Here is a 72,089-nt window from a genome sequence, read left to right as displayed (position 1 = left end):
GATATTTTCCAAGTGGACAAAAGGGTGAAATAGAATACAAATATGACATTTCAGGAAAAAATATTACTACAAAGACTTGGAAATTTCAAATGTATCTTGCAGGTAATAAAAATCAATTTAAGGGTTTTATGCAGAGAAGTAATGTCACATTTATGATTTATAAGGATAACCCTGGCAGTTACATGGAGGGCAAATTAGAGAGAGCAAGACTCTTCCTGAGGGCAAGAAAGCCAATTAAAATATTCTGGAAGAGTTCAAACAGAAGATAATGCAGCAGTATCCATGGGGATGAAGAGAAGATACATCAAAGACATGTCAAAAAGGTAGAGTCAAAAAAGCTATTGACTTTCTATATGTGCAATAGACACTAAGAATAGAGTCTAAAGATAATACTCTAAGTTTTTTCTACACAAACTTAATGGTACAATTTTACTTATTTTAGCAACAAACATTTAAATTGAAAAGAAAACTTAGTAACATTGTGATACAGTTCTGTGTCCACTTAGCTAAACTATAGTCTCCAATCATTCAAACACTAATCTAGATGTTGCTGTGAATGTACTTTGTAGATATGATAATGTATAATCAGTTGACTTAAAGTAAAGAAGAGTATCCTAAATACGAGTAGGCATGACTGATTCCACTGAAAGGCCATAAGAGCAGAACTGAGATTTCTCTGAAGAAGATATTCTGTCTCTAGTCTGAAACTTCAGCTGGTACTGAAAGGTTACAGTCTTCCTGTCAGTCTGCTGTATAGATTACAGACCTGCCTAGCCCCCACATTCATATACTTGTGGTTCCATTTCTCTAGTGGAATGCTGACTGATACAGATATTTCTAGAAATACATCTGATGCCAGATACAAAAGATCTTTATACTGAAATTTAAAATCACATTTTGAGAAAAATTCTAAAGACATAAATAAATGGAGAGATAGAATGCATTGTGGATCAGAAGACTAAATATTGTTAGGATGTAAAATCTCCCTAACTAATATACAGATTCAACATAATCTTAATGAAAATCCGGTATGTTTTTAGAAAATTTACTAGGTGATCCTGAAATTCATAAGGAAAAACAAAGGGCAGGAATAATGGGGATTTTGTAGAAGAGGAGAAAAGAAGATAAATTTACTACTAGGGAATAATACAAAGACATAGTAATTAAGAAGGTGTAATATTGGCAAAAGGATAAGCAAATTAATTAATGCAACAAAATCTACAGTCCAGAATCAGACCCAGACATATATGATTATGTGATTTATGAAAAGAAGACATTGCAGTACTTTGGAGAAAGAATTGTATGTTTAATAAATACTTCTAGGTCAAGAGAATATCCAAATGAAAAAAAAACTTTGGATAGATTTCTAAAATGATAATTTGAGAAGCACAGAGGCCATCACTACCCCCAGCAAAGCATTACTGGAAATTAATTTTTTAAATGTCTATTTTTATTTATTTATTTATTTATTTATTTATTTATTTATTTAGAGTGTGTGCACAAGTAAGAGAGAGGCAGAGAAAGAGAGGGGAGGAGAGGTAGAGAATTCCAAGCAGGTTCCACACTGTCAGCATGGTTCATGAGATCAAGTCCCACGTTGGGCTCTGTGCTGATAGTGTAGACCCTGCTTGGGAATCTCTCTCCTCCTCTTTCTCTTTCTGCCCCTCCCCTGCTCATGCACACTCTCTTTCTCAAAATAAATACACATTTAAAATTTTTTTAAAAAAGAAAATTATCTAAATCTCAATAACAACAATGAAAGTTTGTGGCATTTGAGCCTTCACATATTTATATCCCCTCCAGCCCAGTGAGATAGAAACTCTTCTCCAGGCATCTGTAGTCAAGAAGATGGGCTCCCTTTCAACCTAGCTCCCAGTATAGGACCACAGTTCTATCCTGAGAGGGGCTGACAGACAGCATCACTTATCACCCCAAGTTCCATATTTCAGAAATTCTATTCTAGGCAGTTACAGTGAATTAGCCTTCCTTCCCTCCACCAGTCTCTACTCATAGAATGGAAGCTCTATTCCAAGCATGGCAGGAAGAGTATATTTGACCCTGAACAAACCTGACCCAACTCCCTAGAAGGGTAGAGGTTACACACTAATAGGGTCAAGCAGAGAGGATCAGGAACCTCTCTGCTTCATGCCCAGAGCTCTGCTCCTCAAGCTGGGGCAAAATTCTAGGAGAAACATGCACCTGTCCCTACTCCTTGCATCCTTGCATTGACACATAAGTTCTTCCAGGGGAAAAGACAGACACAAGAACAAAAACGCCACAGATCATATTAAGGGGACTGACTTTATTTTAAAGAGTGTGGAGAAGTTCAAGCACAAGGGCATTGTTGAAAAAAGTTCAAATTTTACTGGTGACCAATTAAGAGAAAACTGGTAGCTCTGATACTTACAACAACAAGCTAAAAGGTGGACCAACTAGAAGTTTATCAAAGAGAACCAGGAAAAGATACAAGAAGAATCCCCTTTAGATCCTATAGCATGAGATTAGCTGTGGATTTTAATAGATGCCCTTTATCAGATCTAAAGACTTTCCTTCTATTCACTGCTTGTCAAGTGTTTTCCTTATGAATAGGTGTTGAATTTTGTCAAATGTTTTTTCAGCAACTATGGACATGGTTATGTGGTTTTATCCTTTATTCAATTAATATACTGTATTATACTGATGGATTTTTGTATGTTACACAAAGCTAGAATTCCTGGAACAAATTCCACCTGATAATAATGTATAATCCTGTTTATATTACTATATTCACTTTGCTAGTATTTTGTTGAGGATTGTTGGTCTATATTCATAAGGAATATTGATCTATAGTTTTATTTTCTTATATTGTCTTTCTCTGATTTTGGTATCAAGGTAATACTGGCTTCTGGCTTCAAATAATTAGTTGGGAGTGTCTTTCTATTTTATTTTTTGAAAGAGTTTATAAACTGTATTATTTAAAATTTCCAGGTTTCAACAAAAAATTACAAGGCATACAAAGAAACAAGAAATTATGGCTTACAAAAAAAATTAAGAGAAGCTGTCCTTGAGGAAGCACAGACATGAAACTTCCTAGACAAACATTTTAAATCAAATGTCTTAAATATGCCACTTTTAACAATGAATAAACATCTAGAAAGATCAATGAGGAAATAGAGGATTTAAACAACATTATAAACTAACTATATATCTATAGAACACTGCAGCCATCAAAAAACAGAATACACATCCTTTTAATGTGACAGGGAACATTTTATATGATAAAACATATGCTAGGTCATAAAACTAGGCTCAAAAATTTTTTAAGTTTGAAATGTTACAAAGGTTCTTCTCTGGAAACAATGGAATCAAACTAGAAATCAGTAACAGAAGGAAAACTAGAAAATTTAAATATGTGTGGAAATGAAATAACCCACTCTTAGCCAATTGGTCAAAGAAGAAATCAAAACAGAAATTAGAAAGTACTTTTAGATAAATGAATATAAAGACACAACATACCAAAATTTATGATAAGCAGTCTCAGAAGAAACTGTTTAACTGCAAATCCCTACATTTAAAATGAAGGAATTCAAATACCTTTTCACTTTAAGGAACTAGAAACATAAGTGAAAATTAAACAAAAGTTGGAAGAAGGAAATAATAAATACTAAAGCAGAGATAAACTAGAGAATATAAAAAACAATAGGTAACAAAACCAACAGCTGGTATTTTGAAAAGATCAACAAAATTGACAAAACTTTAGCTAGCCTGAGAAAAAGGAAGACACAAATGACTATAATCAGTAATGAAAGTGGACATCACTAATCATATTACAGAAATAAAAGACTTTAAGAGTATAAATTAACAACTATAAAATAACAAATTAAATAACTTAGATAAAACGGAAAAATTTCCTAGAAACACACAAACTACCAAAACTGACTCAAGAAGAAAAATAGAAAATCTGAACGGACCTACAAGTAAAGAGATTGAGTCAATAATCAAATGTTTCCCTAAAAAAAGAAAACCCATGACCAGATGACTTTACGTTTGAACAGTATGGAGGTTCTGCAAAAAATAAAAATAAAAATATCATATGATCCAGTAATTCCACTACTGGGCATTTACCCAAAGGAAACAAAAACACTGATTCAAAAAGACATCAAACCCCATAAGTGTATTGCAGCATTATTTGTAATAGCCAAGATATGGAGGCAACATAAGTGTCCACTGATAGATTAATGGGTAAAGAAAATGTGATATATACCTACAAAGGAATATTACTCAGTTATTTAAAAAATGAAATCTTACCATTTGCAACAATATAGATGGATCTGGAGGGGATTATTCTAAGAAAAATAAGACAAAGACAAAGACGGTACAATTTCACTTACGTGTGGAATCTAAAAAACAAAACAAATGAACAAACAAATAAACTGAGACAGAATCATAAATAGACAACAAACTGGTGTCTGCCAGAGGGGAAGGGGCTTGGTGATGATCAAAATAAGTAAAGAGGATTAAGAGGTATAAACTTCCAGTTATAAAATAAATAAGCCACAGGAATGAAAACTACAGCATAGAGAATATGGTCAATAATAACATAATAATGTTGTATGGTGACAGATGGTACACTTATGGTGGTGAGCATAGCATAATGTATAAAATTGTCGAATCACTATGTTGCACACCTTAAACTAATATACCATTGCATATCAAGTATAGGTCAATAAAAATAATTTATTTAAAAAAATAAAGAAGAATCAATACCACTATTTCTCAAACTATTCCAAAACATAAAATAGTAGAGCACACTTCCTAACTTATTTTATAAAACCAGCATTAGCCTGATTCCTAATCCAGACAAAGACATTACAAGATAATAAAACTACATACCAACATTCCTGATGAATATAGATGCAAAACTCCTCAACAAAATACAGGTAAAATGAATTGGCCACATTTTAAACAGAGTATACACGATGATAAAGTGGGATTTATCAGTAATGCAAGGGTGGTTCAACACATGAAAAACAGCCAATGTAATACACCACATTAATAGATTAAAAGAAGAAAAACACATTATTTCAATTGATGCAGAAAAACATCTGACAAAATCCAGCATAAAAGCTACTACACTTTAGATTATAATGTAAAAATTCACAAAAGACCATTGCTCCTACCCTATGAACGAGACCAAGCTGTAAACCTTACAAAAGGATGGTGTTTTTCCAATACCATCAAAAAGTTGAGGCTGCAAAGTAACAAAAATGAACTATTTTCCAGAAAATGATAAGCCATTCCTGAGAGACCCATGACCATTTCATCCCTAGAAAAATGTTGTGGATAGGGGTAAAAAGAAATCTGCTAAACTTCCTAAAGAAACGTTAAATATCCCATATTGATCAGTGTGACATTTTAGATTCCCAAGGAGTCTCGTTCAATCAGTTAATTTGTACCTACTCACCAACTACTTCCTAGAGTCTTCCTAAATGCATGGAGGTAATACAGTAAAATCTGGTAACAGGGTTGAAGCTGACAGAGATATCTCACCCCAAGTTGTGTTGTACAGAAGAGCTGAGAGAAACTGTTAATGAATCACTGCAGGTCTTCTATGAGTACAAGTCAGAGGCTGATGAAAGCTAATAATAATTGAAAGATATGTCTCCACAACACTCCAAATCTTGAACTCCTACAAGATAGCAGCTAAAATTGTCATATGAAGACTGGGGGCAGGGCATCAATGTGATGTAATATTTCCTGAAGCACAAAAAAACAGAGGTAGCACTGGAGAGCTAAGAAAACTTATCAGAGAACTAAAGAGTTGTCCAAGTTCTGAAACAGACAAATCTTCTGTAGGTCTTGAAGTGGGCAGCAAGTTGTAGAGCACAAAAAAATGTTTGCAGTCCCATCTGTGCTCAGATCCTAAGCTCTGGTATAGGTGAAACCTGCACACAAATTTTTATAACAGCTTTGTTCATAATTGTCAAAATGTGGAAGCAACCAAAATGCCCTTCAGGAAGCAAAGAGATAAACAAATTGTATTACATCTATACTATGGAATGTTAAACAGTGTTAAAAAGAAATGGGCTATCCAGCCACAAAAAGACATAGAAGAAACTTAAATGTGCATAACTAACTTAATGAAGCTAATCTGAAAAAGCTATATACCATATGATTCCAAATATGTGACATTCTGAAAGCAAATATATGGAGACAGTAAAAAGATCAGCAGTCGACAGGAGTTCTGTAGGAGGGAGGAAGGGATGAATAAGTGAGGCATTACAACAGGGGATTTTTAGGGCAATAAAACTATTATTCTGCATGGTACTATAATGATGAATATTTGTCATTATGTATTTGCAAAAATGCATATAATTTACAACACAAAGAGTGAAACTTCATGTAAACTATGGACTTTATTTAATAATAACGCATCAGTATTGGATCATCAATTGTAACAAATGTACCACAGTAATGCAAGATATTAATTATAAGGGAAATGGGGAATGGCATGAGGGATAAGTGGAATCTCTGTACTTTTCACTCAAGTTTTCTTATAAACTTCAAATTATAAAAAGAAAACATAAAGACTATCAATTAAAAACATTTAAAATGCAGTGAAAGTAGTTCTTAGAAGGAAATTGAGAGCTGTAAAATGCAGAATGAAAAAGAAGAAAAATCTCAAATGAACAACCTAATCTTCCACCTTCAGACACTAGGATTAGAGCAGAAATTAGTTATTAATATAAAACAAAACCAAAATTTCATTCTTTGTAAAGATCAACAAAATTGACAAACATTTAGCCAGAATGACCAAGAAAAAAAGGGAGAAGACTCAAATTACTAAAGAACAAATGAGGGGATATTACTACCAACCTTACATAAACAAAAGGGATTATAAGAGAATACTATGAACAGTTGTATGCCAACAAAATAGATAAATAAGATAAAATAGACAAATAGCTAGAAAAGCAAACTATTGAAAATAACAATAAGAAATAGAAAATATGTTTATATAAATAATAGGTAAAGAGATTGAATTAGTGACAAATAACTTCTTATAAATAAAAACCCAAGACTAAATGGTTTCACTGGTGAATGCCATCAAACTTCTTTAAAGTTAAAAAAATCTTTTTTTAAAGAATCAACACCAATCCTTTTCAAACTCTTCCAAAAACTGGAAGAGAATCACTTCTTTCCAACTAATACTGAGACCAGTATTACTCTCATGCCAAAACCATAAAAACACAACATGAGAAAAGAAACTACAGACCAATATCCTTTATGAATGTGGGCAAAAATTCCTCAACAAAATGCTAGCAAACTGAACCCAGAAACATATAAAAAAGAATATGCAACATTGGATATAAGTTGGATTTATCCTAAGAATGCAAGCTTATTTCAGATTCCAAAATAGAATCAATGAAATATACCATATTTACAGAATAAAAGACAAAAACCACACAGTCATCTCAATATATAAACAAAAAGCATTTGACAAAATCCCACACTCCTTCATGGTAACAGCATTCAAAAAACTAGGGACAGAAAGGAACTTCCTCATCCTGATAAAGGGCTTCTATAAAAAATCCCCACTAATACCTTACTTAATGGTGAAAGACTGTAAGTATCATCCTAACATCAGGAGCAAGACAGGATGTCCATTCTTACCACATCTACACAACATTGTACTGAGGTACAATCTAGGATACTTAGACAAGAAAATGAAATCAAATTCATCCAGATTGAAAGTGAGAAGTAAAGCTATCTACACTTGTAGATGACGTAATATCATATATAGAAAGTCCTACAAAATATACCAAAAACTATTGAAACCAATAAATTAGTTCAGTCAGTTCACAAGAAAAAGATGATGATACAAATTTTATTTATTTATTTATTTATTTATTTATTATTTTTAATATGAAATTTATTGTGAAATTGGTTTCCATAAAACACCCAGTGCTCATCCCAACAAGTGCCTTCCTCCATACTGATAGATGGATATAGGAATAAGTTTTAACAAAATAAGTGCAAGACATACACATTGTAAACTAGAAAACACCGCTGAAAAAAAATTGAAGGAGATCTAAATCAACGGAAAGATGTTCCACATTAATGTATAGGAATATATAACATAGTTATCAGTATACAAATTCAACACAATCCCCATCAAAATTTCAACTGACTGCTCTTTAGAATTTTGCAATCTCATCATAAAGTTTAAATGGATATTCAAAGAATCCAATGCAGCCAAAACAATTTTGACAAAGTATAAGTTGGACAACTCACAATTCCCATTTTCAAAACATACTACAAATTTACACTAATCAAAAGAGTACGGTTCTTATATAAAGATAGACATAGATCAATGGGAAGAAATCAGAAGTTCAGAAATAAATTGATTATGATGAGGATTCCAAGATAGAGTAATGGGCCTAAAATAGTATCATCAACAAATGCTACTGGAACAACTGAATATCTATGGACAAAACAATGAAATTAGACCACTATCTCACACCGCACACACAAATTAACTCAAATAGATCACATACATAAACATAAGTTGAAACTATGAAACTACTAGAAGAAAATTTAGGAGTACATTTTTGTGATTTTGGTGTTAATAGGTGGTTTCTTTTCTTTCTGCTGCTTTTTTTAATTAAGTTTTTTAAATTTCAATTACAATATAGTTAACAAACAGTATTATATTAGCTTCAGGTGTACAATACAGTGATTCAACAATACTATACATTACTCAGTGCTCTTTTTTCCACATTAACTAGTAGTAGTTTCTTTAATATGAAAATAAAGTGCAAGTGACAAAGGATAAAACAGATAAAATGAACTTAATCAAAATTAAAAAGTTTTGTAGTATAAAGTATATTATCATAGAAGTGAAAAAATAACCCACAGGTTGTAAAAAACCACTTCAAAATTATACTTTTGATAAGATACTTACATCTAGTATTGATAAAGAATACATATATCTCAATAATAAAAATAAAATAAATATAAATAAAATAAAATAATATAAAATAAATAAATATAAATAAATATTATAATAATATAATATATAATATATATAATTATTATAAATATTATATAATATACAATGTAATGTAATATATTATAAATATAATATAATATATTATATTATATTATTATAAATATTATATAATATATATAATATAATAATTTTATTATAATAAAATAATATAATATATTATATATAATATATAATTATATATTATATAATATGTATATAATATATAATATATAATTATATTATATTATAATATAATAAAATATAAAATAATATAAAAATACTCCATTGTGTATATACGCCACATCTTCTTTATCCATTCACCAGTCGATAGACATTTGGGCTCTTTCCATAATTTGGCTATTGTTGATAATGCTGCTATAAACATCAGGGAGCATGTGCCCCTTCGAATCAGTACTTTTGTATCCTTTGGGTAAATACCAAGCAGTGCAACTGCTGAGTCATAAGGTAGTTCTACTTTAACTCTTTGAGAAACCTTCATACTGTTCTCCAGAGTGGCTGCACCAGTTTGCATTCCCACCAACAATGCAAGAGGATTCCCCTTTCTCCACATCCTCTCCAGCATCTATAGTCTCCTGATTTGCTCATTTTAGCCATTCTGACAGGTGTGAAGTGATATCTCATTGTAGTTTTGATTTGTATTTCCCTGATGATCAGTGATGTTGAGCATCTTCTCATGTGCTGTTAGCCATCTGTATGTGTTCTTGGGGAAAATGCCTATTCATGTCTTCTGCCCATTTCTTAACTGGATTATATGGTTTTTGGGAGGTGTTGAGTTTGATAAGTTCTTTATAGATTTTGAATACTAACCCTTTATCAGATATCTCATTTGCAAATATCTTTTCCCATTTGGGAGGTTACCTTTTAGTTTTGTTGATTATTTCCTTCTCTGTGCAGCTTTTTGTCTTGATGAAGTCCCAATAGCTCATTTTTGTTTTTGTTTCCCTTGCTTCTGGAGATGTGCCTAGCAAGAAGTTGCTATGGCTGAAGTCAAAGAGGTTGTTGCTTGTGTTCTCTAAGATTTTTATGGTTTCTTGTCTCACAATTAGGTCTTTCATCTGTTTTGACTTTTTTTGTGTGTATGGTGTAAGCAAGTGGTCCAGTTTCATTCTTCTGCATGTTTTCTCAGCACCATTTGAATGAAATCTTGCCATTTGCAATGACGTGGATGGAGCTAGAGTGCACTGTGCTAAGCGAAATAAGTCAGAGAAAGACAAATACTATATAATTTCATTCATATGTGGAATTTAAGAAACAAAAGAGATGAACATAAGGGAAAGGAGAAAAGAGAGGCAAATCATAAAATAGGCTCTTAGCTATAGAAAACAAACTGAGGGTTTCTGGAGGGAAGGTGGGGGGGATGGACTAAATGAGTGATGGCACTTGCGATGAACACTGGGTGTTGTATGTAAGTGAGGAATCACTGAATTCTACTCCTGAAACTAATATTGCACTGCATTTGACTAGCTAGAATTTAAATAAAAACTTGAAACAAAGATATCATGAGCTCGTGATTTGTGAGATTGAGCCCCGCATCAGGCTCTGAGCTGACAGCAAAGAACCTGCTTGGGATTCTCTCTCTTCCTCTCCCCAGCTCATGCATTCTCTCTCTCTGTCTCTCTCTCTCTCTCTCAAAATAAATAAATAAACTTAAAAAAAAAACAGGTAGACTTTAAATAGACCATTTCTTTAAAGAATATACATAAAGGGCAAATAAAAATATGAAAAGATGCTCAGTATCATGATTTATAAGGAAATGTAAGTCAAAAGCACAATGAAATGTCATTTCATATCTTCCTGGGTGGTTGTAATTACAAAAGACAAAAAGTAATAACATTTGGCAAAGACATGAAGAAATTGAAACCCTTATACATCACTGATGGTATGAAAAAATGATGCAGCTACTTTGGAAACCAGTGTGATATTTCATCAAATATTAAACACAGAGTTTCTATTTGACCCCCAAATTCCTCTCCCATGTGTCTACCCTAGAGAAATAAAAACATATGTCCACACAAAAATCTGAACTAAAATGTCCATTGTAGCATTATTCATAGCAGTCAAAAGTGGAAACAACCCAAATGCCTATAAGCTAATGAAGGGATAAATAAAGTGTGGTATGTCCGTGCTATAGAATATTTATTGTCAATAAAAAATGAATCTAGTATTTATGTATAATCCAACATGGGTCGACCTTGAAAACATTATGTGATGTAAAAGAATGCAATCACAAAGGGACACATATCGTGAAGCTCCCTTTATAGAAAATGTTTGCAACAGGTAGATTTATAGAGACCAAACTTAGGTTAGTAATTGCTTAAGACTGAGGGGTAAAGATGGATGGCGAGTGACAGCAAATGTGTATAAGTTTTCTTCTGGTGGGGAGGTAAATATTCTAAATGTGAAATGCTTACAAATAAGTCTGACAGAAAGACAAGACTATGAAAACTAAAAATATATATATGATACATATATAATATAAAATGCATATAATCTATAATATATACACAATATATAATACATATATAATATATAGTACATATATAATATCTATAATACATATTATATTATATATAAAAGACGGAAATAGAAATCTATTAAAAAAGCAAATTCTGCCATTTACAACAACACAGATGTAACTTGAGGGCATTATGTGAAATAAGTCAGAAGTCAGACAGAGAAAGACAAATACTGTATGATCTCACTTATATGTAGAATCTAAAAACATCAAACTCATAGAAACAAAGAGTAGAACTGTGGTTGCCAGGGCTGAGAGGTGGGAAATAAGGAGTTATTGGTCAAAGGGTACAAACTGTCAATTATAAAATGAGTAAGTTCCAGGGATGTAATGTATAGCATGATGACTACAGTTTATAATACTGTATTGTATACTTAAACGCTACTATGAGAGTAGTGCTTTAAAGTTCTCATCACCCCCCACCACCAGGTGTTTGAGGTAAAGTATATGTTAACTAATTTTTTTCAGTAAACACTTTGCATACTATATATATATATATATATATATATATATATAAAATTATCACATTGTATACCTTAAATCTACATAATATTATATCTTTAATAAAGATGGGGAAAAATTAGCACCTTCGTTCCTAAATTTAAAGATTTATTATAAATCTACAGCAATCAAGAGAGAAGGTACTGACATGAAAGTAAACAAATAGAGCCATCAGAGAAAAATGCAGAAATATACACAAAATGAATGATCAATCGATTTTTGACCAAGTTGTAAAGACAATTAAATGGAGAAATTATAGTCTTTTCAATAAAGTGGATATTGTGGAAGAAAAAAATTGAAGTTTAATCCATACCTCACACTATATACAAAATCAACTCAAATAAATTGTAGGCAGAAAAAGAAAAACTAAAAATATAATTTTTATATTTGTATTACATTGATTCACATTACTAGACTTCAGAGAAATGTAAATCAAAACCACAATGAGAAACAATTCACACCACTAGGAGGGCCATAATCAAAAAGACATAATAAAAATGGCTGGCAAGGACATAAAGAAATTGAAAATCTCACGCATCACTGGTAGGAATGTAAAATGGTGCACTCACTTAAAAGAAATGTTTGACAGTTTCTCAAAAATGTTAAAAATAGAATTGCCATATGACCCAAAAATTCCGTTCATAGATATATACCTAAGAGAAATGAAAACATATCTTCACACAAAAACTTGAACATAAATTTCATAGCAGCATTATTTATGATAAGAAAAAGGGGAAACAATCCATTTCACCTTCAACTGATGACTAGATAAATAAGATTATAAAACTTCTTGGAATAAACATAACAGAAAACAGTAAAATGAAGTGAGAGGGGGACCTAGTGTGCAAAATTGAAGGATCTCCTCACTCTCGGGGACTTGCACAACTTTGCAAGTGAGATCCTCCTTAAATTTTGAACCCTAGGCTCTTCATCTCCTCGCTGCAGTGTAGACTTTGTGAGAAATGCTTAGTGATTTGGGAATAGGCAAAAATTTTTACCAATGACACCAAAAGTAAGATCCTAAAATGTTTTAACATGATAATCTGAACTTTCTTAAAATCAAAAGCTTCTGCTCTTGAAAAGATTCTGTTAAGAGAATGAAAGACAAATCACAGACTGGAAAAAAAAGTCCAGAATGTATAAAGAACTTTCAACTCTCAATCAAAAATATCAGTTAAAAGTAGGCAGAATATTTGGACAGATACGTGACCAAAGGATGGGGGAGGAGGTGTATGAAAAATGCTCAACATCATTGTTTAGTAGGTACGTGCAAAGTAAATATGGTACATCCATATGATAAAATATTATTTGGTATTGAAAAGGAATTAAGTACTGATGCATGCTCTTATATGGATGAAGCTTGAAAATGATATGCTACATGAAAGAAGCCAATCACAACATATCACATATTGTATGATTCCATTTACATGAAATACCCAGAACAGAGAAGTCTGCAGAGATAGAAAGTAGTTTAGTGGTTGCCTAGGCTTGGGCAAGGGGGAGATAGAGATTGATTGTTAATTGGTATGTGGTTACTTTTTGGAGTAGTGAAAATAGGATTCAATTAGATTATGGCAACGGTTGCACAACTCTGAATATACTAAAAATATTGAATTATACACTTTAAATTATAGGTTGTATGATATGGAAATTATATCTAAATAAGTTTTTTTTTAATATATCCAGTAGACTAATGCTCAGGACGAGATCATATGGACCTTTTTCCCCCAGGCTCCTCCCTACTAAATACAACTTACTATAAAGCCTGGAAATACCTACTATAAAGCCCGGAAATAACTTCAGAGCAAACCAAAAGAGAATTCTGAAAGATGACAGAGGAAGGTGTACTGGTTTGGGATCCCAGGACTGGAGAAACAGCACAGTATGAGGACATCTTATGACCTCTCATCCAACAGAAAAAGGTGACCCCGGCCTGCCATTTCCTGAACACCAGCTTCGTTTTAGCAATAGAACGTGGGCCAGGAAGGCTCATCCTTCCTCTAGATCAAATGGAAGTCCCATCTACATCAGGTGAGCCAAGCAGTACTATGAATCAATAGCAGAAAGATAACAGAAAACTTTCAAAACACTTGGAAATGAAACTAACCATCTAAATAATCTGTGGGTCAATGAGAAAGTCTCAAGGGAAAATAAAAAAAAATGCTAAACAGAGTGAAAATACAACATATCAAACTTGTGGTACACCGCAAAGTACTGAAAGCTTACACCAGAAAAGAGAAAATCAATAATCTAAGTTCCTACCTAAAGAAACTAGAAAAGAGGAAAGTAAACCAGTATAAAGCAGAAGAGAGGATGTATTTGAGATGAGTTCAAGTGAATAGGGCTGCTATTTGAGGGGAATGATGTAGAAATGGAATATGAATGAGTGGAGATTTAGAGAAGAAGACAACCTGGGGCACGTGAAGCATTACTGACTGGCCTGAGGGACCAGCTGAGCCTGGAAATTCTAACCCTTAGAAGCACCAATATGTGGAGTGCTACTCCTGTCTCTCACAGTGGTTATTGTGAGACTGGAGAGATCAGATGTTCAGAGGACCTCAAACCTAAGACTAACTAGTGCAGGTGTGGTATTTGGAGGGCAAAGGGTTGAAGAGGTGGTCAGTTCTAAATCGTTATCCCCTGACATCTGGCTGGATGAGGGAAGAAGTAAAGAAGAAAGGAAAGGCTTGAGGCACTAGGCACCTCAATGCAGCCAAATAGCAGATGCGTGGGACCCAGCCACTGTTAGGAGATTCAAGACACAATGGGATATTGAACTTGACCCCTCAGAAATCCAGTCATATCCAGTGATGCCAAGTGATTGGTTGAAGCACTAAGAAGGTAAAGGACGGGGTGGTGAGGGTGAGACCAGGCTGTGCAGGATGGGTCTTCTGTGTGGATATTGTCAAGGCCACCTGGGATGAGACCAGGACTTGGAGTGTCAAGGAAGTCTCTTGAGATCTCCCTTAGAGTATGGGGAAGAGTGGGGATAATGCCCACATCCATTTGTCACTCTCAGTTCAAACCCTCTGGTTAGCAGTCAGCACTGGGGAGGAATGCAAGGAAACAATAGGATCAGGGAAAAAACCTGGTTTCAGGGAAGGCCTGGAAGTAAAAGGAATGTTTTGAAACAATCAGCTTTCCTGCTTATTATCTGGTTTATTGGTTGGTTTTTAAGCTGAGTGGGGAAAGTACAGGCAAACTCTTCTGGGGACACATTTTACTATTTTAGCCCTGTAAAGTTCTGGAATGGCAGTCAGAAGGTTTGTCTGAATATTAATCCAGATCTCTAACCTCAAGTCAGCTGTTTGCCAATATAAACCTTTTGTGTGACCATTTATATAAGAACAGAGTTGGAATAAATGAGCTTTACATTTCCCACTGGCTTTAATACATATGGGCCCTAGATGCATACACCAGGGTCCGCATGAGCTAGCACAGTTGTCTAGTAGCGTGTTCTATCTAGAGAGAAAGGACCTATGAGGAAGGAGGGTGAACCTTGCTTGTTAAAAGTGCAAATCCCATTCAAATAACTCCCCCAAGACATCACAAAGTATCTTCTTGTCAGAGGAAGAATTCTAAAATGGATGGCCCAGGGTAATCTAGTGGTGAAACACCCGAGCTTTGGAGACTGGCTGTTTTCCACTAACCAGGTGTTTAATTTGGGGAGATTATTTGACCTCTCTGTTTCTCACTGTTTTCCAGGAAACAACGAGGATTACAGTAGCATGTACTTCATAGAGTTGTGAATATTAAATAAAATGATGCATGTAAAGCTTCAAACCCAGTGTCAGACACTTTGGAATAACTCAATATATGTCAATGATTATTATAATAATTATGATAATTATTATGGGAGGGACCCAATGTTATTACATTTCTGCTCTCTGTAAAACTCTATGTGAGGAAATATCCTAAAGCAAAGTGTACAAAAATAAATAATACACAACGTTTCACTCTCCCGGGGCCCTGTGCCTGACACGGGAAATTTCCAAGCATGTCATGAAGTCTTAAGTTTTCGAGAAAGGTTGGAGGTCCTGTCAATCAAACAGCAACACGTTCTTCTCTTGCCCTGAAAATCATGTATTTCCAGATGTTTTCAGGTTTTCATTTTTCACCAATCCAAAGGGGATTTCTCAGTTGAGAACATCTAGTGATTTCTCCCTTTATCCCCCTCCTTTTCCCTTTAGAGGCCCTCCTCTTAAGCTTCATTCTTTCCAGTTTCTCTTTCATCCCTTCTCAACCATTTATCCGACTTTAACCCTTTCTTCTCTTTATTCAACTAGAGCACTTCCCCTTTCTTCCATTTTACTCCACACCCTCCTCCCCTTTATCCCATGTCCCCTTCCCCTTTATTCCATGTCGCCCACCCTTCCCCTTTATGCTCCATCACTTCCGCCTCTTTATTCTCCATCACCTCTGCTTTTTATTCCCCATCACCCCCATTTTGTCCCCATTACCTCCATCCCTTTATCTCACATCACCCCCCCTTATCCCACATCACCCTTCCCCTTCATACCCCATCATCTCCTCCTTATTCCCCATAACCCCTCCCCTTTTGTCTTTCTGACCTCCAACACTTTATTACCAATCATCTCTCTTCTTTATTCCCTACCCCCTCTCCTTTATTCTGTGTCACCTCTCTCCTTTATTCCCCATCACCCCTCCCCTTTATTCTACACACCCCTGCTTTAGTCCATTCCCCCACATCCCATTATTCCATGTCACCCCCTCTCCTTTATCCCTCTTCCCTATTTCTCTTTCCCCTTCAGCTCTAGTCAGAGCTTCCCAGCTCACCAATCCAATTTTCAAATTAAACGCATACACACACACACAGTAAGCCATGAATATGCTGCTGTCACAACACAGATGTTTATTAATGATTAAATGCCAGAGAAGTTTTAACAATCACAAATCTTCGAGCTCTGCGGTTGTTACCCATTGTGTGATCAATTTCTATCCCTCAATACAATACATTCTTCATTCTGTGGACCTTAGCAGTTGTTACCCCTCAATATCAGCTATAATTTTGGATGTCATACATAACCCATATCTGCGTGTTACCAGAGCATGTCCCGCAAATTTGTACCGTCCTGCAGAGAGGAGCTACAGAGACGATAGGTAAGAGCGTTTGGAATCAGGTGACTTGAACTACTTGGAACTATGTGTCTCTACCTAACTAGCTGTTTTGCTGACAGCAGGGTGTGAACTCCAGCTGTCTGTAAAACAGATCTAGGTAATAAAATCAAATTTTTCCTCTAAGTTTTGACCCCAGAAGGCTAGTTAGGCTTACATTTGAGGTTTCCCTGTTAGCGTGACCTGAGCAAAACTGCACAGAATTTTGGGGGTGGCTATTTGATGAGCCATTGGTCTAAATAATTTGGGGCGGGCAAAAAATCCTGAGGTGGTGGAGTTGCTGTGGGGACACGGCTATGAGTTGGTGTGACATGGTTTAGCGTTAATTGTTTGTCAGCTGTCAGTCCTGAAATGACGTCCTAGCATGCCTCTTGAGGGCCTTTGCAATTGAGCTCTTGGGAGGAGGGAAGGAAAGTCAGGAAAAACATGCAATTCCCTTTTTTGGGGGGAGGGAAAGCACCTCGAGATTTGTGAGCTTCTCTGGGACAAGGTGTTTACCACAAATGTCACATCAATTAAAGGACAGGCTGTAGTGTGGGAAAGCCAGGATCAGGGGTAAAAGAGAAAGGCAAGGTAGCACCAGGGAGCCTGGGCATGACACAGAAACATCTCTGCTTTTACTAGCTGAAGAGACCAAACTTCCCCGGTGAAGGGGCTGGCAGTGTGTTTGGAATTCTCAGCCTGACCCGAGCATCAGGTGGAAATCCTTCTTACCCTCAGATCTTTACCCTCAACGTTTCTTCAATGTTTCCTGTGACATCCCAGGTCTACCCCCACCCTTTTCCCCTGTCCGGCACCTTATAGAAGGAAAAACATCTAAGGAAAGAAGTAGCCGATGCCAGTTTTGGCCTCCTTCTCCCGGGGCACACGGAGCAATGGGCGGTCTTGCTCCGGAATGGGGGGGTTACCCGCTCCTTCCTCATCGTCATGGGAACGGGCAGTGCCGGGAGGCACAGCTGGCTCCTCAGAGGAACCTGGAAAATAGTAACAGTGTTAACTCCTTAATGTTTCCAGACTTCATACTTTGCACAGCACGCAAGGGACTAAGACCTAATTTTGCACTTCAAATACAATACGAAGCAAGAAGTTAGAGTAGGAAAGATCATCCCTATTTGACATGTTAAGAAAACTGCAGCCTAACAGTGGAACACATATCTCTAAATCTAGGCCCCCTGTAGAAGGTGGTGGGGGTAGGGCTGGGTTAGAGAACAGGAAGAGTGAGACAGATACCCCGTGCTTACAGCAAATGGACAATACCACCGGGCAGGTGGGGAAGAGGGCGGCCCCCTAACAACCACCACCACCCTACAACCAGCCTGACTAATTTTACTAAGCAAATGAGTAACAAAGCTGGAGCCGGAAGCTTACAGCACTTCGTGAAAGGGAGAAAGCAGGTGTCAGTCATCAATGACTCTGGGGAGGATTTGTGGTCCATGACTTGGCCAGGCTGAGACTTGTTTTTAAGGAGGGTGGTATCTACAAGAAATGTAACATCTGCATCTTCTTTGTGGGACTTTATTGCCTTTGGACTCCAAACTTCTCTAGAGTCAAGATCATTAGGCATTGGGACAGCCTCCACATTCATGATTTCATCAAGACTGACGGTAAGGTCTGGCTGAGGGTCTGGAATTGTGTTGAGAATGGAGACATCTTCAGGCTCTGGAACCAAATTGGTAACTTCATCCTCTTCAAAAGTGTTGGCTCGGTCTTTCTGAGAACTGGGAATTTCATTGTGAATTTCAGCATCCCCAGGCTCTGGAACCACATTAAATACTGAGCCTTTTTCAAGACGGGGGTTTTCTTTAGAGTCTCGGATTCCACTGACATCAGAGGATTCTTTGTGTCTTGGGATTTCTTCAGTAACTGAAGATTCTTCCTGGTCTTGAATGTCATCAAAATCAGAGACATCTTCAGGGCTGGTTACCACATGGAGAGCTGGGACCTCTTCAGGGTTGGAGCCTTCCTCGGAGCCTGCAATTCCATTGAATTCTGGAGGTTCTTCCTGATCTGGATTTTCTTCAGTATCTGAGGTTTCTTCATCATTTGGGACTCCATCAAGAGCTGGTACCTCTTCAAGATTGGGGTCTTCTTCAGGGTCTGAGAGTCCATTAACCTCTGGGGATTCTTCATGATTTAGGATTTCATGACCCCCAGGGGCTTCCTCAGGGCTTGGCAACATATGAAGAGCTGGGACTTCTTCAAAATCAAGGTCTTCATCAGAACTTGAAATCCCATTGACCTCTGGGGCTTCTTCGTGGCCTGGAATTGCTTCAGCATTTGAGGATACATCATTTGGGATTTCATCAAGAGCCGGAACCTCTTCAAGATTGGGATCTTCTTCAGAATCTGGGTTTTCATCATGTTCTGAAGCATCTGCATGGTCTGAGATTTCATCGGTATCTGAGGCTTCTTCATTGTTCAGGATTACATCGAGATAGGGAATTCCTGCAAGGTCAAGATTTTGGTTGTCTTCAAAATCTGGCCCTTCTTCAAGGTCGTGGTTTGGGTTTTCTCCAGGATTTGGGATTTCTTGCACATCTGGGGCTCCTTCAGGGTCTGGGACCATATCAAAATATGGTATTTCTTCAAAGTCTGGGATTTCAATGAGTTCTGGAATTTCATCATCAGGTTCTAGGATATCTTCAAGGGGAGGAAGATCATCAAAATTCAGGGTATCATCATCGTCATCATCATCGTTGTCGTCGTCGTCATCATCTTCTTCTTCATCAAGCTCTGGTATGCCTTCAAGATGTGGGCCTTGAATCTCAAGATCATTTGGGATCTCAAGACCTTGAATTTCCCCAAAGACTACTCCTTGATGGAGATACTCAAATACTAGCTCTTCATGGCCTGACACATCTTCCTCAGAGGACTCATCTTCCTCAAGGGGCTCATCTTCACCTAGGACCTGGCCTTCAGGAAGGGCCTGACTTTCACCAAGGGACTGACCTTCAGCAAGGGCCTGACCTCCAGCAGGGAACTGACCTTCATCAAAGGGCTTGCTCTGAGCAAGGACAGCAGCCCGGGCTTCAGCAGAAGTTTCCACTGGATCAGAAAGTAAAGCATCCTCTTCCATCTTTATTTGTGCACTCCTGGGTGGAAATGAATTTGAAAAAGCAAGTCAGTTTTCATACTTGGTTTGCCTAACATGACGGTGGTCTTGGATTGAAAGCCCCCATAGGAGATTCTGCTTCAGGCTAAGCTTAAACAAACCAAGAAAACACTCACTGTATCTTCCTCAAATTCCTGCGTCTGATAAAATCCAGGGCTTCAGGACTGGATTTCCACACACGCTTAGCAACCTGCTTCTGAATATGGGGAGGCACCTGAGGGTAAAATGAGCAACGTTAGCCTTTATTACACAACATTTTAAAATTTATACTCCTCTCTATCAGGTACCCAGGACTGAAGATACCATGACCACTGAATGCAGGAGGAATTTCTGGAAGATTTAGTGGCTGCCTGCTTTGGCTACTGTCAGGGATGCATGTATGACCCTCACTTGCCTTGTGAATAGGAGAAAGCTATGAAGGAAGTTTGTCCAAAAGCTCCCTTTACCTGGAAGAGGATATCCCAGTTATCAATCATGGCACGGACCACATTGACAGAAGCAACATAGTGGTCAATCCCCAGTCTTGTTTTCCTGGACTCCCTCTTGGCAAATCTCCCCTTCTTCAGGAGAGCAGATCCAAACACCAGAGCCAAGTTGGTGGAAGTCATACGGTTGCCTGAAACCTACAAAAAGGAAAGCAGAAAGTGATCGACTCTGAGGCAGTAATGGAAATGACACAAATATGAATGTCTCCTTTTGTTCTTGTTGCCTTCTCCTACCGTCTGTCTCTGTGTCTCTCTCATACACTCCCACACATGTCCCCTACTACAGCTCTCATTACCATTCTCCACAGGTTTTTACCAACTGTCCGTCAATGCCAATGGAGTCCTCGCAGTTCTCAGTGATCTTATGCAGGGCCTTCAGCAGACGCTCCAAGGTATCACTGTGGCAGGGTGGCATCAGATAAACCAGCAACTGCAGGGCAGAAAGCTGATCCTGTGGCTTTAGAGCTAGAAGAAGGAAAGCAGTGGATGGCTCAGGGGGCTAGCCTTGACAGCAGCCTGATACCAAAAGACATGTGATTATGCTTGAAAACTGAGGAAGAGCTATGGAGGAAGTACCCAAGCATCTTGTCTTTGCTCATTCCCGAAGCATTTGAGCTCAGGAGCCCTGAAAGCAAGAAGTGCTCCCATCAAAAGCAGATCCCTTCTACAGAACCTAGGTTCCTCTTTGCCCTGGGAGGACACACACAGCTTCAAGAAGCTCTAGAGAAATCTCCCAACAATAGACTTACAATGGACTATTAAGAGATCTAGGGAAAGCAATCTGGATAGGTGTTTTCATCTTCTGATGTTTACTCTGTTTTAGTTCCCTGGGGTCCTGCAGCCAGACCTCTGTCCCTACCGCTCCCCCCCCATACTATTTCCCCTCCTTGCCTGACAAGGGACAGCACAAGACTCACTTGCTGTCAGGAGGAAGGACATGTACAGATCGTCTGGCAGCAGAGAGTCCTTCATGTCCTGGAAAAACTCCTTGAGGAGTGCAGCCACATCATGCACATTCTGATTGTCATCCAGCACTACATCCAGACCTTGATCAAATTCTTCACGGAGCTAGAAAAAAGGGAGAGAAGACATGGACCCTCTACCCTGCCCATCACATGCTCCCTCCTGGCATTTCCTTCCATAAGTCTCAAGCTTCAGTGGAGGTGGCTGGCAATATGGCATGACTGAGGGGCTAGAAAGAAGACGTTGATCCCCCCCACCAGGCATGAAACTCCACTCAGATCTATGGGGAAGACACCCCCACCTGTTTTTCCTCACTCAAGGAACATAGGTGTAAACAGAGCCAGTTTACCTGACGCACTCTCTCTGCCGAGTATTCCAGGGTGAAAATTCCCACTGTGCTTAAGCCTGAAAGAAAAGACCAGGAGATGCTAAGTATCTCTGGTCCCCTTCCCCATGGCATTTCCCCTCTCCCCAACTGAATCCCAGCCCCAGCTGGTGGCAGGGGAATGTTCCCACCCTTCACCCTATGTCCTCTTTTCTCTACCCATTTCTAGAACACCATTCTTGCCCTTTAATTGCCTCCTACCTTGATTAAACCATCATTCTCAGCCCCCTTACCATGTTTCTCAATGAAGCTGCAGCAAGCCTCAACAACCTGGGGGATTTGTTTAGCAATCGGATTGAGGCTCATTTTCCTTTTGGATCCCAGAAGTCGCTGGCCAATCGGAAAGGAAATCTTGGAAAGTTGCAGGGTCTGCAGCAGCAGGGCCCCATCCTCCAGTTCAGCCAGGCTGTCCACGGACACTGCACCCTGTGGAGAAACCCAAACTATCTTAAAGGGGGGGGGAGCAGGAGGGTCACTTTGGACCTTCCTGGGGATTGTGTCACATTCATAACAGGAGACCTTCTCTCCGTGGGAAGCCAATTACACCCCCCCCCCCCCACACACACACACACATGTTCTCTTCAGCTCTCCCTCCCTCTGAGGTCGCAGGCCTTGACCCTCCCGCCCTGCATCGATGGACACCTCAGGGACGGCCACTGCTTGGAGGGTTCAACTCACTCGACGCCCACGGCGAGTAAACTCCCGGGGCAAGGTGGGCTCATCCCGTCTGCGACTGAAAAAGCGCCTGATGCGGCCAAACATCCTTTGCACCACGTTTCCCCGACGACGTCCCGAGGCCTGACCAGTGGATTCTTCAATCTGCATCGCGGCTGTTAGTTCAAGATGCTTGCGGCGGGTAAGCTCATTCACCAGGACCTCTTCCAGGCGAATGCCAAACGTCTTGAGTGATACGACTGGGGAGCCAGGGAGAGAAAGAATGAGACACGTCAACGCTCCGCAGCGCTTAAATCAGGAGGAAGTGCAGGGGCTGTAGCGCTCCTCTAAGCAACCGCCTGCAGCCAACCCCACCCCTCCAGACCCACAGCGCCCCTCCCTGGGGAGGGAGCCAAAAAGACCCTGCAGTGGTTTGACAGAAGCACTCAGTTCCACTACCCCGACGGAGCTCGGGATCCCTGCCTTAGGTCCTGCCAGGGGGGTGACAGCCTTGAAGCAATGAGGGCAGTTTCTTCTGGGCGACTGTCTGGGGTGGATCCACGGGGAAGGCTTAGGGAAATCTGCTGGGACCGCCCCGCGTCTGCAGCGAGTGCGCCATTTCCTGAAACATCCCCTATGGGGTTGGGGGGGGGGTTGAGTACCCCCAGAAACAATGGGCACCGCCGAGTCTCCAGTAGCCAGGGACACAATGGCGGGGGGGGGGGGGTAAAGCCCCATTTATTTCCTAAGTACGAGAGCCCCTCACCCCTCTGCTGTCCTCTCAGAATCAGAAACCACTTCTCCAAGGTGTTTGGACGGTCAATAGGTAGAGCTATGGGAAGAGAAAAAGAAAAGACACGCACACTCACACAAATAGGATTTGATAAATGATGAAAACATCGCAATGTATTGATCTGCGGGGGAGGGGGCGGAGCAAACAGCTCCGACCTGCCCGCTGGAAGTGTTTTGCTTTCTCTCAGCCTCAGTTTCCCCGTTTGACAACGGGACCAAGCCCATCTACCACCCCTGAGACTCCAAGAATTTAACCGAATCAGACGATCGGAGGCGCCTCGTGCGCAGCGCGCTCCGTGTCACGCACCAGCAGCAGCTCCGCACAGGGCTTCAGACACACATTGCGGACTCTGGGGCGCCGCGGCCGTGCAACAGGCTAGGGTAGGGGCTCCGCCTGCGTCCCGGCGGCAAGTAGGGGTCGCCAAGTTCCTGTGGGCGCGCTCGCGCCCGGGCTGCCGTCGGCTCCCCGCACCGCAGCCCTGGCAGCGGCGACACGCGCCGTCCCGGCTCTCAGACCCCCGCAGCGGGGTCTACTCGTCCCTCGCGTGGCGTCCCCAGGTTACGGCCGCCGCGCGCGCCCGGCGCGCCCCCCGCCCCTCGCACTTTTCTCTGCCACGGGGGCGCCCCTCGGCCCGTGCGCCCCTTCCCGCCTCCCCGGGGCCGCCCAGCCCCCTGCACGCTCGGGCCCCATCCAGGGCTTCGTCCCGCTCGCTCACCCGCAGCCGGCTGAGTGGGGGGGAAGGAGGGGCAGCGATCGCAGCGCACCTCCCGCCGACGCTCCCGCGCCCGCACCGCCCTCCCGCTCTGTGCCCGGATTGGCGCGTGTCTCTCTCGCTGTCTCGCTATCTCCCCGGACTCGCCGTCTCTCGAGCACGCCGTCTCTGTGCGTCCTGGTCCCTTCTCAAAGGGTCCCTCTGCACCTCCTCCTCGCTCTGACTCCTCGCACCGCACCTGGTGCGTCAGTCTTTTCACCTGCCCTCTGTCCACCTGTCTGTCCCTGCCTTCCGCCTGTCTGACCGCCCCCTCAAGCCCCCAGGCTTCGACCCAACTCAACTAATCTTGACCTCTTCCACAATTCAACCAAAACCCTTCAACTCCTGCTTCCTCGGTGGTCCAGGCTCCAGGGGAACCGAGCGGGGCCGACACCAGGCGGGAGCCCCTCCCACCCTCCGGGACCCCAGACTCGGCCCGTCCTGCCCGGGGGTCCGCTCGCTCGAAGGCGGGGACACCACGCTCCGGGGCCGGCTCACCTCGGTCAGGTTTGAATTCAGAGAGGAAATGTCTGGCCACGAGTTCGTGGTAAGCAGTCTCTTGCAGCTTCAGACGCTCCAGCTCCGACAGACTGTGTATTGATATCATTTTCGTCCTGCGGTCCGGATTGTTTCCTGGGGCTCCTCCCAGGACGTTCACTAAAAAAAGGAAGGCGGACAACAACAGCAAAGGGGGCATGATTCTGGGGCACAGTGTCCTTGCTGCCTTCAGAAAAGGAATGCAGCCACCCATTCTGGAATCGGATGATATCAAGGCTGCATCATCCAATTGTCACTGGACCTGGTGGAAGGAGCTATGGGGGGGAGGGTGGTAAAGGGGGAGGGAAAACTGGGAGGTGGCTTCACCCTCAAGCATAGCTGCCTCTGGTTGCTTATTTGAAGAAAAAAAAACCAACTTAAAAAAAAAATCATCCCTGAACCGATAGTCCAGAAAAGAGAAAACCTAATTAGGCAGAAGAAGAAGAAAAAGGAGGAGGAGGAGGAGAAGAAGAAGAAGAAGAAGAAGAAGAAGAAGAAGAAGAAAAGAAAGAAAGAAAAAGAAAGTAAAGAAAAAAGAAAGAAGAAGGAAAAAAGAGATTAAAAAGAAAACCAACCAACCTTATTCACAATTGTAAAATGTACATTGAGACAAGTATAAGGTAATATTTTCCCTCAATTAATTAGAAAATTGATAGAGTTCATTTAATGGTGATACTCTGTGCTGTCCAGGCTGGATGAAATGGGCACATTCATTTAGGTTAGGAGCACTGAAAATGTGTACAACTCTTCCAGAAGGCAAACGGGGCACATAAGTATGGAGCCAAAAATCATCCCCAGGCCCTTTGACCTAGTAATTCCCCTTCTAGGAATCTGTCCCAATGAAATCTACCTTCGGACAGGCAAAAACATATGTACATGAGCCATAACAGGAAAAAATTTAGGGGAAAAAAGCTAGCCCAGTAATGAGACTAGTTATACAAATTATGGAAGGACCACAGTCTGGAAAATTATGAAATCATTAAAGTGATATTTACAAAGAGCTTTTAAACAGCAAATACAAAATATAGGATTGTGTTAATTATGATTACAACCATGTGAAGGAAAATCTGCATAAAAATAAAAGACTGAAAGAAATGCACCCCAATATGAACAGCATCTTTATTAAGTGGTAGGATTTTGTTTGCCTTTGCTTTTTCTCTATTTACTAAAAATTGTGAGACTTGATTATATTATGTTTTTCATGAAAACACCATCAGTTTGTATCAAAAGAAACAAACATCATTTCCTGGCCATTTCTAGTGAGTCTCCTCCCAACACAGAACTGGTGATCAGAGTGAAGTTTGTCTTAGTGTTCTGGCAAACCTGTTTTCCATGTCCCTTCTCCATGGCTCCCAGTATCCCATACTGCTGCTCCCAGGCTGCATAGGATCCCCCAGTGGGGATCTCTCTGGACCCCACACAGCATTCTTCCCCGCACATCCTGGCCTCATTTGTTCTTTCATTCATTCATTTATTTAAAAAATTCTGTATTAATTACTCACTTTGTGCCAGGCACTAAAGATTCAACTATGGGCAAATGAAACTACTCCTTTCATAAAGGATTTAACAGTGCAGTGAAGGAGATACACAGGTTGGTAACAATTTACAAAACCTTGTGAGAAGTCAATGGCCAAGATATAAACAAAGTACTGTGAGAGCAGAAAGGAGGAAACATCTAAGTCTGCCTGGAGATGGGGGGGGGGGCGTCCAGAAAGAGAACATCTTGTGCAAAGGCAAAGAGATGGGAGAGAGGTTGTCATATTCTTAAAGCTGTAGAAAGGGGATGTTAGGAGATAAATCTGCATAAGCAGGCATGAACTGAGGAATGGCCCTGTAAGCCATATTATGGAACTGGACTTTCTCCTGAAGGCAGTAGGGAACTACTGCAGGGTTTTAAGTGGAGAGGGACAGAGTCAGAGCTGCAGTTGGAAAAATCACAGGGAGCAGTGAAAAGCCTGGTCTGAGTAGAGGGTCTGAAGTAGGTAGATCAGCCAAGAGGCAAAGAGATGCTGATACAAGCCAGTGTCACTGGGGCTGGGGCTGGGGTAGGATTCTATGGGTAGAATTGACAGAGCTTAGGGGAATTGTAATAAGAAGGATAGAATTTAGGACAGCTCCAAAGGTTATAGTTTGGGTGAGTGTGTGGATTCTGGCTCTTGATAGAGAAGATAATTTGGGACATAGGGAACCCCTTTTGACAATAAGGGAAGGGGTAACATGCCATGTCTTGGAGCTCCCCTTTGCCATGGAGTTTTACGGTAATATTCTACATATTATAGTTGAGTAGGCGGCTTAAATCCCAAAGATCAGGTAATATGGCTTTGACAGAGGAAAAGCAGGTAGGCGTTTATCATTCAACAATCTATACAAATGAGCTCTGTCCAGAACAAGCACACAAACAAACCCACAAACCCACCAAAATCCCACCCTTGTTTTGTTTCCAAAATTCTCTTTTGCCCACTTTCCTTAATAGCCAAAGTCACGCTTATCAAAAATAAGTTCTTACCAGATAACTGAAGTGCAGTATGAGAAAAGGCGAGGAGTCTTTCTATGGCTTTTGAACTGAGCTAGGAGGAAAAATCCTTAGCATGGATTTTTTAAATCTCCTTCAACTCCAAAGCACCATTCCCTGGACCCAAACTGAATGCCTAAGCCCAACCACCAAACTTTGTCCACAAGATGATCATTTTAACCAAAGGCATATGCACAGCACCCACCTCAGTCCCAGACTAAGTCCCTAGCGATCCCCCATTCACAATAGCTGGTCCAGACCCTATTAGCCAAGGGTCTCATCCTGACACATACAGCCTAGCTCTGCTTAAATTTTTTTGAGGTTACTCCCCCTCTCCCTTTCCCCAATTCAGGCATATTTGTACCTGCTTTGAAGTTGCGGCTATTTCTTCTTGCCAAGGCTTACCAGATCTGGTCATCTGAAGAGTATAGCTGGTTCTTTTACCCAGAAACCAAGATGAAAATCTATCCCTCTCCCCCCCCCAAATAAGGTAAGAACAAATAAGAAAATCTCAAAACAACACCAGCCAAAAAAGAGAGAGACAGAGAGAAAAGCCTTTGAGAGATGAGTCAGCCTAGATGCTTACAATTATGAAGGAAATCAAAGGCCTTAGAATAAACCGTTTGTCATTGCCTCCTGCTCAAAGATACAGGGCTAAACTTAAGAGCAATCATATGCTGCTATTCTGCCAGCAAAACTGACACTGTCTTGCTTGCTTTCAACCCTCTCAAGCCACCAGAAGAATACAGGACAGAAGTAGAGTTAGGAAGGCCAGTGTGCCCAGACAGGAAGCAGATGGGGGGGGGGGGTAAGTAAGCAGGTTTCAACACCAAAAGAGACACAGAAACAGGTTCTTGAGATTTGAATACTTGTCCTCAGGCTTGGTTTTCCAAGCTGAGTACAAAAGGAGGCTCCTCACAGGGAACAAGGTGCCAAGAGACCTCTCCTGCTCCAAAGTGTCTTCCTCTTCCCCTTTCAGCATGCCTTAGGGCTGGCCTGAAGTGACCATGGCATCAAAAAATATACAAGACAGAAGAGGAAAGCAAGGCCTCTCAGTTTCAGCCTAGAATTCAAGACATCTGCAAAAACAAAGTCTTTAGACATATATCTGCAGGGGCCGCTGGAGTCAGAACTAAACAGAATGCAGTTCAAAGCCAAGCTTTACAATATCTTGGCTGTGTGACCTTAGGAAAATCAGTTGAATTCTCTGAGCTTCAGTGACTTCCTATATAAAATGGGAAAATGATGCAGTACCCATTTCAGCAGTTGTGTGAGAATAAATGAATAATGCATGCGTGATATTTAGCATTGGTTTTTAATAAAAACGTTGATCTTGAAGGTTCTTTGCAAAGGAGTTTACGAGAAAATATCAGGTTTCAAAAGTAATTACATAAAATTAGAATTTGTATCAATGCATACAAAGTCTTACTCTGTTCAAGCTCTACTAAATTTGAATTAAATTAAAACAGGTAAAGAGATCTTGGGAGACTGTTGGGAATAGGTCTTTCTTCTTCTGTCTCCAACAGCCTCAGGGTCAAGTTTAAAAAAAGTCATCTTACAAAATAGGAAAACTAACTGCATAGATCAATTTTTTAAATGCTATTATTCAGGTTAGCAAAATGCCTATATGTCTCAAAATTTCTTTTTCTTTCAAACCATCCAATTTTACACTGACACTGGCAATAGAAAGCATAATTAATTGTATGTAGATCAGTAGAGGGGCTAGGATATTAGCAGATGCTGAAACAGAGAATTTGAACAAAGACCAGAGGGAGACCCAGAGCAAGTCTCCAGAAATACAAAAGGGGGAAACACATTTGGGTATCATCAGGCCTGTTCCTCACATCCTGCCGAAATGCATGGCACAGATGGAGAAACAAATTAACGTCAGAAAGGTCACCCTCTTCGACATTGTGAGGACAGGAATGCTTTCAGCTAGGCATAAATCCACAGCCCTCACAATCTGGAGGACTAATTTACTCCACTGTCCCCATCAAATAGTTAGGGATGGCATAGCACTCACTAGTAAACACCTATGAGAAAAAAAAGCAGGGGACTTCACGGATGCCATCATTTGAATTCCTATAACCTAGGCACTTTATGGCACCATCAGAATTTTGCTCCAAGCTTTTGATGGCGCTTCAGAGTTTGAGAAATTGATAGTGCATGAGCGTGAGTGCCCCACAGGCATTGTGTCTATGTTATTCAAATGTCTACAGGCAGTGACAATAGATAAAGACATCCCTGTTAATGTATCACAATATGGGAAAGAGATACAGGTCTCCAGATAAAAATATTTGAGCACCAGTTTGGTCTGCTGGCACATTACCTCATTCATCTCTGAGTGTTAATGAGTTAGCCTTTAAATTGTTATCCCATAACCTCCATTTTGGCAAAGGCTGCAGTCGTGATGAACAAAATGGCTCATTTTATCCTACGCTGTGATGGTGCCCCCAAGATAATTAAATTTGGGAGCAGTGCTCTTCTATACGCGGAGTCAGCTCATCATGCCATAGCCGAAGCTCATAAACTGGAGGTAGTACTGTTAAAGTATATTGAGGAAACTTCTGGCTTTTCTGACACACATTCTTGAATGTTTCAGGAATTGCTTAGTATATTAGAATGGATCACAGAGAGAAAGGACCTTAGCCATCACCTAGTCCAAAGCTTCCATTCTACAGTTTAGAAAACTGAGGCTCAGAGAGAGAGATGCAAGTTTGCCAAAGGCCACACAGCAATTTGACAGCAGAATCTAGACAAGAACCCAGTTCTTCTCAGTCCTGGGGCTCTTTCCACTGCTCCATCCACCTTTACTCTTAATAGCTGCAAAACAATGCACAGCTAATTAATGAAATCAAAAGAATGGACATATAATCAAAGTGTGAGTCAATAAGCCAGGGGAGGTCATATCTGAAGGCAGACAACCACCACAAATTACAATCTCTGTAAAATAAGTATGGTAGTCACTGTATAGAATGTGGGATGCCCTTTTTAAATTTTATTGACTGAAGAAAGAACTCAAGCCCAGGACGGTGAGAGGCAATCTTTATGCTGTAAACATCCCAAAGGATAGTGTAAACAAGGTGATGTGACATCAAATACAACGAGATATAGATATTCCCACTATTATCTGCAGGATGTGTCAGAGTGCGTAATAGCGCTGGCATCACAAGCTGTGTTGCTGTTTTTCCCCCTCTTTTGGTTGCTGCTTTTATTATGTTGTGGCAGAAAAACTAAAAAAAATAAGATGTTCCATCAATAGGAGGTACATTTTTTTAAATGTCTAACTTGTCTTGTGCTTTTCATTTTCTTCAAAGCTTTCAAAATGTCCATTATCTCTAGGCCCTAGCACACAGTAGGTGTTCAATAAGTATTTGTTGGGTGAATCATAGGATTATAAATTTCGAGGGTTTTGAGAGAACATAAAGGTCTTGTAATTAAAACAGAAACAGCTCTTCGTGATTCATGGATAAATGAATCATGCCATTTTATTCTCATAACAACCCCTGGGAAGGAGGGAGGTGGGTATTATGTTTCCCCATTTTACAGATAACAACAAACTAGGACTCTGAGGAGGTTGTGACTTACCTGAGGTTACACGAAAACACCATGGAGGAATATGATCTGGGAACCAGCTGTCCCTACCTATCCTCAGGCCAGGCTTTCCTTTCCCACTAAACCATGGTATTTTTTGGTGTTCAGCTGCTGCCTGAGACTGGGACAGTCTGAACTGAGACTGAATTCTTTCCTAAGAAGGTGGCTGGATTTCTGAGGTCTCATTTATACACACTTTTCTTGGGAAATGGTAATAAAGGTAGATTAGATAGATCAATTAATCAATTGATAGATACCACAGGTAAATACGATGATGATGATGATGATGATGATGATGATGAAAGAAAGAGACAGAGAGAGTGACAGTGACAGAGAGAGACAGAGAGAGAAGGCTCAGGAAAGAACTATTAAAAAAGATAGAGAACAGGTGGGTAGAGGGAAAAGGCACCAAAAACCCTATGTATTCCTCCCACCGCATCCCTCATCCTAGCCTACCCCCAAGCTGACAGCATGCCATCCTGAAAAGGTCCTGAGATATGGACCGGAACTTGGGTTCAAATCCCAGCCTTGCCACATGTAAGTTCACACACTCACCAACCAAGTGACCTGTAGCAAATTATCTCACTTTCCTGAGCCTCAGTTCCATCACCTTGCAAAACAAGAATCATGATACCATTAGCTATGACTGTGGTAAAGATTAAATAAAAGACAGGGTGGAATGAAATAATTCTCCAAAGGGTACAGTGCTGCACCAAGGTGAGGTATTGTCCCCAAATATATATGAAAGTGAAATTTGAGAGGAAGACTGAGAAGTGCTCTGGAATGAGGCAGATAGCATCCCCACTGAAGAATGCCCTCACACCATCCTTTGAAAGCAAAGGTGGCTACTCACCCCCTGTCAGCAGGAAGCACACACTTTTCAGAGGGGATGAGTTAAGGTGTTTCTTCACTAGGTCTTTCGATGATCAGAGATGCAAGGCAACTGTGTGTGTGGAGGGAATGGGGGCTAGTCTAGGCTGCAAAATGTAGATAAAAGATAACTGACCCACAAAAGGGATTTAGTCCCTACCTTTGGCTTCTGAAGCACAGTGTGCAAGCCATCCATGCTACAGATGGTGGAGGAAAGTGGGGAGCCATCTGAAGTGGAAAGCCCTAGTTTCTGCCCTTGGGATCTTGCAGCTGAGTTGGAGGTCACCTTAATGTCAGGAATCTGAAGGACTATCAAGAAAGGCCCATGGGTCTAATGTCATTCTTTCCTAATTTAAATCCATTTCCTCTCCTTTTTTACTTTAAGGAACATTAAGAATTGACTATTTCCTCAGGTCCACTAGCACTAAGAAGACCCTTACTCAGCTGTGGGTTTTCAGTAAACTCTGATTCGTTTTTCCCCTCTTTTCAACATCCCTGCCACCCCAAGCCCCCCTCTTGGAGGCACACTCCCTTTCAGACACCCACATTCACTCTCACAGACATCCTCAAGCTCTTTTGCATATGCATTTTATACACACACACACACACACACACACACACACACACACAGAATGTATTCACTACAACAGAGAGAAGGAGGGAAACAAGACTCTGCCATCAAGCATTTGTACCTGCAGACCACAGCTGGGGCTTCTCCAGACTGGGCATCAGAGAACTAATGGGGACACTCCCCCAAACTATCTGGACAGATGCCTAGGAAGGAAACCTTTAGAATAAAGTTGTTCTCACAATCTGTGCTGACAGCTACCTCTTCCCCATCTTTGTTCCCCCACCCCCACCTGATTCTCTTCTCCTTTGATTGCATCTTCCCCCAACAAGCATCCAATTTCTGCCAGTTTTCTTCTTCTAAATCCTGTCTGAGTGGCTGTCATAGAGAATTGGGGCTGTGGGAGATGTTTCCCAGGTAGTTGTCATGCTATGAATGGTATTTTAAAACTACATTAAAATAACCATATTTTAAAAAAATATCAATGTCTGTCTGTCTAACTACCTATCTGTCCCCTCTTCAAAATTAGGTCACTGTCTTGGCTGTGATGCAGTGAAAAAAGAAAAAAAAAAACCCTATACCAGGAGTCAGGAAGCTTGCCTAGTTACTAAGCAGCTGAGTGGCCTTGGGAAAATCTGAGACCATCTCCAAGCCCAAACACAACTGGCGTAATTTATTATTATCCTGTTTATCTAAGAGCACCGTAGAAACACAGCTATCAATTTTTCAGAGTCCTTGATACTTCTACAGGACTTCGCCAACTCCAGGACAGGGGCCACACTGCCTCTGACCACAGTTGGGAAGAGAGAGCGCCCCTCGCCCCTCCGCAGGTCTAAGGGCACCATAGTGTGGAGGGTCTAAACAGGTCTTCCCATCTCCCGCTCCTGGAGCCCCAGCTGGACCTTCTGCCCTTGACCCCTAGCTCGGTGACCGCAGAGGGGGTGGAGCGGGGGCGGCGCGGACGTTGCACCCTCGGCTTCTGGAGGCTGGTCCTGGGCCTCCGGCTGCCACCGGGCTGCAGAGCACGGCCTTCTGGCTGGGGTGCGCCACGCGCGTCTCACCCTTGTGTGGCTCGAGATAGCGCAGAAGCTGCAAAGTTAAAGCCCCGCGGCGCGCAAAGACCGCTCTCGGTTACCTCTCCCCCGAGATTTCGAAACATTAAATCTTGCTCGCGTGCTGCAGGTTTGAGCACTGAACGCGAAAACCTGGAACTTGTGCAGCACTCACGGGCTTCCTCTCCCTCCCTCCCTCACGTCGGGTCCTCCGCTTGGAGAGCCCTCACCTCCCATTCTAACCCCTCAGTGGGCTGCACTCAGGCCCCTGGAGCCCTGCCCCAGCACTACCTCTTGGCGACTGTCCTGGTCCGGCCAGGGAATAAGTGGCTGCGAGACCCGCTGGTCAGTCGTGCGGCGCGGCCACGGCCCGTCCTGGGACAAGCTGCAGGCTCTGCGAGCGCTTAGCTCTGCCGCTCAAATTCCCCCACTCTCTGTAAAGCCTTCCCCGGTGGGGCAGGGGTGATTCATAGCAATTTTCCACGCGGCAGCCAGCTCAGTGCCTTACGCATACCTGTTTGCTAAATTCCCTGGGCTACTCCCACTGTTTCTTGCTGTACCCCACAATCTTCTCTCCCTTTGTTCAACGCTGATCTCTCCTTCAAGATTCAGCCCAAGGATCCTTTCCTCTGAGTGTTGCAAATTTCCCCTCCCCTGGCCATGCCACATAACCTCACATTACAGGTGAAAGAAAGGCAGAGGTGGGGGGTTAGATGGCTAGGAAACTTACCAAAGGGCAGACAGAGATAATTAGTGGCAGAGCCAAGAAGAAGGCCCAGAACTCCTGGATCCCAGCTCAGCACACTTTTTGCTACCCCTCATTGCTTCCCTTCTGCCCTGTTTTGTATGGCACTGGAGGGCACGGAACATCTCTTGTTGGCCCTTTGCACACAGTGAGTGCACAGGGAACACCCTCCTCCTCTCCTTGCCTCACTCTTCTGGCTCCTTGTTTCCCATCGTGTCCAGGACCTCTGCCCTTGAAGATTCAGAGACAAAAAGATCATTTTGTTCAAAGACCAGTGCAAGGGCAAACAGAAGCTGACTTCACAAAGTCCTCTACCCACCTGGATGAGAATGGTCTCAGTAACCTCCCCCCCTGCAACACACACACACACACACACACACACACACACACACAACACACAACTATAGTCTTCACCTTTCTTTTTCTATCTTCTTGGCACCTGGTGAAATCACAAGGCATCCACACTTGTCCAAACCATCTTACCTTCTAATACCTCTTCCAAAAACTGCTTCCCTTCTCATCTGCAGCCCAGCAATGGTATATACAAATCACTATTCAGCCAAGCAAAAATATATTATTCACAAGTACTAAATATTCTCATCTGATGCAACAAAGGTAATGCGGGGTTATAAACACAAGCTCTGAAGTGGGGAGAATTTCAAATATGCAATTACACCCCCACCCAATTGGATTTTCTCCTCTTCTGGACAAAGTAAATAGACAAAGGGAGGGTGTTGTTGTTGACTTGCAGAGGGACAGGAAGGGAAAAGAAAGAGGAGAGTCAAAAATGCCAGAGTCTATGGGTGAACCTGGCAAGAAGGAGTGGGAAGCAGAGCCTAGGCAAAGGAGACAAGGAAGGAAAGGGAGGGGACAGGAAAGAGGGCAACTGTTGACTGCAGGCAAACACAGATACTGGGGCAGCCCAGGGAGACAAGGACTTATTCCCCAAAGGCTCTGGGATGTGGCTCTTAGGGACCTGCATTGGAAATGAGGTCCAGGAGCCCAGTGGCCAAGTCTGTCTTATTCCCTAGCAAAGGGAGAGAGCTTCTGGCCCTAGAGCTGCAGCACTGGTGGCGCTCTTTTCACTTGAAGTACCACCTTGCCACCATCACGACCAGGAAGATGCCCTCTTCTCCTCCTCCTCCTCCTCCCACCCCTCCCCCTACAGCAATTCAATAAATCTTACCCAACACAGGAATGTAATTTGAATGCTCAGGGCAGTTTTCCTTTCCATTGAAGAAGAGGATCTCTCCCTCTCCTCCTGCTGAAAATGGGCTGGGTACTGCCCCTTTATACATTCTAGAGCACCAGATCAGGAGAGGGGGAGAAAGGGAGGGAGCAGCAGTTTGAGGCTGGTCCAAATTGTCCTTGGCATTCTCTCTCTCTCTCTCTCTCTCTCTCTCTCTCTCTTCCCTGTTTGATTTTTCTGCAGCCCCTCCTTCTGGCCCTGCAGCTCTGCTCCCCTTCCTCGCTGCAGCATCCTGCAGCCATTCCCCACACGTTTGTGACATGGCACTGATATTGGGGGGCATCTTTCTGGTGATGCTTGCTTTCTAATGTGGGATCTTAGATTGATATACCAGGGAAAGATTTTAGTTGCCGGTGGGTGGGTGTCACAGAAGATGAAAAGAGAAACCCATTCAGAGAGCCAACTACCTTGCCAGGAAAGCAGCACAGGTCAGTGTTGGGGGCAGTTGGAAGACATGATTTGAACCTGAGTACACAGGGAGCCAAATTAGGCAGAAAAGCGGCGGGTTGTTGGTTTGGGTTATAGTGACTGCCTTGGTGGCATAAATACATAAGTACTTCATGACACATTAGTGAGAAGGTAGGTCACTAAATATCACTTAGCCTCAGTTTTCTCAACTGCAAAATAGGGCAGTAAATGCTCACCCTATAGCACTGTGGGGAAGAGTGTGTGAAATAACATCAGTAAAGTACTTAGTACATGGCCTGGCACAGAGCCCCTTGCCCCCTTAACTTCCTTCTGGTGTTGGGCACAGGAAGGAAAAGAGTTTCCCAAGATCACATAGCAAGTAGCAGAGTCAGGATTGGAACCCAGGTAACCCAAACACCCACCCTATCCGTGGGGACTTGGCTGGAGTGGAAGTGAGGAGGTGGGTTAGGAGCTGACTGTATGCATTTGTATATAGAGACTCTATCACTTAGCCCCAGCCCCAAGGGCTCAGGCTTCGGCTTCATCCCCCTGCTCACCATCACTCAGGTAATCTCCCCCTGCCATCTTGGACTGATTCATTGCCACTTTAGCGCCACCTCTTCTGCTCAACTCTGAGACAGTGACTCACCCTTTTATTGGCCAGGGCCTCTGTCCTCTAGGAAAGAGGCTTTCTTCTTAATTGACTGCAGAAGCCTCAGCCGCAGTGGAACAACACCCTTCCAGGCAGGCTTACAGAGGGAGGGCTTTCAGGAGGAAAGGAATAACCCCTACCCTAAAGCTACTACCTCATCCCCACAGTGCCTGGGGTGCCACTACTGGAGTCCTCGCTCCAGATTCTGTAGAACTCCGAAGGTATACACTCAAGTCACAGTGTTTCCAGAAGAGTTTACCCAGGACATCTCTTTGCCACATGTAAACAGCCACAGTGCTGTGTCTGGCACTGTGCTAGGCACTGATGAGACATAAGGTAGGAGGAGTGGAACCCAATGAGTGTTCGCCACAAATGTAAAAAAACAAACAAACAAACAAACAAACAAACAACAACCGTAATGTGGCAACTTGGAAAGGGGGAGAAAAGAATGAAGGGAGAAGTAAATTAGGAAGTACCTGTGAGGAATGGAGGTGATGGAGAGAAGGGCTCCACTGCAGCCCCAAGGACAGGGGCTGTGACCTGGACTGTCTTGTGACTATCAAGTGGCGTCACTAAAATCACTGCTGCAAACGTTTCCCTTAAACACAGAACAGTGCTGAAATAATTGATTGCTAACTGAACCCCTGTTCCTCCTCTGCCTTTTTAGCCGGGCTTGGGGGCATCATCTAGTGGCCATATATCCCTCCCTCTGATTCCCTGCTTCCCACTTTCAAATCTTTATCTTTCATTAGAGTTGGGGAGAAGGGGAGGCACTGGAAAGGAATGGAGGTCTTCCAGATCTTCACTGGAATAAGCACTTTACATGTGTTTCCTTTCAACTTCACAACCACCCCACAGACCGAAGTCAGTGACTTGCCAAGCTAGTCAGCTACGAAGTGGCAGAGCTGGGATTCGAACTGAAACGAGGGAAGCCTTCTGCTGGCATGGCACTTTACACAATGCGCCGCAGGGGGCAGGTATCCTCTTCCTCCACCAATCCTCCACTCGCTGTCCATCTGAACAGAAAGGAGGAAAGCAGGCTACAGAAGCCAGATGGTCATCTGGCCGCGGAGCCTTCGGGAGTGACCCCTGTAGCCTGCTACAGTAGGAGGGGACCTCAGAGTTTCCCGCGGGGGCGGGGAGGGGGGGTGCTACGGGGCCAGGAGTGCAAAGCGCCTTTGGCGACTCTACCGCCCCCTGCGGCCGGTAGCTTCCTGGCCTTGCCTTGGCTGCTGTTCTCAGGAGGGCTTGTGTGCTAAGAAAAAGCAAAACAAAGCAAAAAACTCACCGATCGCCCAACAGCTGTCACGGGCTGGTGCGGGGCTGCAGATAGCTCTACCAGATTTGGTGACAAAAACGGGAAGAAGGAACATTTATGACGCCCTACTATGTGTCCAGCGTGGGGTCAGTGATTTTTATGCAGAAAATCAGTTGCTTTGCAAAATAATGAGTTCTCCATTGAGAGAAGTCTTCAAGCTAGGTTAGGGCAGGTTTCACAAAAAGCTTCTTTGCAGATCTAAACTCCTTACTTCTTGAAACCAATAAAGCCCTCCACTCTTAACAGTTGTCCACTCTCTCAGCGAGGGGAGGAAAAAGCACCCGCTGGAGGGGCAGAGGTCAAGCGGAGTAGGGGTCCGGGGGAGGGTGCCGGAAGAGGAGCCTCCCGGGGGGTCGATTGTACTCCGAAGCAAGGTCCCCGCCGAGCCCTCGCGCTCGCCACCCATGGGCGGATTTCCCCCGACCTTCCAGTTTTCCGGGGGTTGCGACGGGACCCGGCCCGGACCCAACTCAACTCTCTTTGCTTGGGAATGGGGAACGGGCGCGTTAAGGGGGCAACAACTCAGGTCAAAGGGAAAAGAGCGTCTGTGCCTGCACCGCCTCTCTGGCCCATCCCCCCTCCTTCTTTCCCCTCCTCCCCTCCTCGCCCCCTTCTCTTCCGCCCGGAGGGAAGGAGGGGGCGGGCTGTGTGTGTATGTATGTATGCATGTACGCGTGTGTGCGCGCGCGCGCGTGCGGTACGTCTGTGTGTGCGTTCAGTGTGTGGCTGGGTGTGGGGTGTGTGTGAGCGGCGCATGTTTTAGCCCGAGTGCTTGGTGTGGAGTGTATTTGGTTTGCTCTCGGACATAGAGCGTGTGTTTGTGCAGTGTTTGTGTGTGCACGCTTGTAGGTTGCACGTTCCTGCCTGATTATAATGTGCCTATGTGGGTGCGATCTGGATGTAGGTGTGTTCGATGTATGGTTTCTGCCGGGGTTTGTGGTCGTGCTGTGGTGAGTGTGTATGTGTGTGCAGTGTGCATATGTGTGTATGTGCCTGTTGAAGCTCATATGTATATGTGTGTTTGGTGTGTATTTACCCTTAGATGTGCCGTGCCAATGTGAGTTTACGGGTGGTGTTTGTTGTGGTGTATAGTGTGTGAGTGAGTTCATGAGCGAGGTCTTTATGTGAGCCTTTAAGGTATGTATGCTCAAAGGTTCTTGTGCGTGAAGGTGAGGGGTGTGTATGTCATTGGGTGTGATGTGTTCATGTGTGTGGTGGGGCCGCAAGTGGCTAGTGTATGTGCTCAGCTGAAGGGCTGAATACCGTGTGTATTTGCAGTGGGGTCGCCGCCTGAGTGTACGGGTATGGTGTGTGAGAGAACAGGGTTGTCTAAAGAATGCAAGTGACTGTGTGCTTGGTGTTTTTGTTTTTGTTTTTAATTGGGGGTGTGGGGCGTGGCGCCAGGATTAGGACGAGGAAAGCGCTAGGGGCCCGAACCGAGCAGAGTCGCCCGCTGGCCTGATCTGCCCCGTCTGGGTCCGCCTGCCCCGTGCTGGTGCGCTCAAGGCCCGCTGGGGCAGGGTGTGAGCTTACCTGGCTGCTTAGAGGAAAGAAGAGGAGAGCGCTGCACGTGATTGGCCAGGTAGGGCGCCTAGGGCGCGGTGCAGGGGCTGGTGGGAATAAACTGGAGAGATTCTTGGTCACTCACCCAACACCCCTCCCCCGAGGAGATCCCAGCCCTTGCCTAGCTGAGCCCAACTATTTGCTCTGGGCCTGGCTGTTTCACACCTCCTTGCCTTTGTGTGGGCAGATCCAGTTGCCTGGAATCCTTTTCACCCTGGGCCTCTGACAAATTCCTACTTACTTTTTTTAAGACCTAACTTAAGAGTCAAAAAACTTTCTCTGCTTTCTGTACCCCTCCCTCCCAAGTGAGGGCTCCCTCCCTTGAGCCACCATAGTTTACAATCTTTATACTTCTCATGATATGATCATACATAACTGCAATTATTGGCCTCTCCTTTTAAACTCTGAGCTCCTGAAGAGAATGCCTGGTATAGAGTAAGAATAATGGTAGTGATCATAATAATAATGTTACCGCTCATTAAGCACTTAACTGTGCACCAGGCTTTGGACGATGTGCTCTTACATGCATCACCTACTTGGGTCCTCACAATGACCCTGTGAGGTAGGTGGAGCTATGATTGTGGCTATTTTACACCTCACACATCAAGCTCAGAGTAGTTAAGTAACTTCCCCAGGGTCACACAGCCAGAGGGAGGCAGAGCCCGTATTTAAACACAGGTTTGCTGTGCTCCCTAAAACTTTCTTCTATACCAGGCAGCCTCACCAAGGGTCCCCGATCCTTGCTCGGCATTGAAGTCCCTATCAAACGGTATCATTTCCCAACAAATCTTTCTTTTGAGTTTCCTGACATCACCAAGAGTGCTCAGCATAATGACTTTCTTTGTCTCTCCAACAGCTGATACCTTCTCCACCTAATTACCTGCTTTGTTGACACCTCAAAATCTTTAATTACTCTAGTCTTGTCAGCACCTCACCAGCTCCAGTTCTGGGAGCTCTCCTTAGCCTGGTGCTGAAAGAAAGATCAGAGAATGAGCGTTTTTTAGCCATGGGGTCCTGGGAATTGGGTATGGAGGAGGAGGACAGAGGCGAGGGGTCAGGATGGAGTGAGGGAATGATTTCACAGGTTCCCCAGACCCATTTTTAAAGCATTACCACCAGAAGTTGGTATGCGGTAAATTTCAAGCAGGACAGTCATCTCCATATCAAGCTGCGCATAGAAAAACAAGCAGACCCCTCCCCCCCAAAAAGATTCCTGAATGGCCCCATTTTGTATTTCTGAATTGGGGGGGGGAAGCACTGTGCTTGCCTAATGGGGCTCATGCTGCTCTAATGCCTTCCAAGCAGCCTCATATGAGAAATCCAAATTAAAACAATACATTGCATTTGGGGGAAACACATTTATGAGGGGGGGGGGTGTCAGGCCAGTCACAGCTTCCAGCTCAGCCCCCAGGCAACCAGCCTAGACTGCTGCAAAGAGGTCAGGGGGTGGTTAGAGAGGGACAATTCAGCTGTGGTGAGTCACTTCACCACTATTCAGGGGGGAAAGCGAGAAGCACGATTTAAATTGCTACTGTTATTATTGTGCCCTTTCAACTGGCACAAATGAGCCTGGTGTGCGGCTGAAAAGCAGCTGGAACATCCATAAAGCTTCCCCCCAGCTGGGCCTGGGTCAGCACCTCATCCTGGGTGGGCAGGAAAAGCATTGCTTAAACTAATATGTAGCCAGAAAGTCTCCTTTTGAAAAAAAAAAAAGGGGGGGGGGTGTAACGGAGAGGCCAGTCTAAGTGACGCAGGGCACAGACTGGCTGCGGCCCTTTGGTAAGTCCATACAAGCAGTTGATGCAAACTTTGGTGTCTCCCAGCATCTGGTTCCAGGCGTTTGGCTTTCCTGCTGCTGTGGGTCTCTCTGACACCTCTGAATATACCAGCTTCACTTTCACTTCCTGAGAGTCACTCCTGTGAGGCTCTCCCGCTTCTAAGGTTCTCTTCCTGCCTCCCATCCCAACACACACACACACACACACACACACACACACACACACTACTTGGAGCTTAAAATCCCCCACTATATGTCTCTCTCTCTTTGGAGTTCATAACATGAGGATTATATGGGGAATTGTAAAGATGGAAAATGCATTAATAATCCCCATTACTCTCAAATGTGAACAGAAATTTGCTTGTTTTCATCCTAACAACAAGAATATGTAGTGGCAAGGCACAAATGTGAATTTTATTGTGGAGAAGGATCTTGGTTTCCCCATGAGAGTAAAGCCCTTTAAAGATGAGAATCTTTGTTTTTTTTTCCTATGGTGGCAGAGGAGCTTTGCAGTAAGACAGCTTTGAGGTTGTAGGCCAGCTCCATCACTTACTAGCTGTGTGATCTTGGGAAGGTTACTTCATCTCTCTGATTCTCAGTTTTTTCATCTGTAAATTGGAGATGTTAACACCTGCCTTAGAAATGCTCGGGCCTGTAAGAGGTAAAATATGGAAAGTGCCAGCCAAATGCCTAACATGTACAAGAAAAGGTTAATTCCCTCCCTCTCTGCATTCCCCCCACCCTTATCACATACCTCAGAATGTCTCAACCACTTTGTTCAGAGACTGAAGCTGACTGACTGACTTGCCAATTTTCCTCATTACTGGTTTGTCTGACACTCTTGAAATAGCCCCTCTTCTTTTCGGACAATGTTTTGATCAGCCTAATGCAGCCCAGGAAGAAATGGACCCTTAGTCCAATTCTCACTCTGCGGTTTCTCTTGTCAGTGTTAATGAGACCAACGTTTCAGTTATAATACTCCATGCAGGAAAGTTTCAAACTACCTGCCCACTGTCTGGACTGCTCCCCCAACCCAGTTATGGCCTGAATCCCCAACCCTCACTGCAGACCCAGTCCCAACCCTGTCTCCCCAATATGTGCCATTATACTCAAGAGAATGACAGCATGACTATTTCCTGACTAAACTGCCCCCACGACTTCTGTTTTGTTTTGTTTATTCACCTCTACCTTAGACATTAAAAAAGGTTTCAAAGGTCACCCTTTTTCTGGCAGCCACCAAGGTTGGGAGGTAGATCGGGCGACGAGGAGAGAGATGATGGGTGTTTTTCTGAGATATACTTTGCAGCACCTAAAATACAGCTCCAATTCGTTGTTTATCTGTTCGCAGTTAAAGGAAACTAAAATCTACCCTTTGCCAAAAATGGTAAGGTGAGAGAAGACCCCAATATGTGCCCTTTCCTCCCTGATGCTGTTGTCTCCCTCTAGAGACAAAATCAAGTCATTACAAGCTAAAGCTGCACGTAAGCAGGGAGTGGTAGGGGAAGAAGGTGAAAAAGTTGAAGGTAGGGGGTGGATATAATCCCAGGGAGGGATAAAGAGGCTACAGAGAAGAGAAGCGTTGAGATTCAAGGCCTAAAAACTCTGAGAGGCTGGGCTCCAGGTGTTCCCTGTCTCTGAAAGATGCCTTCAGCTACTCCCTTGCCCTCACCCCTCTTATTCATCCTGCATGCTGCCCTCACTAACCCTAGACTCCAGCATGCAAGACAATCTATTCGTGAGTCCCTCTGAGGATTTAGGAATTTAGAAAAATATCTCCAGCTCCTACCCATCTCTGCTTCTGAGGAGGCCCTGTAGCCTCCTCAGCTTTGAGGAGGGAAGTGACAGAAGTAACAACGAAGGGTCAGCCTTACCACATCTCTCTTGAAGCAGGGGTTTAGGATTGGCCCTGGCCAATTTAATAAGCTTCCCTGAGTTCAGGGACCTACCGGTTGCCGGGTATTGGGTGCCCATCCCAAGGAAGCCGTGTGGTGGTTTCTCAAGAGGTGTATTCGAGACGTGACAGTAGCTGCCAAGGCTCATCAAACATGCCATCTACCTACTTCTGCTGATACATGTGAGAACAAATGATACTGCCAGAAGGAGACAGAAATCATTTCCTAGTGACTCAGAGTCCCAGCAATGAGAACACAGGTGGTATTTGCATTGCATCTTCCAGTTGAAATGTGCACTTCTTCATAGAAAGGAATCTATAAGCAATCAAATAGATCAAAGACCAGAATTTGGACTCTGGGCAAGGGAACAGCATCAACATCATACTGACCACCTAGTAAGTGTCTGCTATGTATCAGCATAGTGCTAGGGGCTTTGCAAATGTTATCTCTTTTAATGTCACTCGAGCTTTGAGATCATACCGAAGGGGGCTGTAATCCTTGCTCAGCTACTGTGTGGCAGTGAACAAGTTATTTAACTTCTCTGAGCTTTTGTCTTTAAAATAAAAATAATAATACTTATCTCAGAGAGTTGTAAAGAATGTCAAATGAGATCACTTATGTAAAGTGACTGGTACGTAGTAAATATTTGGAGAAGGAACAAAACATACCTTTTGATACCTGAGCCATAGAGAGTATTTAATGTAATTGATATTACTGTATTAATATTATTATTTATAATCTGGAAATGTAGGTATTATTATATCATCTAAAGAGAGGTTAAATAACTTGCTCACAGCAACACTACAAAAGCAGGCCTGAGATTCAAACCAGTTCTGCCTCTTCCCACTCAATTTTAGAGGACATTTCATGATCACTGAGAAGACCACATTTGGCTGACCTGCTCTAGTCATTACATTTAAAGTAAAATTTGAAGGAAAAAATCCCTTGAATTAAACAGTGTATAGTAGGTTTCTAGATCACTGTATGGGCTATTTGCATATCATAGGCCTTGTATGACCCTTTTAAAAACATTTTTTAAATTATAAGGGTAATGTGAAAACAAACTTGATAAAGATTTTAAGAAACAGGAAAAAACCAACTATTATCCCACCAGCTTAACAGGATCACTTACTTTACCTCATTGCTGAATTTTCTTCCAGTCTCTCAAAAATGCATACTTCACCCAATTATAATCATACCTCTTCCCACGTTGCTACATATTCTTCATGAACACCATGTTTATGACTATAGACTAATCTAACAAGTGGCATGTCATATAGTTTATTTAACCATTCCACTACCACTGGTAGTGGTAGAGACATTTAGGTTGCCTCAGTAGGTAAGTGTGAAGAACAGAGTGATGTTGCTTTCACCTCAGGGACCTAGTGTCCTCCTCTATCAATGCCCAATGCACTTTTCATCATTTGATATTTAAGCTTGATGAATGTCAGCTCTACTGTTGGAGCCTGAGGTATGTTTTGCAAGAGTAGTATTTTCTGCCAGTTTTCATCACACAGATTCTGTATTTTATCCTCATGGTGTGTAAAGTGTGGGCTAACCCAGGAACCTAAGCTCAAGAGCGCCACATTGTCTTTTTTTTTTCCTTGCGGACAAATGTCTTTGAAGGTGCAAACAAATGATTTACAAAGGAACTTAGGGAAGTCCTACCATTGGTGAATGGGGGTGCTATTCTGATAGCATGACCAGGGACATGGGGGTGTTGCTTTGGCAAACTTGCCCCAGCTCTGGAAAAAAATCCTGTTGCAGCTCAACCAGGTCCGGTCTTAGCAAATTGATTGAGTCCCATCTCCAAGAAAAGATCAAATTTGTATGTAAAGTGGGCCCCAGGGTCCCTTCAGCTTTAGAGTTTTGGCTGCTTTACAGAAGTCCAACTGTCTGAGGCTAAATCCAATGCCAAAAGTGAACTGGAGAGAGAATTTCAAGTGGGTCAGTCGTGCTGTCCCTTTCCCTGGGAAAGAAGACCTTTCTGGGCCGCCGTTCTTCCCAGATCTCAATGATGCCTCATCCAGATGTCTTCAGATGCTCATCCACTGTCCATCGCACCCTCAAAAGATGGCTCTGACATACCAACTATCTCCTGGGAAAGCAGGGGTGGTGGTGGGTGAGTGAAAGAACATTTAGAACACTTCCCCCTCTCTTTCCAGTCAGTGGCCAGCTACATCCCCCCACCTCTGACTCCAGAGGATTTCTGGAAGACATTTGAAGGGAGGCATCCAGGGCAATTATAGCCCTACACAATATTAACAGATACTCTCCAGGTGGCACAGCATTTCCGAGGGGGAGTTTGATGAATTCATTATTACCTGGTTAAAAAACTGTACCCAAAGACTAGTTATTTATTTCAGAGTAATGTTGTGTGACTTAAGTGAGATCATATATGTAAAGGACTTAGTCTAGGGCCCAGCATCTGGGAAGCACTTCACGTATATTGGCTGCTCTTGTATGAATGAGTCACAGAGCTGGTGTGGGCAGCGGTGTGCCTCTGGCATATGACAGGTCTTACCAGACTGGAAATTCAGTAGCAAATCTAAGGTCTTGCACTTGGGTTCAAACACCAACTAAATACAGAATGGACACTCTGAAAAGAACTTGGGTTTACTTTAAAAATAAAAAGGTAGCCTCAGTTGAAAGTATTTCCAATATAAATAAACTATCTGTATGAACTCTGTGGTATGTACGTGGGATTTGTGTGTGGTGTGCTTATGTATGATGTGGGTGTATTGTATTGTGTGTCAAAAGTATGTCATGCATTTGAAGTGTGTGTGTTTATGCATTCGTGATTTGTACATGGGCATGTGTGAGTGTGGGAATGTCCATGTATGTATGTAATTTATGGCTACATATCTGTGCACCACGAGTGTAATGCGGGCTTCCAAATGAGGGAAAGTCAGACATCCAGGACTATATTTACAGGGGCACAGCTGGAAATCCTCTTTTGGCCAGGTCACTAGGCATTCACAACTTGGAGCATGTTCAAAGAAGAGCAGCTAGATATGGGTAGGAGCCTTGCAGCCATGTCACATGTTAAACAGATGAAGGAACTGGGGAAGTTTGGCCTGGATAAGAACAGGGGTGGGTGGGGGTGGGGGAATGGGGAAGGCTGGCACTGTTCCCTTGGAAGGATCATGAAGGTCAGAGTTGGGGCCAGAAGGACATAGATTTGGGTTTGGTTTAAGGAAAAGCCTTCAAATTCTAATAGATATCTTTGGATGGGGGTGGGTTTCCTTGTGTGTTACTAACCCCTCTCAATGGGGCTATTCATAAAGGAAGCCTCGTATCCTTGATCTCATTGGAGTCACATCACAACCTTGTAGGCCAGGTAGGGGTGGAATGGTTCCCCCTACCCTTATTTTGAAGATAGGGTGCCTAAGGCATAAGGCCTTAAAAGGCATTCATAAAACTCCCCCTGCCTTTTTATTGTTTTACCAGGATCACATAAGCCTGAAAGAATATACAGAACAAAAAACTAAACTTTCTTTGTGTATGCATATTTCTTTCCTTCTCAGGGATCTTATGACTTGCCAGACTGTACTTGAATTTGCTAAGCAAGCTGTAGTCCCTTAGCAGTAGGTCAGACTCCTGGGATGGTTCTCAGCAGGGTGCTGGGGCAGAAAAGAACTAAAAACAAGTTTTTGCTGAAATAAGTTGCTGAGGCCCACCCTCTCCCTGCCTCTCCTCCCGCCTCTGAGGGGGGCAGAGGAAAGAGGAGACAGCCCCAGGTTTGGTCTATGGCTGGTGACCAATGACGCACTCTCACCAATATAGATTTTGGAGGTGGAGACTATGGAGAAACAGGTGGCAGTGGGGGCAGGTGGCAGCCTGGAAGGGGTGGGGCCTATCAAGGGGCAGTGAAGGACAGTGTGGGTGGGGGTCCTGGGAAACCTCAAAAAGAAAAAAAAATCAGTCTCCTGAAATTTTAAGGAGGAAAAAAATAATCCGTTTCCAAAATGTACTCTGTAGAAGCAGTTCCAGGAAAGGGGTGAAACGCCACCCACATGTTTTGATTCGTGCTGTGATCTTTGCACACCTATGTCCTCAGCTCCACAGGGATAGGGGAACCGCGCATTGATTTCAAGCACCCAAGGAAAGACCCAGGCTAAAGAACCTAGGCCTCTGCCGCCAGGCAGTTTGGGGCAGTGGGCAGTTGGCAGGGCTTCAGCAGAACCAGGTTTGCTGCCACCTCCTTGTATGACCTTGGACAGGCCTTCGCCGTCTCTGGGCTTCAGTGTCGCCATCTCTTAAATGAAGGGCTTGAATTCGACGACTCTAAGGGGGCCCATGTTGGTATTCCGTAGTTAAGACTGGGATGCGAGGCACAAGCTTCCGTCAAAAGGACCCCCTCCCCCGCCCCATCTTTGGAGTCCCTGGGTCCCGGCAGCCCTGCGCGGGACGTTCATCCTTGGGGCTTTAGGGCCCTTGGGTTGCGGGACGGCGCGTCGGGCCCCGGGCTCCGAGGTCTCCGGGCGCGGGCGCGGCGGAGCCAGCGACTCCGCCCCCGCGCTCGCCCCGCGTCCCGCCGGGCCATTAGCGCGATTGCTCGCAGTTCCCGGCAAAGCTGGTGATTTATGCGGGGCCTCGACGGGGCAGTCCCTTGAGCCAGGAACAATTAGCTAAAAGCCAGCGGGAAGGGAAGCGAAGGGGCGGCGAGCCAAGCCCCAGGGCGCCCAGATGGTGGCCGCAGCCGCCGGCCGCCCCGGGCCCGAGCACCCCAGCCCCCCGACTCGGTGGGCCCCACTCACCACGGCGGGGGAGGGGCTCAAAGGCCGAGGCGAAAAGGCAGTCCAGAATCCACGCCATGACCCGCGCCGAGCGCCGGCCGCCTCGCAGCTGGCTTCCGCGCTGTCCCCGCACAGGGCCGCCCTAAGTAGCCCCCGGTGACCACGCCCTGAGCCGCACCCTGCACCCAGCTCAGAGTGTCTTGGTCACCGGACACCTCGGGCTTGTCGCGAAGGGGGCAGGGCCTCAGGGGAGGCCGCCCCCCTCCGGAGGAGAGGCCGTTGGTCCTGCAGCCCCTTCTCCCACGCGGAGGGAGGCCAAGATGCAGCTCCCGTCCCCGGGAGCTCACTCTGAGGACGGGACCCTGCCCCTACCCCGGGGAGCTCGAGTCTGAGGGGAGACGCCACCTCAGCCCCGGTGAGCCCCGAATCTGAGTGGGAGGGGAGGTCTCTGCCCCCAGGAGCCCTCTGATCGGCGCGTAAAAGCGGGCCTGTCCCCAGGAACTGGACTTTGCATGCGAGGTGGTGCACCTGTCCCAAGGAGCCTCAGATCTGAGGGGGGAGGCTGTATATCCAGACCTAAAAAAACCCGCACGTTTGGGGGGACACATCGTCTCAGCCCTGAGGAGAGTCTAGGCGACAAGCGGTGTCTGCCCCAGGAGCCCCAAATCTGAAGGGGAGGAACTGCCTAGGCCCTTGGGAACCTTCTGTTCTAGGAGAGACATCACCTCAGCCCTGGGTAGCTCCAAATCTGATTTTAAGCCCCTCTTCCATTCTACAGAACCAAGAATGTGAGTAGAAGAAAAGGGCTTTGTCCCCCAAGGAGACTGAAAGCTGAGAGTAATTTTACACTCCCTACCCTGACGATCCCTCAGGAAAGAGGAAGATGCTATGTTTCCTGGTGAACTTCGTGTCTTAGGGGGTTGATCTCCAAGTGACATGAAAGAACCTTCCTTTTCTAGGGGATTGATCTCCAAGTGAGATGAAAGATGTATGTATCAGTATGGAGTGCTCCCAGTTGCCGCTGACTTACAGATTCCGCTGCCTATACTTTTGCTCTGGGAACTGGCACAGGAGGGGCACCAACATTTATTTTTAGAAAGAATTTGATATTTGATATTTCATTGGGGGGTGGTACGAGTTGGATTTTATTACACTTTGTCTATGACTTTATATATTAAAATTTTAAATACATGTGGGGGCACATGCTATGATGGGTTTGGTGTGTAGGGCATCTGGCAGTAGTAAACCAGCCCTGAGCTCCTTAAGTCCAGGGACCCAAGTTAATTTCTCCCCCAATTCTCCATTGGCAGTCGTAGGGCCATGACTCTGTGCCTTGTTTTTCTCCACTAGGAAAATGGGGCTCTGTCTATCAAAATTCTAGTGAGAAGGTAGCAAGAAATATGAAAAATCCTCTTCCAACAGCTTGCTTGCAGGCCTGAGGAGTGGAAACTACAATCACAGGTCCTTTGGGGAGAGTAGTTATTACATTTGCTTTGTTAACCGCTGATATTAGCATTGATGCCGCAAAAGGGGTGCATAAAATGGAAAAAATCACCTGTACTTTGTTATGCATTCTTACCAAAGTCTAGGCTCTAGTCATAGTTTAAAGGGGTTCCACTCATTTGCCTTCCTTTCTGGGAAACATGGTACCACTCTGCCTTTGCACCAGTGTTTTAAAATCATTTCCAACTTTCTGTTTTCTAAAAGCAATCAAAGACAACAAACATTCACCAGACCTGCTCTCTTACCAATTTCTGCTGTACAAATACCCGTCATCCAAGCCAAACAAGTCTGACATCTAGAAATGTCCAGTTTCAGGCCCTGGTATTGAAATCTTGGCCTTACCTCTTCCCATGAGCTTATCCACCACCAGCTTTTGTCATGGTGTCAATGGGTTTTGGTTTTTTTTTTCCAGCTGAATGAGCTTTTTCCTTTTTCTTTTTTTTTCTTTCTTTTCTTCTTTCTTTCTTTCTTTCTTTCTTTCTTTCTTTCTTTCTTTCTTCTTTCTTTTTTGGCTCCCTCACAAGGAGGCTGCCTGCCCAGTGCAATCCAATGAGCCTTAGTAACTGAAGTTTCTCTTCTTCTAGAATAGCTCTACTAGAGATACAAACTCCGGACACCTATCCTTCTTTGTTGCCTTTTTCTGCAAGAGATGTGATGTGGCAAAGGAACAAAGCTAAGGATGCTCACAGGTTTACACTGAAAGCCCAATTCTGCTGTATACTAGCTGTGTCATCTCAGGAAAATTACTTAGGAAGCCTCTCTGAGGCTTGGCTTTCCTCATCTGTAAAGTGGGGATATTAATGGTTGTGAATGAGCTCCAGACAAACCAAAGCCAACTCTTGAAAAAAAATAAATAAAAGGAGAAACGTAAGTTCAGAATTCTCAAGAAAATGTACTTAGCAGTTGAGTTTGCAGTTCTCTCCCTCCCTTTCCTTTGATCCACCTCCTCTGCTATGTAATTACTGTTTAGTTCCTTTGAAAGTCTTTACCCTCAACTCAATGTCACATACAAGGGGAATGCATTCATCTATTCATCCATCCATCCATCCATCCATTCACTCAATAAATATTTATCCAATGTTCTCTGTATGCAAGACACTGAGCTATGTATATAATGTCAATTGGCTCAATGAATGATTGCACAATTATTTGTAAGTGTATAATTTGAAAGCCCATGTGATAACCTGAGCATACACTAATGATTATTTTAAATGAAAAATAATCAAAATGCAAAATAGATGTACATTATTACATAAGCAGTACAAATAAATAATAAGCCTGCACATAGAGGGGGAAAAAAGGATAACAGGAAACACACCAGAATCTTAATATTGATTGTATTTAAGCAATGCAATTGTGGGTAATTTTTAATTGTTTTGCTATTTCCATATTTTAGTATTTTCCAAGCTTTCTTTAATAAGCATATCTTATTTCTGGAGTTAAAAGATACTACCTAAAGAAAAGAAACTCTATAACCCTGTCTCTGCTGAAGAAAGGATAAGGGAATGACTGGTGCCTTTAGGCTGGGGTTGTACTATTGTACAGGACACTGGGGCTGGCTTTGGTGACCCAGAAAAAGCTGAAAGTTGGTCTGTAAGTAAAATGCAAGGTGCCTTTCCTGTGCAGAGGCACATAACTGGTTATGATACCTCCTTCCCCAGAACGCAGAGGCCCTTAGCACCTGCTATGTGCAGTTAGAAGCCTGCTAGCTTGGGTCTGCAACCTCTCAACCTAAGGCATGTGCTCACAAGGGGAAGGTTGGGTATATCTGCCCTCACTCTGACAGCCCAAAGCCTCGAGCTTGACAGCTAGTTGCCTCTTCAGGGTCTCTCATTGCAATTCCAATTAAGAGACAGGCACCCTGCTCCTTACTTAGGTCACTGTTTTGCCATGAGGTCTTTAGCAGAGAGAAAATATATGTTTAACTGGGAAGAAGGCACAGTGATGAAGTCAAGTTGAAGGCTTGTGGACTGTGAGAAGGAAGGCTTCAAACCTTCCTATCTTTTTCTCTGAAGCTCAAAAGTACTTGTCACCCAGGCAAACAGTTGCTAATTAAATGGGATTCCAAGAATCAAAGATTGTCACGAATCACGGTTTCACAAAGTATGGCCCATTGGACCAGATGCATCAGAATCACTTTGCATGTGCTGTAAAAATGCAGATTCCCTGCTCCCACACCAGGCCTAATGAACAAGAATTTCTGGGCATGGGGACCAGAAAAAAACATTTTTAGTAAGCTCCCCATGGGGCTCTTGTATCCAATGAAGTTAAAGAAACTCTAATATAAAGGAAAGAAGTCTTACCCTGAAAACCCCTCAGCACTATCTCCCCACGGCACTCCAGCTACAAGGAACACTGGGGCAGCCATCCAGAGAACTTGATCCCTTTCACCCCGCTCTACTTCCTTTTGGTGTGTGGGTAAATATGTAGAATGAGAAATTGAACAAACCTCAAAACTTGGAAAGGTCTAGTGGTATCAAAATAGCATACCCCACAAAAGTCATCCATTTGGGTTTTCTGAGAACTTGGTGTATGCCTACATAGCATTTTTCAGTCTGCTTATCTCATTGAGACTCCCTACCTGTTGGGTTCCTTGCGTCACGCAAAGGCAGTTGGAGTGCAGTGGAAAAAGCATGGCATTCAAAGTTAAAATATCAGGAGTGAGGCTGGGCGTGCTGACCGACTAGCTGGATGAATGCAAGCAGGTCTGCCTCCCAATCTGAGCCCGGGGCTCCTCCTCTATGTAATGGCGATCCCTATCCTCCCTGCTCACTTCCTTCAACAGGTTGTCATGAAGGCTCCGCAGTTTCAGGGGTGAGATGGCAGAGGACTCTACCTCCAGGCCCCTGGATGGAATTGGCGATTAGCAACCCTGTCTCCCAGCACTCCCTTTTGAGGAGTCCTATTAGAAGGTTTACATGGTGTGCACAGGGATTGTTTGTGCTCTCTAAAAGGGGCTATTAGCCTTAAGACCTCGGACTTTGCCTCTCTGCTTTTCTGTTTGGGAAAGATTTATCTGGGCTCATGGGAAACATAGCGAAATTATGGGGGGACCTTTCGAACCTCAGAAAGGTCTGAGTTTCCTCATTTCCCAAATGGGATTGTACAAGGAAAACTTGAAGTTCCTTTCTAGCTACTTAGCATTCCTAGGATACACTGCTTCCGTAGCACATTTTTCCTCCCATAATTCCATTGCTTCCAAACACTGTCATATTAACCAAAGCCTGACAAGGTCCTGGCATCGTCTTTATGAGGTAGAAATGGGAGAGAATTATTCCCATTTTTTAAGTTAGAAGAGCTGAGGCAAAAGACACTAAGTGACTAGCCCAAAGTCACCCAGGGGAAGAGAGATGAGCCAAGGCCAGCCTCTGGATCTTGGCCCCCCCACTGCTGCCATCCCGTTCTTTTCCAGTACCTCTCACTAGATCCCAGGAGCTGTCTGTCAGTGTGCTGACACCACTCAGGAAAATGCAAGTTTCATCCTGACACCAGGAAGACAGAGCTACGATTACGCTTCAGTCCCCAAGGAGGCAGAGAAATTGCTTTTAGTTGACAAGTGCATCTCCCACACACATACCCCCTCTGGTTGAATGAAAAGATAAAATCAAGTTAAAAATCCCAAATGCTCTCTTAATTTTGTAAAGCATTTTTGCTCTTTGAGCTAGGGCTAGGTAGGATGAGAGAATTTTCCGACTCTAGAAGTTTCGACAAGGTTGGGGGAGAATAGTAGGAAGTAAGAAAGGAGCACAGAAAAAAAAATAATCAGAAAGAAGAAAAAGTAGATAAGTGATGCCACAATCAATAAGAGAAAATGGAGTTTCTGAAATAAAGAACTAGAAAAAACTGGGGTGTGTGTTTATGTCTTTGAAAAACAGCAAGAGATGTGAGCCACTGAGATTTCCATTATAGATGAAAATTCCGTGGTTTCCATTAGCAGGAATTTGGGGGCTGAGGAAGGGGACTGTCCATTTTCAGGTGTTAACCGAGACTTCCAGGCCCAGGGCCAGGGAAGTATTGCCCCTAGCTTCACTTGCTCAGAAGGTCATCTCTGCGAATCACTTGCCCTTACATGTTTAAGTGTGGCAGCTCCTGGTGTGCTCTCATAATCTATTTTCACATCTAAACTTTGTACAGCTTTGGAAAGACAGAGACTAGCACAATCCCCATTTTATAGATGAAGAAACTGAAGCTCAAGGAAGGGAAGTTACTTTCCCAAGGTCATTTTGCTTCTTCCTCTTTTTTTTTTCTTTTTTGGTTTGGAGCCTATACTTGAGCCACTGTTTGTGCCTCCTTTCTCCTGTGCTTAGCTTCTTCTTGCACTACCCATATCCAGACTGAAATCTTGTCTTTAGACCTCGTATATACTTTCTGTCCCCCTTTAGACTCCAGAGACTGAAGACTTTCCCCTAGCTGAGAATTGCAGAGCCCTTAAAAAAGCTTCCCAGCTAAGAACATCCTTATTCTTAGGAGATATATACCGAAGTATTTAAGAGGGAAGTGTCATGATATCTGTGATACACTCTCAGAATGAGAATGAGAGCAAAAGCAAGAGAGCAAGAGTGAAAGACAGAGAAAGGAGAGAGCATGCAGACATGGCAAATTATTAATGAAGGTATGTACAAGTATTTGTGTACCATTCTTTCAATTTTACTGTATGGTAAAAAGTTTGAAAATACACACTTGGGGGAAATCTCTCCATGTAAGTGGCCATCCTATCTGCTTATGCTAAACTCTGGGGGTCAATGGCATATACCCTCCCACAGGGTCCCACCTCAGGGGTCCATCAAGATGACCCAGCCCCAAGCACAGAACTAGCTTAGTAAGAGAGGCAGGCTAGACCCATGAGTGGTTTTGATGTCTTAGATGGTGTTTGGGTGCTGGGAAATGTCTGCGTGTGCTGAGTGGGAGTTTAGGGTGATGTTATTTGGTGGCAGAGCAGCTAAATGGAAGGCCTAAAGAAGGAATCCCCCCAAAATTCTAATCGGAATTTTTCCAAAAATAGATTTTTTTAAAAAAAAATCAGGGTTTGCTTACCGGGACTGGAAGTGTCATTAGAGATAATCTAGTCCAACTTCCTCACATCCAGGGCAGGACACGGAGATTCAGGGTAGGAAAGTGACTTACCCAACATCGCCCAGCAAGTTAGTAGCTGAAATGGAACTAGAAGCCAAGTGTCCAGCCTTCTAGTCCAGGGCTGGGTCCATTATATCATTCTGCCATCCCACCTTGGGATCGTGGGCTCTTGAAAGGTCATCTGCTTATCCTAGGGCTTGCTTTCTTCAGACCAGCATGGCACTCGGGGGATTTGCAGTCAGCGACAGCTCCTGCCGCTGGGAGCAGAGCCAGATGCCTAAAGATGGCACCTGTCACATCCCATTGGAATCAATGACCTCCCTCTGAAACTGAGATGGGCCAGGCAGAATCTGGGAGCAGTACCTTGACAGCAGAGTCAGTCCAGCCCTGTGTGGCTGGTGCACCATGGACACTCAAGGCAGAGGAGGTCATGGAAAATGTCCTGAGCACCGTTTGCCGAGGAGTTTCCCATCCTTCTTGGACCCCAAGTGATTTATTGATCATTTGCAGGGAAGCCACTCTGGTTCATTGGTTTAGCTGCCATTACTCCTGAGGGGGCGGGGTGCAGGGGTCTGCCTGACACTTCCCCTGGTCTGTCTGCTCACAGGATTGGTTCATGGGACAGCTTAGCTGGACCCTCGTGAGCCTGTTGGGTTAATGGCATTTGACTGTAGATCATGAGAAATCACATCAGTAGCTGTGGGTGGGGGTGGATGGAGCAAGCAGGAGGAGCGAAGAGGAGAGGAAGGGAGAAGAGCAAAAGAGGAGGGAGAAAAAGAGGAAGGAGAAGAGAGAGGAAAATGCAAGAAGGAATTCTCTGACATTTCTGAGCCTGTAGCTTCTCTCACTTTTAACACCTCCTTTGTTAATTGCCATTTGTCAGTTCAATAAGACTTTCTCCACTATAACTCAATCCTGGAACAACTCAGGCCTTAAAAAAGGACTCAGGGATAGCCCCAAAGCCCCAATTTTCCCTAGCTACTGAGTTGTTTGTCCTTCTCCCCTGCATTCCTATCTTCCAGGTACTGTGGAGGCATATATGAGCACTAGATCTGGCCCCAGGACAAAAGATTGTAAGGACTGACTTTATCTGCCAAGCTACTTTGGGTCTTGCATCAGCCCAAGGCCCCCCTCTCATTACTTCTGGGGCCCAGAACACTATTCTACTTTCAGCCACTCCTGGCTTATAACTACAGTGCTTATCCACCCTCTAAACCCCAAGACACTAAGCTAAGGGGCAAGGCAAGGAAAGCCACCAGAGCTGTATCTGCCTAGGACCAGAGAGCAGCCTTGCTTGAGAAGAAGGGCCATAGTTGGGGCCAGATCAAATGGCAGTAAGGCTGTATGATGCACTCAAAGGCTGCATGTGCATGTCAAAAAGCTGAAGACCAGGCTATATTCAGAATGTCTTTTTCTTGTCCTCAGTAGAAGAAATATTTGGCTAGATCACAGGATGGTGGGCCCCCAGTGCCTTAGCAAATAACAAGAAAATTTGAGCAAGCCTATGAGTGACTGTGGCCTTGACTTTGTTTCCAAGAGATGGCTGATTTGAGGAAGAAAATTGGGGAGAAAGACTGTGTGGCATTGGTATAGGTCATGGATGGAAGGCTGGGCCACGCTCTGGGGCCCCATTTCCTAGGAATGGGTCTACAGCTTCCTCCGCCTCTCTAGGGAGAGATCCACCAGTATATCCACCCAAATTGCACATCTTACTGTCCTCAGAGATTCTCCCTCAAATCTACTCAGTAGTAATGAGATGCCCTGAAATGTATGGGGGAAGGAATAGTGATATTAGCACTCACGGCCAGGTTCAAGGACTGAATGCCAAACCTTGGCCTCTCGGTTCTTTTGTCCTTCCTTCTTGCCTCAAAAAAAGAAAAAAGACCCTCTCTGGGGCCCTCCTTACTGATACTCAGCCCCTCCTACTGGTGCCCCCCCAGCCACTAAGGAGCCTCTCACTTCCTTGTCCCTCCGGCCTCTCCCCTTCCCCTGACTCCTTCTCTGTGCCTACACAAATCTCAACCTTCCCTAGGAAATACAGTCTTTCCCTTAGCCTTTCTCTACCTGCTCTCGGGTCTACAAAGCTTCTCAAATGGATGGTCTCTGCTATCCACTCACTATTTTACTTCTTGCTACTCCACACCCACTACCGAAAGCCCTCACTGATTCCTACTTCTACATGCTGTGGCCTCTTGCCAGTTCTCAATCTTCTTGACAAAGTGGCAGCATTTGCTGCCCCACGATTCCTTAGTCCATACTAATTGAAAGTCCCTCTTTCCTTAGCTGCACCTCCCAGACTGCTGCCTATTCATTATTCCTCTCTCTCACCTGCTTATTCATCTTCTTTCTCCCCCCATGGGCTTCTTCCCATAGCCCACACAGATATTCAGACTCTTCCATATGTCTTTGAGGATATTGTGATAGACTAATGTTCTTATCAGTGATTTCTCCTTATCTCTTTGCATTCTCCTCTGGCACCCTAAACAGGAGCATCCCTCAAGGTCCCCTCCTTAATGCTCTGTTATTGTGTGGAGGAGCTCATCCACTCCCACGGTCCTGATCTCTCTAGATTACTCACAACACCTAAAATGGTGTCCTGTATATAGGACACAATTAATGTTTATCCAGTTGATTAACATTTGTTAACCGCCCAGTGACTTGTACATAACAAATGTTCCATAAAGGCTGGTATTGGGGGTCTTACACTTTACAAACATTCTCTATTTATCTGACTCCCTCCTTATTATAACCTGGTGAGGTTGGTTCTTTATCATTCCCACTTTTATAAGAGAGAAGGGGAATGGAGCTAACATTTGTTTTCTGCCTATTCTATACCAAATGCCTTATATGCATATTAATTTAATTTCCACAACAGCCCTGTAAAGTAGCTGTTCTTAGCTACATTTTACAGATGGGAAAACTGAAGCTCAGAGAGATGCCTAAGATTTCAAGGAGTATATAATTTCCCTCCTCTACTATTTCATTGTTCTGTAAATTTGATCACACCAAATTTAGTGAGCAATACTGGGGAGGCATATAAAAGGTATCACAGAGCGATATCATAATTATTGTTTACCTATAAGTATTTTTTTTAGTTTGCATTCCTATGAAATGCAATGTCAGGCATATAAAGAGCTGAAAAGGAAAATAAAATCTTTCTATTTCTAAACATTCCCTGTCTTTCTCCCTGCATATTATAATAATAGGAACTGATTATTGTATGATTACCGTGTGCCAGGCATTATGTTCAGTGCTTTACATAGGGCCACTATTATACCCCAATTTATACATAAGATAATTGTGCCTCATAGGAGTTAAGTAACAGGTTCAAGGACCCCTAGTTAGTTTGTAAGGTAATTGAAATTTTAAGTCAGGTTGGTCTGACTCCAAAGTTAATGTTCTTTCAATGCCACCAAGCTGCATTTCCAAGAGGATAGGGAAAACAAGGGTCAAAGAGATTAAGTGACGTCAAGTTTCCTGACTCTGTATCTTATATTTTTTCACTTTACTCCAGCTGCTTGTATCTCTTTGTCAAAGGGGTTGCTTTGTACTGTCAATGATCTTTATGTCTGTGGTCTATCTTCTCAACCACATTGTCAGCTCTGCCAAACCTCTTTAGATCCCCCACAGAGGGTTCTCACTAAATACTTGTCAATTGGTAAACACGGGGCTCTCTTCAGTTGAGAGAATTATTAATAAACCACCAGGCTTTGACAAAGCCCTTCTCATCTCCAAAGGAGATGAGCCCTTGGTGCTTAGGAGATGTATCAATTCCTCGCCTTCCGGCAGCTTGAAGTCAGGAGCCCACACTCCCCGCCTCTGCACAGCATCCATTCTCCAGGGAGCCTCAATAGCATCAGGATATTTCACTGAAGGCTGAATTATGTGTGTGACTCTAGGAGGATGAGGTCCCAGTAAAGCGGGAGGAGAATACAGGCTGTGATTCTGCACGCAGGTGGACCCTGGGGATGTTTCTTGCCATCTGAGATGATGTGTCAACCTCTAGCAGCCACACTCCACAGAATGAGCTCTAAAGATTGATGGTTTCTGTTATTATTGAGAATATTAATAATCATCCTTACATTTATTTGTACAGCAAACTTCCATTTATGCAAAAGGCTTCTGCACAAGATTTCATTAGTTTTAGTTTGTTCTGGCCTTTGGCAAAATCTTTTTGGCTTCAATATTCCCTGAAGAAAAAGTCCTCTGTCCAGCTTTTGAGGAAGGGAATCATCCCAATAAACTGACAGCTGAGACCCTGAGAAGGGAAACACTAGCTGGCTGGAATTGAAGGCCAGCAACTGATTCTGCTGAACAACATGCTACTGACACATGTCTAGGGATGAACACAGATCCCCCAAGCTCCTTCCTGTTTTGCCTGTTTCCAGTTCCCTAGAACCAGCCCAGTACCCCTCCCCCCAGCCCATGCAGATACCTAGCTCCTTCTGCCATTAGAATTCACCCTTCTGGGTCCCTTCCCCCATCTATGGCCTCAGGGACACCTCTGTGGAAGCTGGCTCATCAATTATGTCTTCCCTTCCCCCAGACGAATTTTCTCATGCATTTGCATGAGTACGCTCAGCATCCTACAAAGAGACAGGCAGTAGTAATAATCATAGCTAACACTCATGGAGCTTTTACTATGAGCCAGGCACAATATTAAGCACTTTTCATGCATAATCTCTCTTCATCTTCATAACAGTCCTATGAGAAAACCTTATTAGGATTCCCATTTCATAGAGGAGGAAATTGAGGTTCTCAGTGAGTAAGCAACCTGCCCAAGGCCACACAGTTGGCTAATGCAGAATCAGGACTCAGACCCAGCATTCAAACTCTCTGACAGTGACCCTCTTCAGTATACTGTCTCTCAGTATTGGCTTCCATTTTCCAGAAATGAACAGTGAGACCCAGAGACCAGAAGGACATCTAGCATTTAGAGGAAAGAATCTCAGGAAGTCAGAAAAATAGAGTTTTCCTATTTCTGCCAGTAACAGGCTAAATGACTCTGGGTGAGTCACTTAAAAGCCCTTGCTTCTGAATTTGCAAGAAGGGTCCACAGTGTGTGGGATTCAAAAGTGATGAACCAAGGAAGGTTAATCTCCTCCAAATTTATAAAGTTTAAAAAGCACCATGCAAATACAAAGTGTTCCTGATCATAATCCTTAACATTATTATTCCAGCCTATTCATCTACCAATGAACCTGGGATAGAGTTCTGGCCCTGGATTCTGGTGCCATTTAAGTGCCAAGACAAATGGTCTCAGGGAGTCGGGGTGATCCATTATCCAGATATGGATTATTTCTCAGGAGTAAATCGTTAGCCCTGTCGGGAGGCTGATGAATTCTCCCACCACACCTGGGGGCTCATTGCTCTGCATGGGACGTGCAGGGAATACAAGCAGTGGCTGGAGTCACAGTATGACTCTGCAGACAGGGTCCTGGGGGCAGGGAACAAGGATGTTTGAGTTAGATTCCAGGGGGCAGCAAAGACCTCACCCACCCATAAATGAGAAGACAGATAATGAACCCGACCCACCCACAGCCCAGTCCTGGGCAGAAAAGGACAACTTCTTTCTCCTGATGCTTTTGCAGACTCCTTAGGGACAACAAAGCACAAAAGAGACTGACAGATTCATACACCAGGACCTAGTGACAGAGAGATGAAAAGAATGGGCAACAAAAAGGGAAATCCAAGGAAAGAAATGGAGAAAGACAAGGATACAAAGAGGGAAAGAGGGAGAGAAAAAGGAATAAAATAAAGACTACAAAAAAGACATACATGGAATAAAAGAAGAGTAAAAAAAGAGGAACCCAGGAATGGGAACTAAGATGAAAGGGAGAGAGGAATAAAACAGATTAAGAAAGAAGCAAAAAAAGGAAAAAAAAAGATAAATGAGAAAGAAAGAAAAGTTTTTTTTAAAAAGGAAAATATATGGGGAAGAATAAACCTAGAGAGAAAGCAAATGGAAGCAGAAGAAGAGAAAGGAGAGAAATATAATAAAAAAATTAGAAAGGCGTCTAAAAAAACTGGAAAAATAAACCAATAAGAGATAAAGAGAGTGAAAGAAAAGAGATGTGGGAAGGAGGATGGAAGGGAAAAAAAGAGATGAAGAAAGTAGAGAAATATGAAACATGAGAATGAAGTCTTTAGTGCACTAGAAATTTTGTCTTGTTTTTTTTTTTTTGTTTTTTTTTTTGTTTTTTTTTTCCTATTTGTGTCTTTTTGCTTTTGCTGTGTGGTACACATGATTTAAGTATGATGCCTCTGGGCTGGTCTTAAGAATGGTCGGAGTCACCAGGCTTTCCTCCGAACTCGGGAAGCTCCCTTCCTCACACTTTCCCATTCACCATTCTTGTGGGATGAAGCACTGAAGGCAGAATCAGAAAGGCAGAGACAATTACCTACTGAAATAAATGTCTCAGAGCCAGAATGCTGAGCACATAGAAGAACACATGCGCACACATGCATGCACGCCTGCGCCCACACGAGTAAAATCAGACAGACCTAGAGACACATTCTGACGCAAATAGGCACACAGGTGCTGAAAGACTTGAGACTTAGGCAGGGATACACCCACAGCAGAGAGGTGTCAGCAGAGCCAACCCGAACATAAAGATAGGCATGGACAGAAACTGATAGGGAACTAGAAACACTGCTGCAGAAGATGACACAGAGGCACAGGACAAGATGGCCACGCAAATAATCAGGTGCAGAAGCAGACACCAGCCAGGGTGTGAGGAAGAGGTTCTCCCTTAACTCTGCTCTTCCTCTCTCCTCTTTGCCTTCTGGAAGTATCCTAATAAAGGGAATTTACCTCCCTGTGTCTCCTGCCCGCAGGATTTCCCTCTGAGCTTTGTGACAGTTGGTAGCAATGTGTTTTATTTAAATAGAATCACTTCTGCTAACGAGTCTGTTACTGTATCATCCTTTCCAGGGACCAGATGTCCCTAACCAGTTTAAATGGCCATATCCAAAAGGACCCTTCAGGCATGTGTTTCAATGGTAGATTATCAGATCCTGTTGCTAGGACAGATCTGGAACCTACCCTGACTCCTTCTCCAATACTAGGATTTCCCCCCGCCCCAGTATGCCATGATCCTTTTTAACTTTATTGGACTTTCCTTTTCTCCTCTGCAGTTTGAGGCAGATGAGAGGTGGAGGCCAAGCAGGGAGATCTAATACCTGCACCTCCACTTGAATGAGAGGAGCACCATAAGATCTCACTAGATAAAAGTGTTTCTTGCAAAAGAAAAGTTTGAACACCTCAGGGTTACACGGGGCCAGATAAGTTCTAAGGGTCCTTTCAGCTATGACATTCTAGGATTCTATGACTAAGATCTAATTCGTTCAAATCTAAATCCTCAGTAATTGGACAAACCTTGATTGAATTTGCTGAGCAAACATGGCGTCACTGTCTGCCCCAATAAATATTTAGCTGTGGCCCCAGTTTATTGATTTTGTACAGTATCAATATTTCTTGGCACAGTTTCTGACACTGACTGGTAGACCCAAAATGATGTGAAACATACAGGCTCAAGATGCCCTCCCGCAAAAGCCACAGATGGTTTTTGGTGTGTTCATCTGGCTTAGGCTGACACACAGACTACACTACCCCCTCTGGCCTGTGCCGGACACATGGGAGGGTGAGATAGCTGCCTTTGAAAGGGGCATAATGCTTGAGTGGGTGGATCAAGTTGGTTTAGAAGCTCAGGGATAGAGGTGTCTGGCTGGCTCAGTTGGTAGAGCATTCCATTCTTGATCTCAGGGTTGTGAGTTTGAGCCCCACATTGGGTGTAGGGATTACTTTTAAAAAATCTTTAAAAAATAAAATAAAAGAAGCTCAGGGATACTGTTGCCAGCTGATCACAAAGAGAACCTAAGTGAATGGGGCTTGCTTTGTACAGCTCTACTTTGATGATGGGAACATCCCTTACAGCTTCTGTCTCACTCCTCATTCATTCTACAGTGAGTGTTTTCTCTGTGCCAAGCTCTGTGTTACAGCTAGGGATACAGACATGAACCAGATACAGTCAAATATCTCTCAAATACAGGCATACTTCATTTTACTAAGCTTCCCTTTATTGTGCTTCAGAGATATTGTATTCTTTTACAAATTGAAGGTTTGTGGAAACACTGTGTTTGAGCAAGTTCATCAGAATCATTGCTGTTGGAAACAACAGCATTTGCTCACCTCATGTCTCTGTCACATTTTGGTAATTCTCACAATACTTCAAACTTTTTCATTATCATTTTATTTGTCATGGTGATCTTTGATCAGTGATATTTGATGTTACTGTTATAATTATTTTGGCTAGAAGTTTTTAGCAATAAAGTATTTTTAAATTAAGATATGTACAGTTTTTTAGACCAATGCTATTGTATACTTAATAGACTACAGTATAGTGTAACTATAATTTTTATATTCACTGAGAAGCCAAAAACTTCATTGGACTCATTTTACTGTGGTATTTGCTTTATTGCTGGAACTGAACCCACAGTATCTCTGAGGTATGCCTGTATGTGAGCCGAACTTGAGAAATATTGATGCTGCTCAACATCAACAAACTTAGGCTATGGATAAATATTTATGAGGAGAAATAATTTGATAGGAATATTAGCGTATATTCACACTTTTAATTATTCCCACTGGCAAAACTGATGAATTAGAAACCTTGTTTTGTATGTAGTCTTCAAGAGACATAGAAGTTTTGTAATTAGTTCAGGTAAAATAACTTGGCTAACTTCTAAGTACAAGCTAGCTTAATACTTCTTGTTAATCTTTTAGTTACACATTCTCAGTGATGAGGTTTTGTTTGTTGGTGATGGTTGAGAACATTGTTTTTTGGAGAGAATTAAGATATTTACTGGAAGGGAAGATTCATCCCTCTTCTTTCATGCTGCAATGACACTAACTCTGTCATTCCCAAAAAGAAATACATTTGTGTAAGTTTGTCCCCTTGGTTATTCATTTCTTTATTTATTTGGTCTTTCATCCATACACCAACCATACACCAAGCACCTTGTCTGAAGCTTGTACTGGGTCAGGTGTGGGGGTCACTGAAGAGATTCAGACATAGTCCCTGCCCTTGCAGGGCACACAGTCAAGAAGAGGAACTAACAAATAACTTGGGGACTTTATAATGAGTGCTGTATAACAGAGGTGTGGGCAAAGAGAAGCTGGAAAAAACAAGGATTAAGAGATGAGGGTAGTTGGAGAAGCTTTAAGAGATGAGGTGACCCATGGGTGGGGAGAGGTCTGAAGGTCAGACCTATTTATCACTATGAGGCTACACAGAGCCACCCTTGTTCTCCAAGCTCTTATTTTTTTTTAATCAGTAGCACGTATTTTTAAAAGCCACAGAGCTACACAGCAAGATCAGTCTGGCTGGGGTTATCCCAATAGCCTGCATCAATTTAACTGCTTCAATTTAAGATAAAATATATCCATTCTTTAAAAAAAAAAAAAACACGATACAGTGAAGGAGTTGGTCAGAGACTGGTTCCTATCCCCTAACTCCAGTTTCTTGAAATCAGACATTCCTTGCCCTCCCTATACATACCCTTTCTAGCAGAATTCTTCTCCCATGGGGTAAAAGGGTTTGAGGAGTACTGGGTACCATAGTTGCTTGAAAATTATTCACATTCCAAAAGAGCCTTAATGATTTCCAAGATAATTGGTTGTAGAAATAAGTCCTTCTAAAAACCCAACAATAGAATATTCGTGATGCCACAGTATGATTCAGAGCATTTGGCCTTAATTACTTTGATTGTCCGCCAGGATTTAATATATGAATATTACATTGCGATCTTCAATTTAATTTCTTGTGTAAATGGATTGTGGCAGAATCCTGTAGTCCTGGAACTGGCACATAATTCAGCGTGGGAGACACTATCTTAACTCATCTCATTACTCAAGCCATTTGTTGTCCTTCAGGCTTTGACAGCCAGGAGATGGGAAAGTAGCAGAGGTGATGTGATCTCTCAACCTGGGTCCAGACAGACATGAGCCATAGTCTCTACTGATTACATTGTTACACAGACACAGACAGCACTTGTTTTCAGAAGAAAAAAACATTCTTGTCAATTTGCAGCTGTGTGCCCTGGTCTTTCTTAGCATAATGGAGTGGAAAAAGCTGGGACATGGATGCAAGAAGCCTGGGTTCTAGTTCTAACTTGCAGTATAACCTTGGAAAAATCCCATAATTTCTCACCATGGGCAGGTCTCCAAATCTCTAAGCTTTCAATTCCTCATCACCATTAAAGAGAGAACTACATGATCTCCAAGTGCTTTCCAGAGTGAAGATTTTCTGACCTATGAGATTTGACCACATGTCAAATCTGACAGTCTTGGTACCATGACTGATATAAGGTTGTTTCTATCCATCCTGTGAATAATAAGCAGCCCCCTAAGGATGAGCAAACTCAAAATGAAAGAAGGGAGAAAGAGACAGGGAAGATCAGTGAGAGGGAGAGAGAGAAAAATATAGAGAAGATGAAGAAACAGCTCTGAAGCATTAGTGAGGTGTCTCCCAGGGCCTGGGTGAACTAGTTAAGATCTTAGCAAACTGGGGGTCATTTGGGCCTGGGGAGCCTAATAGAAATTAGAGGGAGAAAATGAGATTCAAAAAGTATTGAATGCTAATCCATAGTGTTGGAGAATTTATTTGTAGCTCATTTAATGGACAAAGAACTTGCAGCTAGAGTGTATAAAGAACCCCTACAAATGAATAAGAAAAAGGCAAGAAAAAATAGACAACATACTTAAGTAGAAAGAGTATATCCAAAAATCAATAAACATATTAAAAGGTTCTTAACCATACTAGTCACCAGAAAAATGCAAATTAAAGCACAATGAGATACCACTGCACACCCACAGAATGATTACAGTTTTAAAAGCTAATAATACTAAATGTTGATAATCATTTGGAGCAATGGAAGAATATGAATTGGTACAACAGTTCAGAAAGCTGTTTAGGAGCATCTACCAAATATGTGCAGCCCCTATGACTCGGTGATTCCTCCTCTAACAAAAATGCATGCACATAGGCACCAAAGTCAAACAAAAAATATCCACAGTAATATCAGTCATAATAGCTCCAAACAGGAAATGGTCCATATGCCCATTTACAATCAAATAGATAAGTAAGTTGTGACACATTCATAAAAGGGAAAATTATACAGCAATCAGAAGGAACAAAATAAGCTTTGTGCAACAGCTTGGATGAAACTCACAAACATAATATTGAATCAAAGAAGTCAGACATAAGAGTACATACATATATATAAGTATATAAAAATTAATAACTCACAAAACTGTAGTGGTTAGAGATGTATGCTAAAAACACAGGAATAAATAAAAGCACAGAGTGATTATGTAAAAGAGTAGTTGTTACCTTCAGGAGGGAGGAAAGGGGTTGTGATTAAGGAACAGTCACAAGTTGGGCATCAGAGATGCTCGTAATATTCTATTTTTGACTGGGTGACGGCTAACATAGGTATTTCATTGACTAAGCTGTACACTTAGGATTTATGCACATTTCTTTATGTGTGATATATTTCACACACATAAGAAAAGTCTTTAAAAATACAAAGGTAGGGGGCACCTGGGTGGCTCAGTCGGTTAAGCGGCCGACTTCAGCTCAAGTCATGATCTCGCGGTCCGTGAGTTCGAGCCCCGCGTCGGGCTCTGTGCTGACAGCTCAGAGCCTGGACCCTGTTTCAGATTCTGTGTCTCCCTCTCTCTGACCTTCCCCCGTTCATGCTCTGTCTCTCTCTGTCTCAAAAATAAATAAACGTTAAAAAAAGTTTTTTTAAAAAAATACAAAGGTAGGAAAAAGCCAAAGACAAATCTTTGTCTCAGACTGTGACTCCAAGTTCTATGTATCCTTTCCACACCTTGCTTCTAGCAATGGGATCCTAAACTTTAAACAACAGAAGGCGGAGACTGTGTCCTATTCCTCTCTGTATCCATCTGCCACAACTCCCCCATCTTTAAAGCCAGCCTGACCCACACTTATACCTAACCAGCCAATTGACTGGACTCAGAGATACTACCATCCCTGTTGCTATCTAGGCTCCTTTCTCATTCCTCCCATTCTTAAACTATTATTGTTTCATTTTAACTCTTTGTCCTGAGTCTGTATTTTGTCTCTTATTTCCAGCCTTGTTCATGTCCTTTGGGCCAATGACTGAGTGACCCACCTGGGTTTCCTTGGCTTGAACCTCAGCAATTCCTCCTTCTCCAAATAGTTGAATATCTACTTGTTTTGCTGTGCAACTTCCTCTGCTCCTGGCTGACTCAGATACGGAATCCACCCCCACCCCACCCCCAGAGCTACCAGGTTGTAGCATAACTCTACGTTAATATGTCTGTCATGAAATACATGAACATTCATGCTAAGTGGGACAAATAAAAACTGTCAATATCTTAATGTAAGTTAAAATGAGTTTTAACATCATAATTGTGAGAAACTTTTTAGTTTTCAGAATTTTGTAATTTTGGAAGTTCAAATAAGGAATTATAGTTTGTAGTAGGAACCCAATGCTTATTTGGTAGATGGATGGAAGCATGATGGATGCAATACATTACATATATTTATCCTCCCAAATAAGTGACAAATGTGAATTTAACAAGAGTCTTCATAGCTTTAACCAAGAGTACTCAATTTGGGGCACTTTAGATTCCACTGCTGGCAAGAGGAACACTGTTAGAGAAATCTACCATCTGGGCCTACTACTGCATCATGAAGGGCCTGCCTTGACTCACGTGGCCAGCACTGAGCTGATCAGTGGCCGCTCCTGTGCATAAAACAGCAAGCCTTTTTCCTTACTATGGGGCTGTGGACAAAGTAAGCCTAACTAGAAAGGAAAAATTGGCATGGCAAGTACGCAGGGCTATGCCATTGGGTCTGATACGAAAGGAAAGGATGGGCTCTATGTTATCTTGAGATGATCCTCCTTAAGTAGACTCTCAGTCAGGCTTTGAAAGTTATTGAGTGGCAGTGAGTTGGAAATCACCCTCCCCAGCAAGTATTCAGAGTGCAGTGAGTTTATATTGCTACTTAAGGGTAGAGCTTGGTATAAGGGTACTATATCCTGTTGTGCCAGCATGCTCCGGAAACAAAGAAGGGAGTTCTAAGAGAGGCTAACAAGGGATTAGGGTATGAGTCAAAGCCAAACCTTCAGGTTCCCCTATCAAGGAGACGCCAAGGATTCATGGGAAAATTCAGCAGGGGAAAACCACACAGCTACTTCCGGGACCAATGGCTAGAGGGAAAAACTAATGGAGAAGGGGAGGGTTGAGGAGAGGTTAGAAGGCTCAGCCTCAGAGCTCCATGGCCCTGGGCTGTTTGCTCCTAGAAAGTGGAGACTATGAGTGTGACTAGCTCACTATAACCCATAGCAATGCCTCAAGCTTTACAGCCTTAAAACAAGGGGACAGGACTTACGTGATCTCTAAGATCTCTCCCTAGTATAGTTTTTAGCACCCATGAATCTATGATTTTCTTCTAAAAATTCTTATTGTTTCTCATAAGAGTAACGCATGTTCCTTACTAAAAACTTTGAAAATTAGATAACTACATGAAAGTTTACATTCACCTACCATCATACCTCTCACACATATAAATGTATTCCTTTTTGCTTGCTTGGTTTTATTTTCCATCTGTTTGTAAAATTGTGATAATAGAATTTTGTATTTTGAGTAATACACTAAACTATATCATGAGCATTTCTATGTCATCACAAAAGCTACAATTCTAGTCTAATTTGCATGCCCATTGGACATTGTGGGGCACACTAAAAAGTATAAAATGTGTGCTTTACCCTTATAGAACTTACCATCTAGTCGAGAAGGTGAGACTGATATACATGAAACCAATAGTGAAAAACAAACGAAATATAATTACATGTCATTTCTTGGGACAGACTGGAAGGATAGTACAAATCCAAATGAGGGAGAGGTTGATATGGACAATCAAAATGAGGGAAGTCTCCCAAAGAAAGCAGGACTTAAGCTGGCCTTTAAAGGATAAGAAAATGAGAATGAAGAAAACAGAAGCGTCATGGAAGCAGAAGCAATGAGGGGAGGCTGGACTGAGCAATAAAAATCCCTTTATGCTTTGTTGTTCATAATGATACAGAACTACCCATGGCCAGGGTTTCCGGACTCTCCAGGGGCTGGTCTTACACATGAACAACTAAAACCAAGTCTCCAACCTAAAGAGGATTTGGAAGATAAATGGATGAAAAAATGAAGTACTCACACGAATGTGACAATAGCTTAGGCTCAGATGTTTTTCAGTTTAGTAATATACTTGTTTCTTTCTTGCATCTTGAACAGTGATGGCTCAAACATCATGATGCTAGTTGCTAGAGTCCCCAAATGGACAACTTGCTATGTAGATAGCTGATTACATGACTCCAGAGCCCTGGTAACAGTCAATTCAGTACTGTGGGCTGGTAATCATAAGAAGTGAGAAATGAGAAAATGCCTATGGCATAAGCCTTTTTCTCCATCTACTGAAGAAACAGCTGAAAAACTCATTGAGAAAGTTAATTAAGCCACATCTGTGGTCTTTCCAGTGGGACTAGAAGTTTCTTAGGTGCAGGAAACCTGTGGTTTGAAAAACAATAGAAAGTTACCCTCGCACAAAATACCACAGTTCGAAATTCATTTGTGATGCATCAGGAAGTGCCCTTGCCTATGGTCAGGAGATTTGCCACTAACTAGCTGTATGACTTTGACCAAATCATTCCATTACCTCTTTAAGTTCATCTCAGTTTTCTTCCTCATCTGTAAAATGGGAAATATTCCAAAGTTCCCTTTTGGCACAAAAACTCTATAAGCCTATGATTTCTTTGGACAACCACAGCCTTTCAGATTTCAGGAATCCCCTATGACAATGCAAATAACTGTGAGAAAAGACTACTTCTTACCCTTGTGTTGCCGGTCACCACCATAACTGGGAAACGAAGTCCTTTGGGGAATGGGACCAGGAGAGCAAGCAGGCCCAGCCTACATGGGGGAGGCACAGAAAGAAGTGGGTGTGCCCCTAAGATGTCACCAGTTAAGCAGACAAAGGATCTTGATACCTCCTCTTCTATCTGCCTCTCCCCTGAGTGCCCAGCAGCAGGCTGTGCCTGACTGGGTGCCTACGTAGGTGCCTGCTCACCACAGGGTGCCCTGGCTGCCAGCATGCTGTTCCAAGCCAATGGGAGAACCCTAAGGGGAAGTACCCTGGGGCCAATCATAGATGGCAGTATCTCTTTAATGGCCAGAGAGACTGCATCTTTGGCTCCTTTTCATTGGTTCAGGCCAACTGAAAGCTCTCTGGATTCTCAGCCAATGCTGAGCCATCAGCCAACAGGAGTGGGCTCGGCTGCTGGATCCTGTTTTCCTCTGAGGCTGATGGGTAGCCCTGCCTAAGGGCTGCCCTGTCTCCCCACTGTCATTCCTGACTGAAAACTTTTGCTATGAAGCACAGAAGGCATGAACAGTGGGACCTAATCAAGGCAACCTGATTAAAGGTAGGCATGCTGGGGGCCAGGGGCCATGCCCAGCCCTAGCCCCTGCAGGTGAGTGCAGGCGAACCAACAAAAGGAGAGAGAAAAGTAGGTTTAACTGGTGTGAGTGGGCACTGCAAGATTGAAGCTAATGGCAGATACTGACAGGTAAAATTCTTCTTACTTCCTTCCCACAAGCCATTAGTATCCAAGTGGCTTGTCCAAAACCCTATAGTGCCTTCTATATTCTTGCCCTATAACCCAAACCACAGCCAGGAAAGAGTTCCTTCCAAAAAGAGTGAGAGAGGTTTGTTGGTGAAGGTGTTTTGGCTCCCAATTGGAACCTGTGTTCCTTGCCTAGGATGCCCACAATGCCCATAGATAGACTTGGTGGCTATGGACTCCAAGGACACATGGGTCCTATAATCTATGCTCCTTATATCTCAGACTGCAGTCTTAGCAGTTCCTCATATGCTTTAAGAAAGGCTATGATTGTGGGTTAAGCCCTTACTAGTCTGGGTAGCTATCACTTTGCTCCTTGAACACTGCCACTATTATTAGTGCCATCCAAGGGCAAGTCCCAAATCTGGGCAGCCACTTAAGCAATTTGTACACACGAGTCAGAGTGAGAGAATATAGGTTTAATGCAAGGCATTCCACATTGCTGGAGATATTCAGTCATTTATCAAACATTTGCTGAGTGCCTTTTATGTGGCAAGCCCTCTGCTAGGTGCTAAGGGGGCAAAGAAAAGTAAGACACAGGCTTTTGGTGAATACCACCAGGGCTGGACCAAGGGAAGAATGTGTCTTGAGCATTGGTTACAAACTACTGTTTATGTCCTTTAGTGACTGACCTGATGTTATAGTTGGTTTTGGAATGCTCCAGAAATGACCCTTGGTAAAACCAAACAGAAATGTCTATATCTTCAATGCCCTTAAGGTGCTCCTCTTAAAACTTTTTTTTTTCCAGAAAAGAATCTGCTACAAGATTGCTATTAGGCCTTGGGCAAGTCAATTCTCAACTCCATCCTCAAAATAAGAAGTTTGGGCTAGAGGCTATGAAGACCTTTTCAAATCCAAGAAACCATCCAGTGGTCTATAGTAAGCGGTCATTTACTCCTCAGTATAAATTTAAGTATCTGTGTTCCTTCTCCTTGGGCTTAGGTACATTTTAAGCTAAAATTTTTAAGCTTATTTTTTTTCATCCAATTATGGAATGAAAGGCTTTGTCAGTTGGTGAAGAAATTTCAGGGATCTTCCTACAAAGGGAAGAAGTATATGGGGAAGGGGAATGAGGAGGGAAGGGGATATAATAAACCTCCCCAATATCCTAATATCCTCTTTCTTCAAGCTGTGGGGCCTTGCATTCTGTTGGGGCTAATCCGAAACCATAGTTTCTGATAAGAAGAATCATTAAAAACATAAAGACCTCTTTTGGGCTTAAAATGCTTTAACACTAAGAAACTTTGTAACAATGAGCATAGAGGGTTTGGTGGAAAGCTCTGAGTATATGTTACACAGGCCCATGATACAGGGATCACCACAGCATCTCTGCCCATTACTCTTCTTTCCTTCCTATTTCATGTTCCTTTGGAGCTTAGATCTCACTCCCACTGGCCACGAATATTTTGAATGACACAAGGTCAGGAAAAAGGACAGTGATTCAGAAATGCACATCATTCCTTAAGTACATTTAATTGTAAAAGACATCTAATCAATCCAGTCCCCTGTCTGAACATGGCAGCTAAAAGAAGGAAAGGAAAGCTTTTGCATTTTACTCCAAACCAAAATTAGAAGCCAAAGGGGGTGGGATCAATGAATCCAAATCAATGGTCTATATTTATGTTTCTTCTATGGTAGTGCTGATTTGCAGCTCTCCAGGTGCCAAATGGCATCTGGGAAACATTACTCCATCCCTCAATTGACGTAATAATTAGATTGCATAAATGGCTCCTCTGTGCTCACTGCCAGCCCAAGAGACAAATAGGTGAGCCAATCAATCTTTTCTCCTGTTAAAGTTTGAACCTGCATCAGCAATTATGTTGTGGAGGTCAAAAGCCACCCAAATGAGTGAAAACTGGCAAAGGTGAATTTTGAAAGTGGATTATACTGCATTATTTCCCAGCAGTGTGTGTATGGTTGGAACCTGGGCAGGTGTATGAACATATCCACAACTGGACATACCAGAA

At 43.1% G+C, this 72,089-nt stretch overlaps 1 protein-coding gene across 4 annotated transcripts; it reads right to left on the bottom strand.

Annotated features, from left to right (window-relative positions):
* Nucleotides 1–16,918: 16,918 nt before the first annotated feature.
* ARHGAP36 (Rho GTPase activating protein 36) lies at nucleotides 16,919–69,420 on the bottom strand. 4 transcript variants are annotated; one of them, XM_019426989.2, is made up of 12 exons: nucleotides 69,334–69,420; nucleotides 24,843–25,001; nucleotides 23,567–23,632; nucleotides 22,825–23,060; nucleotides 22,380–22,572; nucleotides 22,111–22,166; nucleotides 21,716–21,866; nucleotides 21,115–21,263; nucleotides 20,760–20,936; nucleotides 20,430–20,527; nucleotides 20,187–20,293; nucleotides 16,919–18,175 (listed from the first exon to the last, which is right to left on the bottom strand). In XM_019426989.2, exons 2-12 carry the CDS (start codon nucleotides 24,949–24,951, stop codon nucleotides 18,018–18,020), a joined length of 1,500 nt encoding a protein of 499 aa, XP_019282534.1. In that variant the 5' UTR covers nucleotides 24,952–25,001; nucleotides 69,334–69,420; the 3' UTR covers nucleotides 16,919–18,017. The 4 variants fall into 4 exon arrangements, with proteins under 4 accessions (XP_019282534.1, XP_019282535.1, XP_019282533.1 ...); XM_019426990.2 differs by lacking the exon at nucleotides 69,334–69,420 and adding an exon at nucleotides 54,358–54,860; XM_019426988.2 differs by lacking the exon at nucleotides 69,334–69,420 and adding an exon at nucleotides 47,842–47,969.
* Nucleotides 69,421–72,089: the final 2,669 nt, after the last annotated feature.

The sequence above is a fragment of the Panthera pardus genome, unplaced genomic scaffold (genome assembly GCF_024362965.1).
Source record: "Panthera pardus isolate Hobbes unplaced genomic scaffold, ASM2436296v1 HiC_scaffold_27, whole genome shotgun sequence".
NCBI classification, from domain to species: domain Eukaryota; kingdom Metazoa; phylum Chordata; class Mammalia; order Carnivora; family Felidae; genus Panthera; species Panthera pardus.
The sequence above is the reverse complement of the archived record's forward strand: the minus strand, read 5'-3'. Positions and strand labels throughout refer to the sequence as shown.

Excerpts from the sequence above, each read along its gene's own strand:
- ARHGAP36 (XM_019426987.2), bottom strand. The coding sequence starts at position 25,095 with ATGGGTGGCTGCATTCCTTTTCTGAAGGCAGCAAGGACACTGTGCCCC. Across the intron at positions 22,573-22,824 it reads TTACTCGCCGTGGGCGTCGA|GGTGCAGTGTCCGTGGACAG; the intron begins GTGAGTTGAACC and ends GTTTCTCCACAG. Across the intron at positions 20,294-20,429 it reads AGGAATTTGAGGAAGATACA|GAGTGCACAAATAAAGATGG; the intron begins GTGAGTGTTTTC and ends ATTTCCACCCAG.